Source organism: Zalophus californianus, chromosome 6, assembly GCF_009762305.2.
Source record: "Zalophus californianus isolate mZalCal1 chromosome 6, mZalCal1.pri.v2, whole genome shotgun sequence".
NCBI classification, from domain to species: domain Eukaryota; kingdom Metazoa; phylum Chordata; class Mammalia; order Carnivora; family Otariidae; genus Zalophus; species Zalophus californianus.
Genome location: NC_045600.1, coordinates 138,689,986 through 138,762,074, shown reverse-complemented (window position 1 = coordinate 138,762,074; position 72,089 = coordinate 138,689,986).

Below are 72,089 nucleotides of genomic sequence, written 5' to 3'. Positions count from 1 at the left end.
GCTATTCATTTCTTTGATCTCCTGTTGAGTTTGTAGGTGTTCAGAATGGTTTGATCCCTATTCAGCTGAATTCCTGAGACCAGACGATATCCAGGTCTCCTACTCCTCCGCCATCTTGCTCTGCTCTAAAATTGACAAATTTTAACTAGACTGAGAGAAAAAGAGAAAAGCCTTGGATTATTAAATCAAAAATAAAAATGTATATGTTACTACTGACTGTAGAGCAATAGAGGATCAGAAGAGAACACTATATACAATTTTATGCCAACAAGTTGGATAACCTAGAGGCAACAAACAAGTTTCTAAAAACACACACACTGCCAAAATTAACTCAGGAAGGAATAGAAAATCTGAATAGATCTATAACAAGTAAAGAGATTTAATGAATAATCAAAAAACTTCCCACAATGAAAACTTTAGGTTCTCTTACCTTTACTGGTGAAATGTAATAAACTTTAAAATAATAAATATGAACCCTTCACAAACTGTCCCAAAACACAGAGGAGGAGGGAACACTTTCAAATTATTCTAAGAGGCCAGTATTAACCTGATACCAAAACCAGACAAAGACATCACAAGCAAACTGTAGACAAATATCCCTATGAATATAGGCACAAAAATCTTCATCAAAATACTCACAATCTGCACCTAGCAATATCTGAGAAAGATTATACATTACGATCCAGTGGATTTATCCTAGGAGTGCAAAGTTGGTTCAGTTACAAAAACAGATCACTGTGATAACTATATTAATAGTCTAAAGACAAATTCCACTTGATCATCTACATAGAGAAAGCATTTGACAAAATGCAACATCTTTTCATCATGAAAACTTTCAATAGATTAGGAATAGAAGGGAACTTCCTCAACCTGAGAAAGTGCATCTAATGCAAAACCCACAGAGCATGTCATACTTACTGCTAAAATGTTGAAAGCTTCCCTCTAGGAGCAGAAATAAGAAAATGATGTTTGCTCTTGGAACTTCTTTTCAACATTGTACTGAACATTTTAGCTAAGGGATTTAGGAAGGAAAAAGACATAAAAGACATCCAGATTTGAAAGGAGGAAATAAAATAATCTGTATTTGCAGATTGAATATTGTGCATAGAAATCCAAAGGATTTGTATTTCCCTGATGATGAGTGATGTTGAGCATATTTTCATGTGTCTGTTAGCCATCTGTATGTCTTCTTTGGAAAAATGTCTATTCATGTCTTCTGCCCATTTTTTAACTGGATTATTTGGTTTTTGGGTGTTCAGTTTTTTAAGTTCTTTATATATTTTGGATACTAACACTTTATAAAACACACACACAAACACGCATTCACACACACAAATATTAGAGCTAATAAATGAGTTCAGCAGGGTTGTAGGATATAAGCTCAATGTAGAAAAATAAATTTAATTTCTCTACACTATAAGAGAACCATACAAAATAAAACTAAAAAACAATGCCATATAAAATACTATCAAAATAATAAAATATTTAAGAATAAATTTAACAAAAGAAGTGCAAGATCTGTACACTTAAAAGTATAAAACATAACTGAAATAAATTAAAGACTCAAATAGAAATACATTCTGTGTTTATTATTAGACCTGTATTTTTTATTTTATTTTTTTATTTTTTTTATTTTTTTTAAAGATTTTATTTATTTATTTGAGAGAGAGAGAGAATGAGAGACAGAGAGCACGAGAGTGAAGAGGGTCAGAGGGAGAAGCAGACTCCCTGCTGAGCAGGGAGCCCGATGCGGGACTCGATCCCAGGACTCCAGGATCATGACCTGAGCCGAAGGCAGTCGCTTAACCAACTGAGCCACCCAGGCGCCCTAGACCTGTATTTTTTAAAACTCCCCAAATTGGTCTACATATTTAATGTTATACCTATCAAAATTCCAGCTGCCTTTTTTGCACATATTGAAAAGCTGTTAATTCATATGGAAATTCAAGGTACCCAGAGGAATTAAAGCAATCTTAAAAAAAAAAAAAAGAACAAAGTTGGAGGGTTCACTCTTCCATATTTCAAAACTTAATACAAAACAACAGTAAACAAGATGATCTAGTCCTGGCATAAAGATATACATTTAGATCAATGGAATGGAATTGAGAGTCCAGAAACAATTGGTTCAATTGATTTTTGAGAAGAGTGTCAAGACAATTCAATAAGGGAAAATAAAGTCTTTTCACAAATGGTGTTGGGATGGCTGGATATCCACAGGCAAACTAGTGAGTTTGGAACCATACCTTAGTCTCCACACAAAAATTAACTCAAATGGATCAATGACCAAAAAGTGAAATGTATATAACCCTTAGAAGAAAACTTAAATATATACATTTATGACTGGATTAGGCAATGGTTTCTTGAATATGATATCATAAACACAAGTAAAAAAGAAAAAAATAGATAAATGGAGCTTTATCAAATGTAAATCTTTTGTATTTTGAAGGATATTATCAAGAAAGTGAAAGGACTAGGGTGCCTGGGTGGCTCAGTTGGTTAAGTGTCTGCCTTTGGCTCAAGTCATGATCCCAGGGTCCTGGGATCCAGTCCTGCAACTGGCTTCCTCTTCAGGTGAGAGTCTGTTTCTCCCTTTCCCTCTGCTCCTCCCTGCTCTGTTCGTGCTTGCTCTCTCTCTCAAATAAATAAATAAAATCTTAAAAAAAGTGAAAAGACTATACATAGTATGGGAAAAATATTTGCAAATCATATATCTGATAACAGCACAAACATTTATACCAAAATATTTGCAAATCATATATCTATGATATAACAACACTTACATATCAACAATAAAAAGACAAATAACCCAATTAAAAATAAGCAAATTATTTTAATGGCCATTTCTGCAATGAAGATATACAAATAGCTAATTGCCATATAAAAACCTGCTCAGCTCAACACCTTTAGCCATTAAGCAAATCAAAATCAAAACCTCAGTTAGATACCACTTCACACCCACTAGGGTGGCTATAATCAAAAAGAAAGATGATAAGAAGTGTTGGTTGTATTTGGGAAATGGAAACTGTCAAATATTGCTGGTGACCATCAAGAATGGTGTAGCTACTTAGGTAAACAGTCTGTCAGTTCCTCCAAGGTTAAACATAGTCTCAGCATATCACCTGGCAATTCCATGCCTACGTACACACCAAGAAAAAGAAAAACACATGCCTACACAAAAACTTATAAACAAATGTTCATAGCAGCATTATTCATAAAAGCCAAAAAGGTGGAAACAATCCAAACGTCCATCCAGTGATAAATGGATAAACAAAATGTGGCGTAGCTCTATGATAGTGTATCACTCGGCCTTAACAAAGAATGAATTTTAGGGTATGTAAATTACATCTCAGTAAGAAAGAAACTGAATTAATTTTAGCAGCGAAACTGAAATGAAACAGAAATGATTGGAGCCCACAAATGCCCTTCGCATGATAGGAAAAGTGGATTTTCCCAATATGCTTTTTAATGTGAATACGGTAGTGTGTAATTTATTCAAAAGACTTTCAGCTACGTGAATGGGCAAGTTGATAGTAGTAAGAACCTGAGCAAGTGGGGTTTGGGACGAAAGACAGCATTAAAGCAGATGGCAGATAGGAGTAAGAGATTTCTACAGTGCAGCCTTGGGAAAGATAAAGAAACTGCATTCCAGCCTGTCGGGGAAGAGGAAGTTGAAAGGTAGGTAAAAAAGTACCAATAGAACTAAATCAGTGTGTTCTGCTATACTCTGGCATGAAATTATTACAGGCTATTTAATCCTGAGTCTAAATTGGGAAAATCCCAGGGAAGACTCATGGGGCGTTTCCTTTGAACCAGGCCAAATTAAGTAAGTCAGTGTTCTCTAGAGAAGAAATGGAGACTCATGAGTCAAGAGGAAGCTTTCTTTTCTTTCTGTTCTTTCTTTTTTCCCAGTTCGAATTCCAGGTGTTCTAGGGGCGCCTGGGTGGCTCAGTCGGTTAAGCATCTGCCTTCAGCTCAGGTCATGATCCCAGGGTCCTGGGAGTGAGCCCCGCATTGGGCTCCCTGCTCAGTGGAGAGCCTGCTTCTCCCTCTCCCTCTGCCTGCCGCTCTGCCTACTTGTGCTCTCTCTCTCTCTCTGTCAAGTACATAAATAAAATCTTTTTTAAAAATAAGAATTCCAGGTTTTCTAGGAATATCGGCGCTTTCAAGAGATACCGATAAAAATATTAATTGATAGAATAAGTAATTCCATTTGGGAAGTGATATCCCAAGGTAATAATGACTGCCTAAGCCCTTTTCTCCTTAGGGATGGGGAAAGTGTTAAAGTGGTTTCTTTTACTGATAGCAACATCATCTTTTAGATTGGGAGGGAGGAGCTTGGAAACAACCCAAATTTCCCACAAAAGAGAATCAGCTAAGCAAACTATCTCACAACTGATGGCTCCTTCAAACATATTAAAATGATAATATGTAGCAATTTCAATATGTGAAAAGCTCTAAACTATGAAGCAAATTAACAAAACACAAAATTATACATCAACCGATTCCAACATTTTACATATTAAAAAAAGCTCTATGTGCGTGTATTAAGGAAAAAACAGAAAAGGATATGGGGGGAAGAAACCCAAACAAACATACCTGCCAGCTTCCCTGTCAATTATTTTCATATAACTTTATATTTCATATAACTTTCATATAATTTTCATATTTCATCCATAATTTTATGGATGAAAAATTAACATACAGAATAATTTGTATAATTTGTCCACGGACACCCAGCTGATAAGGGCAGAGAAAAGATTAAAACTCAGCTCTGTTAATGCTCAAATTCATTGATCCACAATCCATTGAAATAGAATTTCATAGCTTTCTTATTTCTTTTCTTGGGTTAGGATCTCATTGAAGTCTGAATGTGATGAAGTACCAATAGGAGGTGGCTCTTTTTTTTTCTACATATGTCCTCATGCTGAATCTGCTCTTCCCATCTCTTAATGATGACAGATCTCATAGGTATCTATCACTCGCCATTATTGAAAAGTCCAGTCTAATCCAATTTCACATAGTTTTAAATCCCAGCCTCATACCCTCATTAAATGTTTATCACCTTCCCTGTCTTTGATATCAGATTTCAGCCCAAGAAATTTGCAACCTGAGAGAGAGGTTGTGAGGGGCATATGGGACATTTTCTCCATTTGCTTCTCTTCTGGTTCCAGCTCCTGTGATGTAAGCTTGGGTAAGGGGAATGTGAGAGAGACAAGAAATGATCCTATACAACAGGCATCCTGTTGGTGGTCCCATTTTGGTTCTTTTGGCTTCTTTGTCAAATGCCACAAGTATCCAAATGTTGGCTCTCTCGTGGAATGCATGTGTAAACTATCCAGCGGTGATTAGAGACATCCGCATTGTTAAGATTCTCTAGTTGGGAAATCTGCTCTAGTTTCACCCCATCTCTTCCCCCTGACTTCTTAGCTTCTCCCTTAAGGGGTCCACCTGACAACTCCTGGTTGCTGCATTCCTTTGCCCAGAATGCCAGCCGTCTTGGGTGGGATACAAACAAACCAGCTCAGGTCAGGCTGCCTCATGTGGTTTTCCCTTGGCTCATTCATAGGAAACTGAGGCCTCCTTGCCATAAGAGTGGGTGTGCAGAGTGCTCTGGTGCTGTACCCCGTTCTTCTGCTTCTCTTGTGTTCTTTGTGTGCTTCTGTTCAAATAGGTTGAAAGAACAATTAGCAGACCCACCACATACACAGATATTCCAATAAATAAAGAAGATGCAATTCTTCCTTTCCTGCAGCAGCAAACTTATCATCTCTACACATTGTTCTCCTGAAGACCCTCTCACTTGACATGTGTGGAAGAAACATCCACTCTCCCCATGGAAGGAGGCAAATGTGCACACTCACTCTCCCAGGTTCATAAGTCATGTCTCTGATAATTCTTCAATTCTCTCCTATTCCTTCCCCCATTCATCATACTTGGGTTGTGGTGGTGGCTCAGTTATAATGACATAGCAAAGTACTTTACCCCTCCCCACCCCGACACACACTATAAAGTGCTGGAAGGGATTTTTTTTTAAAGATTTTATTTATTTGAGAGAGAGAGAGAGAGAGAGAGAGAGAGAGCACAAGCAGGAGGAGGGGCAGAGGAAGAGGGAGAAGTAGGCTCCTCACTGAGCAGGGGCTCAACCCCAGGACCCTGGGATCATGACCTGAGCTGAGCTGAAGATGGTTAACCAACTGAGCCACCCAGGCGCCCCCCAGGAGGGGATTTTTGTCCCCTAAATGTTTGAATCTTATTTTAGAGTGTAGAATACTTGACTCATGTGTCCTATCTTTGTGCCCTGGTCAGGAGAACAGAGAAGTCCTTCTCAGAATCCTATTATTCTTATTAAGTCAACAAAATGCAAAATAGTGCTTGAAAAGGGCAGCACAGGTGTAATCAGATGGTACATTAGTACTAAGGAGGGCTCCTTGCCACTCCCCCAATGGCTAAAGCATATCAAATGTATTAAACATATTTGATTGACAGCTAGTCAATCAAAATAATGTAATTTAATGAAAAATATGTCTTTAGAATCAAGGGAGGGGGACTAAAGGAAAGATTAAATTTCCTATAGATTAAGAAGTTAAATGGGAGTATGAACAGAGAAAGATATATACCACCTCTGCTTTCCTTCCTACCTGAGCAGGAAGAACTCTGTTCCCCAGCTAGATGATACCAGTGGATTTTGGTATCATGTTGAAAAGTTAAGGTGACATCCTTTATTAGCAGTGATTTAAATACTTTCAATTCCTATTTACCAACTTATGTTTCTGTCTAAGCATTACTTAGAATTACCATACTTTGGGGACAAACTCTCTTTTGGTAAGTTTAAATCACTACATCCCCTTTAGAATATTCCAGCTAACTGGTCCACTCACCATCCCCCAGCATGTCTGAGAGTTTCCTGCTTCTTTGCTTTTCTTCACACCATCTCTGCCCTGGGAAGCTCTCCCTTCATACATCTATTTAAAAGTCTACCCATTGCTGGAAAGTCCTTTTGGAAACTGCTTTCTCTATCCTGCTAGGGGACTTCTCTATCTTGCTATTTTTTTCTGGAAAATGTATTGTCTTGAGTTGTGAGCATTTCTCAGCAAGAGTCTGTGTGCCCCTGCATGTCTGATGACATATTCTCTAACAAGTCCAATTTTTATTTTTATTGTTTAGGTTTGTTTGGCACAAAAGGAAAGAGTTTAAATGTTTTCACCTTGATGATTATCTAAGTTAATAAAAACATGTGCTTGATCAGTTGGATGATGTACAAATAACTGCCCCCGCCACACCATTTCACTGTCTAAGCAAGTTTGCATGTGACTTTGTTATCCCATTGGCACCAGGATTCCTCTACAAATACTAGAGCAGGGATTAACTAAATATACAAATAAGACAGGTTCATGACAACTGAAAGCCAAATAATTTAGGAGATGCTGTGAGAAAGGTGACTTTCCTATGAAAAAAAATTAGGGGAACATAAATGGTGTATGGTCCAAGGACATGGAAAGAAGGATTCCAAAGAACTTGCATGGAAACCCTCAGGACTATACTCACACAGAATGTAGAAGTTCAGCTTCAGTAAAGTAACACCACCCATCTCACTAAATTAGTATTATTAATTTAAATGGTTTTTGTAGTTTGAAATGGTAGTTTAAATTTTGTAGTTTTAACTGGTTTTTGTAGTTTTGTTTGGATTTAGTTGCTAAATTTGATTTGGTTTTACAGCTTTATAAGTGCACCAAACATCAGATATTTGTACATCATTTTAGGTTTACACATACTTAAGGAACATATATATTACAGTATAAAAGCATTTTATGTTGATGCTGAGGAATCTTTGACATAAAAAAAAAGGGATGTGGAATACCATTTGGTTTTGAAAAACTGTGGCTTAGCATTGAATGCCCATCATTTGTTCATAGAAACATGTCTTTTTGTAAACACTGGTGTCAATTCCTACGGATCAGAGATGACATTTGTTTTCTCTGTCTCCCACAGCAACTATCTGAGTGTCTTACATACAACCATTGCTCAATAAAATTTGTTGATGATTGTGATTGTACTGATAAGCTCTTTCTGAAAGCTTAAGTTCTCAGAATTTTAGTTTTTGATATGTAACATGAAGTGGATCCATTAATACTTGGCTTATCCATTCCCCGCCTACTTTGACATTCTAAACAGCTTGCATGAAAAGAGGATTATATTCATGCTAAGGATTAGTCTGGTTATGAGAAACAATTTTTTGCAAAGGTAAAGACATCTAGTATTGTGCTCATTTGGGGAGAAAGCATGTCTTCAAATATTTTGTTTTTCAAAAGCGGGGTGAGGGATGAATCTTTTTTTTTTTTTCAATCAGTGTAACTCATGGGGCTCCATGTTGCTGAAAATGAGATATGGCTACATGACTATAAGTTTTGCTGTGCCTTTTTCTTTGTTGAAGGGAACAAGCATTTTCTTTCCTTTTGGGGCTAGGCATAGATGAAAAGTGGTTGCATTTTCTTTGCTCCCGGCAAATTTCTTGAAGGAGTTGGTTGCCAGACTAATCAAGAAAGAAAATATAACCTAGAGTTTATGATGTAGTTGAAAGAGAAGATTAACATCAGCCTGGAAGGACATGGTGAGTCACGTAAAACTTTAATACAAATAAAACTAGAAATCCCAGCCAAAGTGTTTGGAGAGAAACTCCCCACCATCTTACTGTTACCACATTCTGACATATGGCTTGGTTTTCAAATATGCGGATTCTTGACGAAAATACTTAAAGTTTTTGATGTAATTCTCCAGAATTCCCAACCCAATTAAACAAAATGGGTGTGTGTGTGTGTGTGGGTGTGTGTGTGTTTTCTGTCATGTGGCCTTTAATGTCAGAGAACTCTGAGTTAGAATCACAGGCCCACTGACTATAGATGTTTACCCTGGGTAAATTCCTGAACTTTTCTTTTTTTTTGATTTTTTATTATTATGTTAATCACCATATATTACATCATTAGTTTTTGATGTAGTGTTCCATGATTCATTGTGCATAACACCCAGTGCTCCATGCAGAATGTGCCCTCTTTAATACCCATCACCAGGTTAACCCATCCCCCTACCCTCCTCCCCTCTGGAACCCTCAGTTTGTTTTTCAGAGTCCATCCTCTCTCATGGTTCGTCTCCCCCTCTGACTTACTCCCCTTCATTCTTCCCCTCCTGCTATCTTCTTCTTTTTCTTTTTTCTTAACATATGTTGCATTATTTGTTTCAGAAGTACAGATCTGTGATTCAACAGTCTTGCACAATTCACAGCGCTCACCATAGCACATACCCTCCCCAATGTCTATCACCCAGCCACCCCATCCCTCCCACCCCCCTACCACTCCAGCAACACTCAGTTTGTTTCCTGAGATTAAGAATTCCTCATATCAGTGAGGTCATATGATACATGTCTTTCTCTGATTGACTTATTTCACTCAGCATAACACCCTCCAGTTCCATCCATGTCCTTGCAAATGGCAAGATCTCATTCCTTTTGATGGCTGCATAATATTCCATTGTGTATATATACCACATCTTCTTTATCCATTCATCTGTGGATGGACATCTTGGCTCTTTCGACAGTTTGGCTATTGTGGACATTGCTGCTATAAACATTGGGGTGCATGTACCCCTTCGGATCCCTATATTTGTATCTTTGTGGTAAATACCCAGTAGTGCAATTGCTGGATCGTATGGTAGCTCTATTTTCAGCTGTTTGAGACACCTCCATACAGTTTTCCAGAGGGGTTGCACCAGCTGGCATTCCCACCAACAGTGTAGAAGGGTTCCCCTTTCTCCACATCCCTGCCAACATCTGTCATTTCCTGACTTGTTAATTTTAGCCATTCTGACTGGTGTGAGGTGGTATCTCATGGAGGTTTTGATTGGATTTCCCTGATGCCGAGCGATGTTGAGCACTTTTTCAGGTGTCTGTTGGCCATTTGGATGTCTTCTTTGGAAAAATGTCTGTTCATGTCTTCTGCCCATTTCTTGATTGGATTATTTGTTCTTTGAGTGTTGAGTTTGATAAGTTCTTTATAGATTTTGGATACTAGCCCTTTATCTGATATGTCATTTGCAAATATTTTCTCCCATTCTGTCGGTTGTCTTTTGGTTTTATGGACTGTTTCTTTTGCTGTGCAAAAGCTTTTTATCTTGATGAAATCCCAAGAGTTCGTTTTTGCCCTTGCTTCCCTTGCCTTTGGCGATGTTTCTAGGAAGAAGTTGCTGCGGCTGAGGTCGAAAAGGTTGCTGCCTGTGTTCTCCTTTAGGATTTTGATGGACTCCTGTCTCAAGTTGAGGTCTTTCAACCATTTGGAGTCTATTTTTGTGTGTGGTGTAAGGAAATGGTCCAGTTTCATTCTTCTGCATGTGACTGTCCAATTTTCCCGTGTTGGGAACGGGAAAATTGTTGAAGAGACTGTCTTTTTGCCACTGGACATTCTTTCCTGCTTTGTCAAAGATGAGTTGACCATAGAGTTGAGGGTCCATTTCTAGGCTCTCGATTCTGTTCCATTGATCTATGTGTCTGTTTTTGTGCCAGTACCATACTGTCTTGATGATGACAGCTTTGTAATAGGGCTGGAAGTTCGGAATTGTGATGCCGCCAGCTTTGCTTTTCTTTTTCAGTATTCCTCTGCCTATTCGGGGTCTCTTCTGGTTCCATACAAAATTTAGGATTATGTGTTCCATTTCTTTGAAAAAAGGGGATGGTATTTTGATGGGGATTGCACTGAATGTGTAGATGGCTCTAGGTAGCATTGACATCTTCCCAATGTTCGTTCTCCCCATCCATGAGCATGGAACATTTTTCCATTTCTTTGTGTCTTCTTCAATTTCTTTCAAGAGTATTTTATAGTTTTCTGAGTACAGATCCCTTTCTCTTTGGTTAAATTCATTCCTAGGTATCTTATGGTTTTGGGTGCAATTGTAAATGGGATCGACTCCTTGATTTGTCTCTCTTCTGTCTTGTTGTTGGTGTATAGGAATGCCACTGATTTCTGTGCATTGATTTTATATCCTGCTACTTGACTGAATTCCTGTATGAGTTCTAGCAGTTTTGGGGTGGAGTCTTTTGCGTTTTCCACATACAGTATCATATCATCTGCAAAGAGTGAGAGTTTGACTTCCTCTTTGCCGATTTGGATGCCTTTGATTTCTTTTTGTTGTCTGATTGCTGTGGCTAGGACTTCTAATACTATGTTGAATAGCAGTGGTGAGAGTGGACATCCCTGCCGCGTTCCTGACCTTAGGGGGAAAGCTCTCAGCTTTTCCCCATTGAGAATGATATTTGCTGTAGGTTTTTCATAGATGGCTTTTATGACATTGAGGTATGTACCCTCTGTCCCTCTACTCTGAAGAGTTTTGATCAAGAAAAGATGCTGTACTTTGTCAAATGCTTTTTCTGCATCTATTGAGAGGATCATATGATTCTTGTTCTTTCTTTGGTTAATGCATCGTATCACGTTGATTGATTTGCGGATGTTGAACCAACCTTGCATCCCAGGGATAAGTCCCACTTGGTCGTGGTGAATAATCCTTTTAATACAATGTTAGATCCTATTGGCTAGTATTTTGGTGAGAATTTTTGCATCCATGTTCATCAAGGATATTGGTCTGTAATTCTCCTTTTTGATGGGGTCTTTTTCTGGTTATGGGATCAAGGTAACGGTGGCCTCCTAAAATGAGTTTGGAAGTTTTCCTTCCATTTCTATTTTTTGGAACAGTTTCAGGAGAATAGGTATTAATTCTTCTCTAAATGTCTGATAGAATTCCCCTGAGAAGCCATCTGGCCCTGGGCCTTTGTTTCTTGGGAGATTTTTGATGACTGCTTCAATTTCCTTAGTGGTTATAGGTCTGTTCAGGTTTTCTATTTTTTCCTGGTTCAATTTTGGTAGCTGATACATTTCTAGGAATGCACCCATTTCTTCCAGGTTATCTAATTTGCTGGCATAGAGTTGCTCATAATATGTTGTTATAGTTGTTTGTATTTCTTTGGTTTTGGTTGTGATCTCTCCTCTTTCATTCATGATTTTGTTTATTTGGGTCCTTTCTCTTTTCTTTTGGATAAGTCTGGCCAGGGGTTTATCAATCTTGTTAATTCTTTCAAAGAACCAGCTCCTAGTTTCGTTGATCTGTTGTACTGTTCTTTTGGTTTCTAGTTCATTGATTTCTGCTCTGATCTTTATTATTTCTCTTCTCCTGCTGGGTTTAGGCTTTATTTGCTGTTCTTTCTCCAGCTCCTTTAGGTGTAGGGTTAGATTGTGTATTTGAGACCTTTCTCGTTTCTTGAGGAAGGCTTGTATTGGTATATACTTTCCTCTCAGGACTGCCTTTGCTGTCTCCCAAAGATTTTGAACAGTTGTGTTTTCATTTTCATTGGTTTCCATGAAATTTTTTAATTCTACTTTAATTTCCTGGTTGACCCATTCATTCTTTAGTAGGATGCTCTTTAGCCTCCATGTATTTGAGTTTTTTTCGACTTTCCTCTTGTGATTGAGTTCTAGTTTCAAAGCATTGTGGTCTGAAAATATGCAGGGAATAATCCCAATCTTTTGGTACCGGTTGAGACCTGATTTGTGACCTAGGAAGTGATCTATTCTGGAGAATGTTCCAAGGGCACTAAGGAAGAATGTGTATTCCGTTGCTTTGGGATGGAATGTTCTGAATATGTCTGTGAATTCCATTTGGTCCAGTGTGTCATTGAAAGTCTTTATTTCCTTGTTGATTTTTGCTTAGATGATCCGTCCATTTCAGTCAGGGGGTTGTTAAAGTCCCCCACTATTATTGTATTGTTGTCAATGTGTTTCTTTGCTTTTGGTATTGCCTTATATAATTGGCTGCTCCCATGTTCGGGGCATAGATATTTACAATTGTTAGATCTTGTTGGATAGACCCTTTAAGTAGAATATAGTGTCCTTCCTCATCTCTTATTACAGTCTTTGTTTTAAAATGTAATTTGTCTGATATAAGGATTGCTTTCTTTTGGTGTCCATTAGCATGGTAAATGGTTTTCCATCCCCTCACTTTCAATCTGGGGGTGTCTTTGGGTCTAAAATGAGTCTCTTGCAGACAGCATATTGATGGCTCTTGTTTTTTAATCCAATCTGATAGCCTGTGTCTTTTGATTGGGGCATTGAGCCCATTTACATTCAGGGTAACTATTGAAAGGTATGAATTTAGTGCCATTGTATTGCCTGTAAGGTGACTGTGACTGTATACTGTCTGTGTTCCTTTCTGATCTATGTTGCTTTTAGGCTCTCTCTTTGCTTAGAGGATCCCTTTCATTATTTCTAGGAGGGCTGGTTTTGTGTTTGCAAATTCCTTTAGTTTTTGTTTGTTCTGGAAGATTTTTATCTCTCCTTCTATTTTCAATGACAGCCTAAGTGGATATAGTATTCTTGGCTGCATATTTTTCTCATTTAGTGCTCTGAAGATATCTTGCCAGTCCTTTCTGGCCTGCCAGGTCTCTGTGGATAGGTCTGTTGCCAATCTAATATTTCTACCATTGTAGGTTACATATCTCTTCTCCCGAGCTGCTTTCAGGACTTTCTCTTTGTCTCTGAGACTCATAAGTTTTACTATTAGATGTCGTGGTGTTGACCTATTTTTATTGATTTTGAGAGGGCTTCCCTGTGCCTCCTGGATTTTGATGCCTGTTTCCTTCCTCACATTAGGGAAGTTCTCTGCTATTATTTGCTCCAATATACCTTCTGCCCCTCTCTCTCTTTCTTCTTCTTCTGGGATCCCAATTATTCTAATGTTGTTTCGTCTTATCGTATCACTTATCTCTCGAATTCTGCCCTCGTGATCCTGTGTTTTTTATCTCTCTTTTTCTCAGCCTCTTTATTTTCCATCATTTGGTCTTCTATATCGCTGATTCTCTCTTCTGCCTCATTTATTCTAGCAGTTTTTGCCCCCATTTTTGATTGCAGCTCATCAATAGCCTTTTTGATTTCCACTTGGTTAGATTTTAGTTCTTTTATTTCTCCAGAAAGGGTTTCTCTAATAACTTCCACGCTTTTTTCAAGCCCAGCTAGTATCTTTAAAGTCATGATTCTGAACCCTAGGTCCGACATCTTACTAATGTCCGTATTGAGTAGGTCCCTGGCTGACGGTACTACCTCTTGTTCTTTTTGCTGAGGTGATTTTTTTTTTTGTCTTGTCATTTTGTCCAGAGGAAAATAGATGAATGAGAGAACAAAATGCTAATAGTTTAACAACGTCCCCAGCAAATTTACTGTATACAAATCAGAAAAGACCTGAAACCAGGGGAAAAGAAAGGGAAAGAAAGAAAAAAGAAAGAGAAAAAAAAAAAAGAAAGATAAAAACAAAAACAGAACAATACAAAAAAAGCAGAATATGATCAAATATGATCAGGCTAGTGCATAGATCAGTGCCACACACTAGATTTTGGGCATATTTTGGTCTGTTAGAAAAAAGGACCTCCTATAATTTTAAAGGAAGAAAGATATATATGTACAAAATAAGGGTTGATACAATGAAGGGATGGAAGATGACTGTAAAGATGAAAAGTATAAAAGATTTTATAAAAGGAACTGATAAAATAAGTTGTTTGAAAAAAGAAAGAAAGAGATTTAAATAAAAAGAAAAGAAAAAAGGGAGAGAATGTGATCAGGCAGGAGATTAGAACAAAGCCATACACTAGTGATTTAGGGTATATTTTGATCTGCTAGAAGAAACTGTATCTCAAAATTTTAAAGAGAGAACAACTTATATATATATATGCCAAAAATAAAGGTAACTACTATGAAGGGATAAAATATGACTCTAAAAATGAAAAATAAAAAATGTTTTTTTTTTAAAAAGGGATAGATAAGATGTTGGTTCAAAAAGGGGGAAAGAAAAATTAAAAAAAAACGCAGTTAAAAAAATTAACTTTGATGAACTAATGAATCATGGTAAAAAAAAAAGCCATGAATTCTATGTGCAGTATTCCCCTAGCGCTGGAGTTCTCCCGTTCTCCTTGATCTGTAAACTTGGTCTTGGCTTGTTGGCTGTTCGTGCTGATCTTCTGGGCGAGGGGCCTGTTGCCCTGGTTTCCAAAAGTCTTTGCCGGAGGCTGAATTGCCCCGCCCTTGTCAGTCCGGGCTAAGCAAGCTGCTCAGGTTTGCTCTTAGGAGCTTTTGTTCCCTACAAGCTCTTGGTACAGCTTTGGAGGACCAGGGCGAAAACGGTGGCCTCCCAATCTCCGCCGGGAGGAGCTGAGAACTCGGGGCCCCACTCCTCAGTGCACTCCCAGAGAAAAGCAGTCACTCCCGTGTCCCCGGTCTCCGGCCGCACTCCGTGCTCTCCCGGCCTGTGACTGAGCGTTTCTTTCTCTGGCACCCGACCCCGTGTGGAGTCTCCAAACCCAGCAGATCCCTGCGGTGTGCTCCCACCACTCCTCCTAGGGGAGGAAGGGGAGTCTCCCTGGATCTGCCGCTTGTTGGGTCCCTGCTGGAAGAGCAGTGGCCTGACTGGACCGCGGATATCAGTTTATGACAACCCCGAGCTGAGAGCCCGCGCCTCGGCTCCGTCTCTGCAGCCTGCTTCCCCGCTCCGATACCCGGGAGCTCTGCTGCACTCAGGCACCCCAGGTCTTTCTGTGACCCCAAGGGTCCTGAGACCACACTGTCCCGGGAGGATTCCACCCCCCACTTAGCCACTGCAGCGACGTCCCTCAGTGGAGCCAAGTTCTAAAAGGTCCGATTTTGTGCTCTGCGGGTCTATCACTTGCCAGAAGCAGCCGACGGAGGCCCCCTCCCCCACCGTCTGTCCTCCCAAATATCGCCTCGGATTCACTTCTCCGCACATCCTACCTTCCAGTAAGTGGTCGCTTCTCTGTTCAGACAGTTGTTGCTACTCTCCTCTTTGTTCTCCTCTGAGTTTGTAGGTGTTCAGAATGGTTTGATCCCTATTCAGCTGAATTCCTGAGACCAGATGAAATCTAGGTCTCCTACTCCTCCACCATCTTGCTCTGCTGCCCCCTGAACTTTTCTTAAGATCAGTTTCTTCATCTGTAAGATGGGGACAACATTGATTGATTTTCAAATGTATTATGAAGTGTGTGAGTTTCTATATGTAAAGCCTCTAACTTTAGATTAATGACCCAATAAATGGAACTTTATTCCTATTACCTTCTGAGATCTGAAGGAATAGAGATCCACTGCTCTCTGAGCTCAAAGAGAGGTCCTCCATTCTGGTGACTCATCAAAATCACCATGAGGAATTTGAGACACAAATAGTATTAGGCTCTGCACTGTGTTAAAGGATCTGAGGTGATGTCTGGGAAGGAATATATACTTCAAAAAGCCATCCGTCAGGTTCAAGAATCACTGTCCTAGGGAGCAGGGTTAATGTGCTACTTATATTTTGGATCTTTAATCCTTAGGAAAGGGTCTGACACAAAGAAAGTGTTCAGAGAAAATCTGTTAAAAGCATTATAAACAAATCTCCTCTATCACCCATGAGTGATGGCATTGATTCTGGTGTTCAGAGTGATCATTCAGAAGATGGATCATTGGACTAATTATGGCTGGTTCAATTAGGGAAAAGTACCATTACAAAGCACCCAAAGTAAAGTTAATTTGGCTATACCATGTAATATAGTATAGAGTAAACATTTTCTCTTTGTAACGTAAAAGCCATGATTTAGAGTCTTTCTTTTGTTAGATATTTAGACTATAGTGCTCAGTGGTTGTCTCCTGTAGGGAGAGTAAGAACCCAGATTAAAGACTGCCATGTCATTTTTGCCATTACTTGTGGGGGCATTGCAAATAAGACATGGGATTGGTTATACAAAGTCATGTTGTTACCGTCTCCTTCCATTTCTTCTTCCCACATTGCATGGTACAGAGCTTTGAATAATGAAAAGAGTAGTATTTTGTAGCCATTTGTAGATTAATGTTCAAAATGGCCAGGTTTAGTAATTCAAGGGCTACAAAAATCCTAAGAACACCTGATGGCTAAATTTCTTCTAGCCAGAAGCTGACTTTTGCTTCTGAAGCAATTTTGGATATTCTAGCCATGATTTTGTCCTTGTTGGGGAGTAAGAAATTTAAAAATAAATAATGGAGTATTAGAAAAATAGAGAAAATAGAAATGAATATTTATCAGCTCTCTAGCTTTCTTTTTGGCTTTCAATGAAAGAACAATGAAAGAAATCACAAAGATAGTATAAGTATATAAACGAATTAAGTCTAAAGGGTAAAAAACAAACAGAAAAATATTCAGAGAATGTATTGCAGAATGAGTGAATATTTTATATATAAAAAGATTATACTAATTGTTATAAAAAGTGAGGCCTCATAAATAATTAGGCAAAATATAGTATCAGTTAATTCATAAAAAAGATCAGCATGATAACATGATCACAGGCAAAAATTCAATTTATAAACAAAAACAAATACAAAATAGAAGTAAGATTTTTACCCTCCTGAAAGGGGAAAAGGACTTATATATTGCTATGGGAGAGTAAATTTGCACAAGCCTTGCAAAGAAAGAAATTTAGTAACATTTGTCAAGAGATGTAAAAATGATTAGATCTATTGACCTAATAATTCTACTTCTGGAAAATAATACCAAAATAATGAAAACAAAAACAAGAAATAAATCTCAGATTTGCAAGAGAAGACATATTTATTGTTTATACTATACAAATTTGGAAACAAGCTAAGAGTCTAAAAGTAGATAATGTTAGGTTAATTGTGATTCATTTATCCAATGAAATACTGTGTGGATGTTAAAATTGTATGTAGATCACTTATAATAAAATATGAAGTATTATGTTATTATATTACAGGAAACACAGGATACAAAATCATGTACAGAATAATCATAAACATGATTAAATTTAACCCTTTCTGCCCCCACAAAATAGAAAAAAATAAAGACAAGGATCTTTTCATAGAAGAATTACATCAATATGGTATCCCATGGGTTGGTTTGCAATTGAGTGGTTTTAATTGCCAATTTTTTAAAATTATATTCCTTTGGTTTTATTTACATTGTTTCTAATTACCACATATAGTGGGAAAAAGAATAACTTACTGAAAAGAATGGCCTCTAGCACTTGTTAACTCTATAGTAGGAATCCAACCTTATACTTTCAGAGGTTTGAGGGATGCCACACGGACAATTCACTCTCTGCTTGGGATGTGTCATAGGGAGTCAAAGGGCCTTAGAAGACCTTCCCATTCGGTTTGATGAACAAATGAATAAACACATGTATTTGGTTGAAAACAAATGATTATAGTAACATTGGCTAGGAAAAATATTAGAAATATACAGAAGTTAACACATACTGCCTCTCCAGAGAAAACTCCAGGCTTTTAGGCAATGAAAGAAATAAAAGAAAAATTCGGCTATAAAAATAATTGGCAAGGCTGCATGTAAGCACAGATAACCAAATTAAAAGATAAACAATAGGAAGGTAATACAGAGAATGAATGTGAGTCTCCCTAAAGTTTGTTGTTGCTAAAACTACTTTAGCTCACTTGCTTTGGGTAGAAATCCTCTGGCAAGGACTGGAATGAAGGCTGAGTTTTCAGAAAACATTCAGAAATCATACCCATTGTCTTCTTATAGAAATTCCCAGTATGTCTGCTCAGGTGATGGATGAGATTGGCTATTTTCCTCAAAGCCAAACCTCCTTGTTCTTTGGTAGAAAATTATTTATTCATTGTATGATTATGGGAGTATACATTTTCCAAATATGATATTAATTGTTATATATCCAAAAAAAGGAAATTGGAATTTCATTTATAAAACACTTATAAAGCACTTTTGAGGAAGCTTATGGGACCAGGCCTCTAATATTCCTTTGCCTTAAATCTTTAGGATGGATTAATTATGGGCTAAAGGAAATAGAGCTGAAAAAGACCTTAGATTATATTTAGTTTAACAATCCAGCCCTTTTTTGGAGATTGAAAAACTAAAGGTTGGACAAACAAATGACTCACACAAACACAAGAATGTGAAGACATAGCTCTAACTAGAAATTGAATCTCTGAACTCCCAGATCTATGTTCTTTACTTGTTTTTCCTCCTTAAGTTTAAAAAATTAATAAATAGAGGGGGCTACACTTCTCTTCACATTTTCCCACACAGATCGGTGTCTGCTGCTGTAAATACCCGAGTCAAAAGTTGCTAGTGATCATACAAGGACATTTTTGCAAAGGGATGTACAAGCATTGGTAATGGTAATCAACATGTATCTTTTAGTATATGCACAAAGAGTGGAAAAAGCATAAGAGTTAATGATTATGCATTTATGGATTCACTTACTGGGCCTAGATTTTTTAAAAAAGCATCATGTGCTCAGCAAATATGTCCCAGAAACTACAGGATTCATGTGAAAGTAAAGTGCCACAAATCCTGAACCTCTTTGTAAGTAGTTTGGTTTTCAGGAATATATTCAAAGAATATTCCTCAGAACATGGTACATATAACTGTGGTGTTGTCTGAAATAATCTCTGCTAGCACTTTTTAATTTTTATAAAGATAGTCTCTGACTTTTGATGGTTTGACTTAACATTTTTTCGACTTTATGAGGGTATGAAAGTGATATGTATTCAGTAGAAACATACTTCGGAATTTTGAATTTTGATCTTTTCCTGGGCTAGTAATATGCAGTACAGTACTCTCTCCTGACGCTGGGCAGTGCACACAAACCACAGCTCATAATCAGCCCTGTAATCATGAGGGTGAACAACGATACACTTAGAACCATTCTGTATCCATTCAGCCATTCTTTTTTTTTTTTTTTAACTTTCAGTACAGTATTCAATAAATTACATGGAGTATTTAATACTTTATTATAAGATAGACTTTGTGTTAGATGATTTTGCCTAACAGTATATATAAGTGTTCTGAACACTAGTCTAGGTGAAGCTATGCTGTTAGGTGTATTAAATGCATTTTCAACTTCTGGTATTTTCAACTTATTAAGGCTTTATTGGGATGTAACCCCATCATAAGTGGAGGAAGTTCTGTAGTATTTATTCCATGTATGAAATTCTTTTATTTTAAGATTTTATTTATTTATTTGACAGAGAGAGACACAGCGAGAGAGGAAACACAAGCAGAGGGAGTGGGAGAGGGAGAAGCAGGCTTCCCGCAGAGCAGGGAGCCCTATGTGGGGCTTGATCCCAGGACCCTGGGATCATGACCTGAGCCGAAGGCAGACGCTTAACGACTGAGCCACCCAGGCACCCCTCATGTATGAAATTCTAACTAGCACCTCAAACCTTATTTTGTGGATGGTATTGCTAAAGGATATAAAGAAATATTTTAAGTAATTTACATTACAGGTGATATTATAGACATGACAAAAATTGGAAAGTGGTACAAGAATAACTTAAGTTTGGCAAACAATGAATTGAGAAGTTCTTAGCACTGAAGGAATAATATTTCATAGAGAGTAGAAGACCCCTTTGGGAAATATCTGCTTGCAGGTTTAGAATTCAATTCTAGATCAATATGAGGCAACATGTTGATAAGGAGGGTTTGAAGCATTGGTCATCATAATAACCAGAGAAAAATCACCCTTGACTCAGCCCCCTACCTGTTAGGGAGGTGAATAAAGCCAAAATGTCCATCATATTGGGTTGCAACAGAACTAAATTCTTTCATGATTCACTCATTAGAATTGACACTTTTTTTGGTTTGTGTTCTAGAAATTTTAAGTGTGCAATTAAACTATACAAAGGAACCACAGAATCATTTATTATTATTATGCACTTCCTGTATGCTCACACTTCTTAGACTGCTATATAGTTATTCCGTTAATCTTCCCAGAAATCCTGGAAAGGTGGGCAGACATATGTATTGCAAAGAGAGCTGGAGGGACTCATGAGCCATTATTCAGGTAGGTTGTGAGTACAGCAGAGGAAAGCAACATCCAGGTTTTCTGTTTGGCTCTGCATATCCAGATCAGGATCAGCCAATGCTGAATCAACCAAAGCCATATTGTCACAGAAGTCAGGGTAGAGGCATTGGTCAAGGTGATGTGTCAGAGAAACAGTGAAACATCCTGAGATGCTGGTTTTTTATGGACTTCAGAGAAGCCCTTTGGGGTGCACTGTGGCTCCAATGACAAATTTTAATGATTATTATAAGTGATATGCAGAATTAAGAGGGCTTTGCTTGTTTAAATAACCATGTAAACACCAAGTAGACTCTTAAGCATTGAGTGGAATGAAGTTTTGATAGGCACTATGCTTGGAAGTTAATTTTTTTTCCTCTGAGTTCCGAGTTGTCATAAACGGGCATAAATGATGAAGGGGTCATAGAGGATTCTAAGGCAGTTAATATTTCATAGGTAATGAGGTATTCCTTCCAGAAATATTTATTGAGAACTTTCTTTGCCTTATGACTCGCCATGCGGCTATTATTGTGTCTTTTGTGAAAACACTGTCTTTATGTTCATATTGACTGTTAAATAGACCCCACTGAAAGTTTGGCAGCTTGTTTGGGAGATTTACTTACTACTTCCACTTAATTGCTTTACCTATAGTTTGTGATGCCTCACATTCAATGGTAGAAATTAAAAGAAATTGCAAGCAGTCTAAATTTAGCTTATGAACTAACATATGTTCTATTTTTCAACTGCATTGCAAGCAATTCTTTTATTTATGAACAGTTTAAAAAAATTCATGACTTTTTTTTTAACCTTTGCCATTCTTTTTTCTTGGGATAAAAATTCCATATTTCATAAGATAAAATAACGGTTGAATTAAAATTTCAATGTCTTAATAGAGAGGACTTTCATCATAGGTCTACCCTGATCAGATAATTTTTTTTTTCAGGAGAGCCAAAGAACTCCCATTGTTCTTGAACTCAGAGCCATAAAGTCTAAGGTCCATTGTTGTAACTACCTGTCATATCTGGCTCATCACAACCACCCATTACGGCCATCCCAGTTCAATATATTTCCTACTTCAATTCATGAAGCTCTATAATGAATAAGGTGTCTTGTTAAAATTTTTTTTAAAGATCTATTCATCCATTTGAGAGAGAGAGCAAGAAATAGGGAAAGAGTGGGGAGGGAGGGGACATAGGGAGAGCATCTTTAAGCTGATTCCCTGCTGAGCATGGAGCCTGGCAAGGGCTCTATCTCACCACCCATGAGATCAAGACTTGAGCAGAAACCAAGAGTCAGACACACTGAGATGACTGAGCCACCCAGGCACCACACTAGATTTTGGGAGTAGAGTTTGGAAAATAACATCTATACTTTGAAGATGTAGTCGCTTCCTTCTCAGAGCTTACAACTTATTAGACTAGGTATTCATTAAGGCATTCATAAATTTTTAAAAATTATGCATCTATTATGTGCCTGTGCTAAGTAGTATTTTTTAATTTTTGTTTTTGCTTTTGTCAAGCCATGATTTTTCTTTTCTCCTGACCCCCAGACATAAACCTCAGGAAAGTAAAACATATATATCAATAACTGAATTACAGGGTCTTTCTGGATAAATGCTATTACAGAACTTGAATGTGTTATGACATAGAGAAGAGAAAGATAATTTCTAGCTGGGGAAGGAAGAAAAAAATCCATGAACCTGGTGGCATTTGATTAAGGCTTGGAAGGTGAATAGAGAGGGTATTAAAAGCAAAAGTCAAAGAAAAAAACAAAATAAAACAAAAGCAAAAGTTGAGACAGGCATGAGAAAGCAGATGTGGGTACTGGGGAGAGTGAGGCTACTATGGGGGTAGAAATAGAGGGAAGGCAAGGTAATTTATTGAGTCTCATAGGTTTGAAAACTTGACCGTTGTTGCATAGGAAGAGACTAAATGGCAAGAGTAATGTGACTGTCCCCAGAGATGTTAGATAGGTCTTTTCCCCCCGCTTTTCTCATTTCTGATCCTCTTTTCTCCTTCACCTGCCTTAAGTTCACTTACATTAAAATGCAGTGGAGAAATATGAGCTGCTTGCATTTTGATTGTACAGTGAGGGTGCCTTGGCGTGGCTCTTCTTCAGAATGCTGCACCCAGCTAAGTTTGTTGCAGAGGTGATATGATTCAAGTATTAACTACTGCAGTATCTAACCATCCCACCCTTTGCTGTCAAAAGCAATTAATGTGGATTACATATATTTGAAAGAAGAATTTTTCATTTCAAACCTGGGAGCATCTCCAGCGAGGATTAGGTAGGAAAACGAATGGTATCATTTGCATAATTTAGGGAAATATGAATAATAACTCGTATTTGGAAAAGCTTGCTCAGATTCTTCCCAATACAGTAGTGCCATATGGCTTATCAGCTAAGTGCAACCAGGAAGTTAGCATTCCATATGATACGGTAGTCTTAGGAGCAAGAGACCCCATTGTCATGTTGCATGTGCTTTGATGCAAAACAGAAAAAATAAATTAAAGCTACCAATTTTAGATTCAGTCTATATGGCTGTTAATGGATTGAAAAAATATAGTCTTTCCGTCTCCAGGGATATACATAAAACTTAGATACTACTGCTGCTGGAGATATGCACTAAAGATAAAAATGAGAGGAACAGGTTGAACTTGTGAATTTAGAGATTTCAGTGGGACAAAAGAAAGGCCTGTCTTCAAGTCACTCTGTTTTCTTGGTAGGCTTAGAAGCATCATTCAGCCAGAAGCTGGGAATAGACCAGGGCGATGTCACTGGAAGCCCAGCCTACTTTAACATAATGGCCTTATGGAGCCAAGATAGCAAAATGACCTGTTATGAGTAAATCCACTTGGCTTGACTATTTTCTTTCTTTCTTTGTTTTTTTTTTTAAGATTTTATTTATTTGACAGAGAGAGACACAGCAGGAGAGGGAACACAAGCAAAGGGAGTGGGAGAGGGAGAAGAAGGCCTCCCTCTGAGCAGGGAGCCCTATGCGGGGCTCGATCCCAGGACCCTGGGGATCATGACCTGAGCTGAAGGCAGACGCTTAACGACTGAGCCACCCAGGAGCCCCTGGCTTCACTCTTTTCACCTTTTGTAGGGAACATGTTCACAATTGCCTTTCACAACTTTAACCAATCAGAAGTGCCAATGATGGAGTCACCTGGGAGGGGAGCATCAGAATGAACTACATATTTGGGCCTGAATCCAAGCAATTCTAGATTTACCACTTGTAAAGAAGCTTGCCAGTTTGACTCGTTCTCTTTGTCTGGTTTCTGAGTGCTGTTGGACATAAAGGCAAACCTTTCTTAGATTCATCCCATAGTTTTGCTTTGTGGCATTTTCAAGTTCCAAGGACTGGCATGGTGAAATGTAGACGGAGTTAGCAAGAGACAGCCTTGTGGAACATATCAGATGACAGGAGCTATAGTGTCGAAGTAGAAACTTCAGAAGCTGACTCCAATCTGAAATCAGGAATGAGAGTTCAATAAGTTCAATAGAAGAGGCATGCCTACACTGTCTTCAGCCTCATTTATCAACACGGTGGGTCACACTGACAGATTCATAGGAGTCTCAGATAAAAAAAAAAGATATTAATTTTCTTTTCAGCAAGTGAAAAAAAAGAAAGAAGTGGGTGAGCATTCTCAGGTAATCTTAATTTGGTTGGACCCATTGATTGATGGTTGGATATTGATCAGTGCTAATAAAGCTGATATACAACATAGTCCTTTTCTTAATAGCTTACACATAAGAAGATAGGATTTATCTCTGAATAAGTAGCAAACAAATTTTAAAAGTACCTATGTGTATTCTTGCTATATGGACATATGCATACTATATAATGGATATAATATTTTAAGTTTAACAATAGCTACATTTGCTAGAGCAATCTTATCAAGAAGATTGCATTCCTTTTGTTTGGGAAGTGCTCCTGTATTTTCATCTTTTATGTTTCTGGCTGTATCTTTAGCTTTCTGATTCCATCCCTCAGACCCTCAGACCCAAGTTTCTCCTACACTTCTCCTTCTTAAATCTTTCTGTTTTGCCTTTTGGAGATTTCCTCCTGTGGTTGAACAAACTTCTTTGCATTATATTCTCTTACAAGCACATTCATTTACCTTGTTGTCTTCACTAAATCCTGTTTCTCTCAGAGGTCAGAGTCCTGGCTGGCCCACTTAGGCATAGCAGTTCATTTTCCCAAGACCCACATCTGCCAGGGCCAGAAGGTAGCCCACTTCTAGACTTCCTGTGCCGATTCCACACCGACGTCTCCAACCGCCTGAGGGAAGCCTTAGTCCCCTGAGATCTATTGCACCTGCATTCTGCCCTTATCTCCTCCTCGTTCCTGTTATGGGATGACCTCCTCTTTAGTCCCCTAAATCAGTTCTACTTTGAAAACTCACAGCCTTTCTCTCTCCTGCATATTGTGATCATCTGGGGGTCCTCATAGGCATGGCAGTGTTCCACTTGACAACCTTGCCTGTCTTGGTTTCTTGACCTCATTCCACTTATACCGCCAATCTCCATGGGGTCACACTGGACCTTCATATCAGTGCAAACCATTCTACCTCTTATATCCGCAATGCCCAATCTTCTCTTTGCTGACCTTACTCACTGGCTCTGCCTGCCATTCTGGTTGGTTTCTTCTGATTCTCCCCTCCTCCCCTCCCCCACTTATTTGCATGCCTGCTATAGACAAGGATTTTTCCTTCTGTAAACTCTACGCCATTTCCAAAACAATCATATTAAGGTCAGCTTCGGCAACAGTCGCTAATTGGTTATGTGAGTTTGGTCTGTACATTTCATGCCCCAAGTCTTTGTTTCTTTGTCTCAAAAATCTCTAATTGACTTTTGTAAGTCCTGTTAACTCTGCAGCTATCTGCAGCCAACATAGGCAAGAAGCAATGTCTTGGCATCACTTCATAAAGAGCTCTAGGCATATTATTAACTATGTTTTTGACTTCTGTGAAAAAATGACTTAATGCCATTGATTTTGAACACAGCATTTACTTATGTGGATTTCATTAGAATGAGCCTAAATAATTTTCAGAAATCTAGCAACGAAAATCTATGTGCCGAGGAGCCCTGGTAGCAAAACCAATGAGAGTTTTTAAAGTCTTCGGATAATAGAGCCCCAAGTCTCCAGGAAATGGTTTAAGGATAGAGCCTCAAAGTGATTTTTTAAATATTTCTTTTCAGCAGGGCCCTTTCATCTGACCTCATTAAAATGTCTCAGCATTGTATATTCAACATACCATTTAATCAAAAGTCTCTGCTAGATTTTTCCCAAGATTCATTTGTGATCCATACGAGCAAACACTGTGGAGGGTTATAATGACGAGAAATGTAGGAGAATTATAGCAGCTTTCTTTTGTTTTTGACCAGTAAATATTTTAGTAATCCATCTCCATCTCTTAAAATTGGCTTACCTTTGAATCATGTATTACTTTCCCTTAGATAAAAATCATTGCACATGTCTGAAAATCAAAAAGATTGGAAGGAGATTCAGAGTTATATTTCCTAATATTGCTGTTTACTTCTCATGTGTAAATATAGGAAAGAATAAGCAAAATCAAGGCTGATTTTATCATTTGGCAAGAAAATAGTTAAGTTCTGCATCTTGCAGAGAGTGTTTTAATATGATCTTATTTATTGTAGATTCAATAAATATGGGGAACATCAAGTAAAGTCATTCAAGAAGACTGTTTTCATTTCATAGATGAGAAAACCGAGGCCCAGAGAGGTCAAAATAATAAGTACCTTAAAAGTGTTTATAATCATTTTAGTGTGCGTTTTATTTTATTGCATTGATGTCTTATCTCCTGGATACGCATTATCTCAATCTTAAGAAAAATATTTATAGCTGGGATTAGCATGACCACACTTAAAGATATATCACAATTATGTCAGGAAATACAGAATTTACATTAACCTTATATTAATCATTGATATTGTTTGGCTTCAAGAATTACCAGAGAATGAGCAATGTGGAAAAGCTCAAGGGCTGATTTCCACTTGCCTTTGGATAGACATACAGAATATAAGAATCGTGCCTCCCAGTGTCTTCTATACCATGTGCTCTTTTAAGAACCTTGCCACTCCCCCATCAAGAGGTGAACCCCCAGGATGCCTGGGTGACAAGGTTGCCTGAGCATCCAACTCTTGCTTTTGGCTCCGGTTGTGATTTTATGGTCGTGAGATCGAGCCCCATGTCAGAGCTCTGCACTCAGCAGAGTCTGCTTAAGACTCTCTCTCTCTCCTTCTACTCCTCCCCCACTTTCTTGAATAAAAAAAAAGAGGTGAACCCCGATCCTCCCTTGAATCTGAGTGGACTGTTTCAAACAATACAATATGGTAGAAGTGATGCTTGCTAACAGCCCAAATATAATGAGAACCAAACTAGCCCACATGGACAGATCATACAGAGAGGTGCTGCAGAGGCTCCACTTTCTTGCTCTTCTGAACCCAGCACTGATTGACCGCAGCTGCGGGAGAGAGCCCAGGTCAGAACATCCAACCAAGTGCTTCTGAATCTCTGATCCATAGAAACTGCGATAGAATAAAATGACTGTGCTTGTTTTAAGCCACTGAGTTTTGGGGTGATTTATTATGCAACAATAGCAACTGAAACAGACAATTTTCCCCATGAGACTCTTCCCCTACCAATCACAAGAGCCATGTAGAAGGTGGGGATGAGGCAGTATAGTTTTTGTTTTTTTTTTTTTTTCCTGGAGAAGTCACTTTATTTTCATACAGTCTCCAGAAATCATTTTAATTATTTAACTAATTTTTATTTTTAACAAACATACATGCTCATGGTTTTAAAAGTCAAAGAATAGTAAACAATTTATAAAGGAGTCCCATGTACCATGTCCCACCCCTTGCACCCATAGTCCTGCTTCGCAAAGGCAAGCATGTACTTTTTCCCCCCAAGTGTTTACCCGCATAATTTAAAATTAAGTATTTAACTCTATTTCTTAATAGATCAATTGTATACACTATATATTTCCTATTATGGTACAGCAGGATTTAGCACACACAATTCACTCTTCCCCATGCTTCCTCTCCTCCTTCCAGTAGAAATGTATGTTTTTTTTTAAGACTATTCAGTATTTTTAGTGTTATGACGAAATAAATATCATTTACTGCTGAGCCATAATCAGAGTATACCATGGTTATGTTTCGAGGCAGTATAGTTTTTATTCTCAGAAGGTTGATGTGAGGCGTCAGGTCCTGGGGCAGCTCACCTGCTGTTCATCTGGTGACTCACCTGATCAGTGTGGAGAAGCACCCAGAGTGCCCACTACTCCAGCTCTCACTAAGTCTCCTGTTTCAGATTTTTTAATTCCTGGGCCAAGTGTACGAGCAACTCCAGGGCACAGGGTGCGGGCTTCTCCTGCACGTCGCCCTCTCGATTCGGGTTTTAGGTGCTGAGAGATGTGGGTTTCCATCCATCCTTATGAGTTCTGGTTCACCTTCATGGGTTCCGGTTCATCTTTGCCCTTATCCACACTCATCGTTCCTTCCCAGCGGCTGGTCTGCCTGACCGATGTTGACTTAGACTCTGATTATAAACTCCTGCACTGGCTTCCATATAGTTTAAGGGCTAATCCCTATAATAATCGCTTATTCTCTGTCACTCACAGTGGCTGTGCTTCTGTGATCAAATCCTGACTGATGCAAAGGTGCTCAGTGGGGGTGTTGATGTGCTTAATGCAGTGGGCTCCTTTCTCTGGAGATGGGTCTGGGGGCTGAGGTTACCTGAACAGTCTTGGTTCAGTCATTGTTAGGGCTTGTCTATATTTCCTAGAAAAACCGCTCGTCTTGGGAACTCGTGTAGGATCCAGCTGCAGCAGTGGTATTAATGCCTGCAATGCGGATGGACAAGCTGGAGGTAAGCCTAGAATTTGGGAAATGCTCATGCAGAGATGCCTGTGAATTTTGTAAATGCCTACGCAGTAGAATCCAGCTTAAGTGAGATGAGTTCTTGGAAATAATATATATTGATGATTTCATGAGAACATAGCTTGAGGACACTCAAGTCCATCTGCCTCCCCCCCCCCCCAGGGGGTCTGAAACCATTAACGTATTTATCTCCTCTGTCTCTCTCTCTCACTCCATCTAGTTGATCTTTAACGATTATTGTTATGTTTAAGACAACCAAAACCCCTGCTCATATTTGAGGTATTAGAAAAGGTTTTTGCAGATAAAAAGAATTGGTACTACCCATTGGTAAGTAAATTGATTTTGTAAAAACTTTATAAGAATTACTGCTTCAACAGTCATTCATGAGAAGCACAGGGATAACTATCTGCATTCTAAATCCGTGGTTTAGGTTTATTTTTTAAATTATGTATGTATATATGTATGTATGTATGTATTGAGAGAGAGAGACAGAGAAAGAGCAAAAGCAAGCAGGACTGAGGGGCAGAGGGAGAGAGAGATTCTGGAGCAAGCTCCATGCCCAGTGTGGCACCCAATACAGGGCTTGATCTCACAACTCTGAGATCATGACCTGAGCCAAAATCAAGAGCCCGATGTTTATCGGTTGAATCACCCAGGCACCCCTATGGTTTAGGTTTAATAAGGAAGAGGGCTAGAGGGGTAGAGAAATTGTCCATATGGTATCAAGTGTTTTTCATGAACTGTGGAATTTCCAGAACATTTTTGCCATTTTATGGGATGAGAAAAACAATGTTAGATGTTTTGCTCTGATAATTGGATTGCTGTCTGAACCATTCCTTATAGATGATGGTTTCCAGAGGGAAGCTCAATTTCTTTGGCTATGTGTGTGGTCATGGGGATGAGAGAACCCATTAAAAAGAGCCTCATGCCCCTACCTTATTTTTGAATAAAGGAAATAAAGCAAGGCATAAGACAGATGGGGGCCCATCATCACTCTGTTATCAGTAATGACTAAGTGAGAAGACACAGTTTAATATGAGAGTTAAATCAGCCTATAACTCTAACACCCACAGCAGAAAGATTTATCTACTGAGTCACGGGCAATCCCGAAGCACAGCATGCCCTGCACATGACAAAACCCTACACAGGCCACTGGGAAAGTCTTGCTTTCCATGGGTTGGCCTGTTCTGAAAAGGAAAAGGAAGTCCTGATGAAGCAACCATGGCTTTGCAGGTAATGCACTCTGCCTCTGCTAAGTGGAATAAAGAAAGAAGTGGCAGGAGTCCAGGGCTATGGGCTCACCGGCTTCCCTTTATAAGGAAAGAAATGCAAGGAATAGGAAAGAAGCACTTGCCCCTAATGGTGTGAATTCATAGTAAAATTTTCCTTCTTCGGGATGGGACCTGAAATATATTATCCATAATCCCCTTCCACTGAGTCCCTTTCTTTACCCCATAAATCTTGAAATGCACCTCCTGTTTTGCAAACCTCAACAGTAGCCGGGATGGAACTAGCAACATCGAGTGCGGGTTCTTCTTTGGGCATTTTGCTCACCATATGTTGTTGCAAAGTGACCTGCAACTTACAGGTCAGGATGACTCCCAACAAAGCTGCTTTAGTGCCTTACCTCCCCCTGGCTCACCAGTCTATTGAAGAGTGTGTTTGGTCTTGCATCAAATCTCCATTGACATTATTCTTAAAAAAAAAAAAAAAAAAAAAAAAAAAAAAAAAAATCACCTGGAAGTCTTTCTTGCCAAATCTAATGTTTTCTTCTGAGCCCTCCTCACATGTGATCTCTGTGTTACACTTGTGAATTTCTCTCCTTCCTGGAACTCTCTCTTATTGGCTTCCATTGTACATATCTGTTCTAGTTCTTTACTTGCTGCCTTGGTTTCTCCTTAATCTCAGTGTTATTTTCAGAAGACCCTGAGAACAGGGATCGTTTTTCATTTATCTCTGAAGTCCCAGTGTCTTGTACAGTCCCTGATACCTGGTGGATGTAATTACCTCTTTAGTAGCCAGCCGTCTGTCTTGGGTTATGTTGACACAGCTCAGATTTTTTTTTTTTTTCAGGGGTTCACCCTCCCATATGCTTAAAAGAAGGTGACTCTTTTTCCTAGTCCCAGGGATAGATAGTGATTTGTTTAATCAAATCGTATAATTCCATTTCCCCTTCCACCAGCTGATTTCAGCATAAACTCATGATTTAATCATGAGCAATAGGGGAAAAGCTTCTAGAGGGCTTCTGGAGTACATTGTCCAAACTAATAAGAAGAGGAAGTGTATAGGTTTGTTAGGACTGCTGTAACAAAGTACCACAAACCAAATGGCTTAAACAACAGAAATGTATTGTTTTGCAGTTCTGGGGGTTAGAAATATGAAATCAAGGGACCAGCAGGGTGTTTCCTCCTGAGGGCTGTGAAGGATCTGTTCCAGGTTTATCTCAGCTTTAGATGGCCATCTTTATGTTCTCCCTTTGTATGTGTCTCGGCATCCAAATTTCTCCTTTTTTGTGAGGACATCAGTCATATTGGATTAGGGCTCAGTTGAATGACCTCATTTTAACTTTATTACCTCTGTAACAATCTTTTTTTTTAAAGATTTATTTATTTATTTTTGAGAGAGTGAGAATGAGAGAGAGAGAAAGAGTACATGAGAGTGGGGAGGGTTAGAGGGAGAAGCAGGCCCCTCGCCGAGCAGGGAGCCCGATGCGGGACTCGATCCCGGGACTCCAGGATCATGACCTGAGCCGAAGGCAGTTGCTTAACTAACTGAGCCACCCAGCACCTCTGTAACAATCTTATCTCCAAATAAGTTCACACTATGAGGTACTGGGGGTGAGGATTGCAACAGAAGAATTTTGAAGGTCTACAATTCAACCAATAACATGGAGGAAACAGCCTTTTCTTTAACACTGCTGATGCCTGGAGTGGCAGCAGTTACATTGTAACCACGAGAAGGGAATATAGTTATCAGGGCAATAAACAGAAAATGGTAGAACAGAAAGAGAACCTTGCTGGCATCTTTGATCAAAGTGGTGCTTTAGGAAAACAGATTGGTTGGTGATGTGCATTCCATTTGGAAGGGCACAGGGTGAAACTGAGAGCAGGTGAACTAGTTAAGTCACTACCGCAACAGGCCTGGTGAGATGATTTGAACTAAACTAATGGAAGGAAGGGACATAGTCGAGAGGCATCAATAAGGAAACCTTCTTCTAAAAAGAAAGATGGCAGCCAGAGCTGTCCTTGGGGCACAATCACTCCTTCCTGTTCCAGGGCTGTTAGTGCTGGTAGCTGCTTGGAGGTAATGTAAGAAAAGATTGAAAAGGGAAGACAAAGCCAGCTCTTCTGATAACCAATTTATGAACACAAAGGACTTGTGAATTGAACTTTTCCTTCCTCCCAGTGGTACAATTTTAGATATTAGCTGACAGTCTGAAAGTAGGCAATTAAAGTCGGTGCTTTTTTTTTTTAAGTTTTTATTTAAATTCCATTTAGTAAAGTAGGTGCTTTAAATCAGTCCTCCCCAAACTGTGATTCATGGAATGCTAATTCTGTGAATTATTAATAGATCTTATACAAATCAAAGGGGAGGCTTGAAGAGATGTTCTGTGTCCAAATGAATTCAGAAGTTTGGGTTAAAGTCCATCTTGCAGGACTTCTCAGAGCCTTTAATCTTCTAGTGTAGAATGTGAATCTCTAAGATAAGGATGTAGTAAACAGCATTTGCAAAAATTACAAAACCTATGGTTTGCCAACATTTTATCACAGAGCATCTCACAGGACTGCATTCTGTGGGGGCACAGGTTGGGATATGCTGCTTTAAACAATGATTTCCCTCGAAGCTTCATTTCTTTATCCTCTGGTACATTACACCTTAGCTATTCAGTGTCCTATTCAGTGTAAAGGGCCTATTACAGATGGGATTGCCAATTCCCTGGTGACCCGTGAGCCTCTGTGCAGTGATATTGACATCCCCATTTAAAACACTGAGGCAGGAAGAGATGAGGCATACTAGTGTGTGAATAGAGTTATTCCCAGGAGACAGGACAGAGGAAAGAAAAATCTATGAGCCTGCCTCAGATTAGGTAATGGGCCAAATATTCAGTGGCCTTCAAAGCCCACATTTGGAGCAGAATCCACCAAATAAAAGGCATTGGCTACAGACACCTCTGAGAAGGGAACTTTCAGGTGAGAAAATACAACCACTCCTTCCCCAGGGAGAGAGTTTCTCTGGACTCATCTTCCTGGACATATGTTATTCTTTATTATGGGCCCCCAGGCAGTGGTGGAGTCTGCACTCTGCAACAGGATTGGTTTGTGTTTTCTACTCGAACCCCCTCCCAGGGGTCTCCCTTGCTTGCACAGCGGGTAGCATGGTTTAGAAATTCAGGGCACACGCAGATACCAGGGCTCAAATCCTAATTCTGAACCTTGTGGATTTTGCCCTTGGGAAGACAGCTTAAGATTTTTGGTCCTCAATTTCTCTTATGTAAAAGGCGGGGGTACTCATAATATCTGCCTTCACACACTCTTTTGAGGCTTAGACAAACCCGGTGCTGGACAAAATAAGAATACTAAATAATTAATAATAAGAATAATGGCTTAATAAATGTAATAAAGTACTAAAAGGAAATACATGTGAAACAAATGACTAAATTCCTTTTGAAACACTGCCAAACATTTTGAGGAGAGGGTATTTCCAGGCAGAAGCTAAGGCATGGGCAGATCTATACAGATGGGATGGATTGCAGAGTGAGGAGGACTGGCTTCTAGGTTCAAGGTCTATTGTGTCCAGATATAGAAAGCAGTGAGTGTCAAGTTATAGAGCTTCCCTTACATCTGTGGAGACTCACTGGAGGATTTTTTAATTGGGGAGGGACATGGTTAATTCACTGCCTGCTAGAAAGGTCACTTTGGCAGTAGCAGGGAACCATGTGTAATCACCAATGTTGGAGATATGTCCTTCACCTTTATGTATGTATGTAGTTTGCTGTGTCACTTAAAGATAAATTAAGTTGCTGATCCCAGGGTATTTGCTACTAAAGTGTCATGATTGACAAAATAAGAAATGATCAATTGGTTTGTGCCTGGTAATGGCAATGAGTTTAAACAGAATCCACATGCTGGTGAATTCTGCCTCAGGCTTAGAAAATTGAACATACTATTTTTGAATAAGATGACTATAATTTGTACATCTCAGGAAACTTTCAGGAAAGCAACTGTTGTTCTCTTTGCCTTGTAGGAATGGCCTCTAGGGGAAATTAGATGAACTCTAAACCATGGCTGAGCCTCCCTAATTCCTTATAGTTAAAGGAACATGTTTTAACCTATGGGCCTTTTACATGTGAAAATTCTATTGGTGGGACATGAACTTCAGAACACAGACACTGTGCTCAGATTTGTTGTCTCGACATTTCATATACCTTCATGATCGGATACCACATTCTTCAAATAGTATGTGCGCCTGATTCTTCTATGGAAACACTGTTCTCACAGTGTCCCCAAGGTGGTGGGGGCATTTCTGGCTCCCAAACTGCCTCCGGCCATTTCCTACCTGAGGAGTCTTTCAAACTCTTCTCTGTCTCTCTGAGTTATACTTTTTCTTCAAAAACCATCTCCTACATGACCATGGCATTGAATGCCACAGCCTTCCATTGTCTCAACATTCTCATTACTTCTTTCAACTGTACCATCTGTATCACTTGGTTGGAACCGAATCGAAGATGTATTACAAAGATGTGTGTCTCTTTGTGCACAAGCTCTGTTATAGCCTGACCAGTGTCTGGAGGTGTGATGTTTACCTGTCCGGGGACAATGGTGAATGGGAAGCAGCTGAGAATGGGTGGAACTGTGGGTGAGAACACATTTGCACTCTGGCTGCAGGACTGACCTTTGGGGCAGGTGCTATCCAGTCCGATATGCTTAAAAGGACAGTGGCAGAAAGGGACATTGTTAAGAGTCAAGCTCTTAATAGGGTCTTTGGAAATTTCACCAAACTCTCTCAGTATTGGTTTCCTCATCCTTCAAACAAGGCAAAATCTATTTAAAAAAATTAACGAACAAACAAAACCCACATCTCATGGGGTTATTGTGGAAATTAAAGCAGTGAACTTACATAAAGCCCTTAACACAGTGATTGATGCATAATAAGCATCCAATAAATGATGGTTGTTATTATTATGATAGTCAACAAAGAAGAGGTTATAGTAAGTGCTCCTGGAGCTTAGAAATAAATTACCCTCTGTAAGAGGAACTAGGAAAACTCAACACAAAAAATGAGATTAACCATCTGTTGAATTAAGCTCTCTGAAAACGGTCTGCACGTTTGTGTGGCTATGGAAATTTGGGAAACACCCAGGTCCAATCAAGCAGGCCGAGGTATCACCTGTGTAGAGGCCCAGCTCGAACTTGATCCATGGAAAAGAAACCTGGACTCCAATCAGGTATCTTAGCATCACGGAAGGAAGGATGTCTCTAGAGAATTGACAGTCCAGGAAAAGAAAGGGTGGGAGATCAAGGGTTTGCTACTTTTCATGAAGCATTGTGGGAGAGGGGCGAGATGAGGAGAGACAGAGGCAGGAAAACAGAGAAAGAAAGAGAAAGAGAAAGACGAGAGGTAGAGAGACCCAGTGGAACAGAGAGAAAGACAGCAAGGGGAAAGGACAAGCTGAATACAGAATATGGGAATACTCAGGGTACCAGAGGGATGAATCTAAGATGGTCCAATTGTCTTTTCCTCAGAGACAATCCAATATTATTTAGCCTTCTTACAAGCAAACTTTTCTTTATGTAGTGTTCCATGATTTATTGTTTGCGTATAACACCCAGTGTTCCATTCAATACGTGTCCTCCTTAACACCCATCACCAAGCTAACCCATTCCCCAACCCCCCCTAAAACCCTCAGTTTGTTTTTCAGAGTCAGTAGTCTCTCATGGTTCATTTCCCCCTCGGATTTCTCACCCTTCATTTTTCCCTTCCTACTATCTTTTTTTTTTTTTTTTAACATATAATGTATTATTTGTTTCAGAGGTACAGGTCTGTGATTCATCAGTCTTACACAATTCACGGTGCTGCCCATAGCACATGCCCTCCCCAATGTCCATCACCCAGCCACCCCATCCCTCCCACCCTCCTCCATGCCAACAAACCTCAGTTTGTTTCCTGAGATTAAGAATCTCTTATGGTTTGTCTCCCTCTCTGGTTTCATCTTGTTTCATTTTTTCCTCCCTTCCCCTATGGTCCTCTGTCTTGTTTCTCAAATTGCTCATATCAGTGAGATCACATGAAACTTGTCTTTCTCTGATTGACTTATTTCACTTAGCATAATACCCTCGAGTTCCATCCACGTTGTTGCAAATGGCAGGATTTTGTTTTTTTGATGGCTGCATAATATTCCATTGATATATATACCACATCTTCTTTATCCATTCATCTGTTGGTGGACATCTTGGCTCTTTCTATAGTTTGGCTATTGTGGACATTGCTGCTATAAACATTGGGGTGCACGTACCCCTTTGGATCACTACATTTGTATCTTTGGGGTAAATACCTAGTAGTGCAATTGCTGGGTTGTAGGGTAGCTCTATTTTCAACTTTTTGAGGAACCTCCATACTGTTTTCCGGAGTGGCTGCACCAGCTTGCATTCCCACCAACAGTGTAGGAGGGTTCCCCTTTCTCCGCATGCTTGCCAACATCTGTACATCTGTTGTTTCTTGACTTGTTAATTTTAGCCGTTCTGCCTGGTATGAGGTGGTATCTCATTGAAGTTTTGATTTGGATTTCCCTAATGCCGAGTGATGTTGAGCACTTTTTCATGTGTCTGTTGGTCATTTGGATGTCTTCTTCGCAGAAATGTCTGTTCATGTCTTCTGCCCATTTCTTGATTGGATCATTTGTTCTTTGGGTGTTGAGTTTGATAAGTTCTTTATAGATTTTGGATGCTAGCCCTTTATCTGATATGTCATTTGCAAATATCTTCTCCCATTCTGTCGGTTGTCTTTTGGTTTTATTGACTGTTTCCTTTGCTGTGCAGCTTTTTATCATGAAGACATCACAATAGTTCATTTTTGCCCTTGCTTTCCTTGCTTTTGGCAATGTTTCTAGGAAGAAGTTGCAGTAGCTGAGGCCGAAGAAGTTGCTGCCTGTGTTCTCCTCTAAGATTTTGATGGATTCCTATCTCACATTTAGGTCTTTCATCCATTTGGAGTCTATTTTTGTGTGTGGTGTAAGGAAATGGTCCAGTTTCATTCTTCTGCATGTGGCTAACCAGTTTTCCCAACACCATTTGTTCAAGAGACTGTCTTTTTTCCTTTGGACATTGTTTCCTGCTTTGTCAAAGATGAGTTGACCATAGAGTTGAGGGTCCATTTCCGGGCTCCCTATTGTGTTCCATTCATCTATGTGTCTGTTTTTGTGCCAGTACCATACTGTCTTGATGATTACAGCAAAGCAAACTTTTTATTGCAATTTTAATTTTCAAGGTTAGGGGATTTTTTTCTAAACACCTGCTTTGATCTTAGTGATGGGGCTCAGCAGCCAGACCTCAACTATTGGAAGGGTGAAGTGCTTCCGGAAAGCCTGTTCCAGTCAACACTGACTCTGGAATTGTCGGGGGTGGCGGGGGTGGGTGCTAAGTCCACAGAAGGTGTTCATAGTTATAGCTTGTTGCACTTGATTAGATTTGAATCAAGTTCATTCCATGCACCTCTGTTCCCAGTCCATTCTCTGTAGAATGCTGGGTTATTTGGGAGATGCATAGGGTTATATATTTGCCTTTTTGGGATTTTCCATCCAGAAGCTCTCTAAGGCTTGCACAGGACTCCTCAAACAGCGGATGCCATGGGGGATGAGGCTGCTACACTATGATGCAGACAGCAAGGAGCAGGCCTGTGGCGGGGGTGTCCTTGGGAAGTGGACCAGATGGGGGAAATGGCATTGGGACTGGCACTCAGCAGCAGTGGGCATTTCACCAGACAGAGGACAGGGTGTGGACAGCATTAGGGATAAAAGTATGATCATGAACGATAGGGATGTGCTTTAAAGCGAATGTGGAGGCAAATTAGAGACTGATGAGTCCCTTGAGGCTGCTATAACAAGTACCATAGAGAGCGTGGCTTACAAACCACAAACATGTACTTCTTATAGCCCTGGAGGCTGGAAGTCTGAGATCAAGATGCCAGCATGGTTCAGTTCTGGTGATGACCTTCTTCTGATGTGTGGACTGCTGATTCTCACTGTGTCATCACGTGGTGGAAAGACGGCCAGGGAGTGCCCTAGAGGTCATTTATAAGGGCACCACTACTACTGAAGGAGGTTCCACCCTTCTGACATAATCATCTCCCAAAGTCCCCATCTCCTAAAACCATTACATTGGGGGTTAGGATTTGAACATATGAATTGGGGGAGGGAGACACAGGTATTCAGTCCATTGCAACTAGCTATATGGGTGATGGAGAAAGAGTCACCAACAAAACACCTTTGATTATTAACCTCTGGATGCTTCCATGGACTAATAAGGTGGGCTGCATGCAGTAAGTGCTCAGCATTATTTTGTTGTATGTCATGTTTGAGACACATATCACCTCTGACAGGGACTCATAGTCCATTTGAACATGTCATGTTACATGTACTAGAGATTCTCATATGAGTTGCTGGTACATGTCCTGTGCCTGGTGTGACTTATAACAAGGAAAGTGATGCAAGGAACAGCCCTTGGGGCCGCTTGAGGAAAAATAGGAGTAACTCTCATTTGTTTTAAGGCTTTCAATGTACTAATTGCATCAGTTTTTTATTGGTCTATCTAATTTAAACCCGTGACATAGATGTTCTTTTGTCCCTTTTGCAATTGTGCTATAATAGAGAATACAGATTGGGCTCTCGGTACCTAGGTCCTACAGCTTGGAATTTCCAGAATGGTTCCTTTGGTATGTATGTTAATGGGATGGCTCATGGCTGGGCCTCTAGAGTTTCGGGATGGGGCTGGTCACTAGAAAGACCAAGCCATGATGAGAGAGTTGGAACTTTTAGCCCACCCTCGACCTCTGAGGAGGGGTGGGGGCTGGTGATTGAGGTCAGTCACCAATGGCCAGTGATTCAATCACCCATGCCTATGTAATGGAACCTCCATGTAAAGATAGTATTTGGAGATCTGGGTTGGTGAACACATTGACGTACTGGGAAGGTGACAGCCCCTGAGAGGGGTCATGGAAGCTCCGCGCTCAACAAATCTTGTTCTATGCATCTCTTCCAGTTGGCTGTTTCTGAATTGGATCTTTTATAATTAGCTAGTAAACATGAGTAAAGCGTTTTCCTGAGTTCTGTGAATTGTTCTAGTGAATTACTGAACCTAGGAGGGGGAAGTAGAAACATTGGACTTACAGCTGGTTCATCAGAAATACAGGTTTGCCCCAGGACTTGCAACCCACATCTGAAGTAGGAGCAGTCTTGTGGGACTGAGCCTTTGACTCGTGAGGTCTGCACTAACACCAAGTAGTTAGTGTCAGAATGGAATAGAAGAGTAGGGCACTTATTTGGTGTCAGAAGTGATGTCAGAGAAAAGAAAAAAAGCAACAGAAAATTAAGAGAAAATTATGGACCAGAGAGGTTAAGTAATTTATCTGAGTCACACAGCTTGACTATGAGAAAGTTAGACTGTAGTCCAAGTCTGGAAGATTCTGGAACCTCTCACTTGACCATGCTGTAAGGATATCAGACTGAGGCTTGCCATTCTGCTCTGTGGAACCTGCTGAAAATAAAGACAGAAAAAGGAATGGACAGGAATTGCCCCCACCTCCAGAAATAGCATATGATAGTGCTCAAGAGCTTGAGGTCTGGACTTGGGAGTACCTGGGGTCATTTACCAGCTTTACTACTTAACTAGTAAGCTTCAGCAAGTTGCTTAAGCTTTGCATTTCACTTTCCTTATGTGTTAAATGGAGAAAATCATAAAACTTATTCCCTGGGATTCTTTTTTGAGAATTATATGAGTTAATATGTGACTAGCACTAAAAATTGTGCTTAACACATAATGACTCAAATGTTAACCTTATCATTATTGTTCTTGGAAAACACCCACAAATGGTGGCCCTATAATAAGACACTACAACCTGGAAAAGAAGAATCCTTTGTTATATTCGAGCAATTGCACTACTGGTTATTTGCCCAAAGAATACAAAAATACTAATTTAAAGGGATACATGCACCCTGATGTTTACAGCAGCATTATCTACAGTAGCCAAATCATGGAAACAGCCCAAGTGTCCATCGACTGATGAATGGATAAAAAATGGGCTTGAAGATTAAGATAGCTTCTCTCCAGAAAAGTGTAAGTGCTACTTCTAAAGACAGAAGGATGACCCCGTTTCCCTCTGAAACTACAGTCGGTCAGTTATCAGTCCATAAAAGATGATACACACACACACACACACACACACACACACACACACACACACACACTGGAGTATTACTCAGACATAAAAAGAATGAAGTCTTGCCATTTGCAATGACAAGGATGGAGCTAGAGAGTATGATGCTAAGCAAAACAAGCCAGTCAGAGAAAGACAAATACCATATGATTTCACTCATATGTGGAATTTAAGAAACAAAACAAATGAGCAAATGGGGGAAAAAAGTGAGAGAGACAGAGAGGCAAAGCAAGAAACCGACTCTTCACCAAAGAGAACAAATTGCTGGTTACCAGAGGGGAGGGGTGTGGAAGGAGGGGGATGGGGCATGGGGGATGGGGAGGAAGGAGGGCACTTGGTGTGAGGAGCACCGGCTGATATATGGAAGTGTTGAATCACTATGGTGTACACATGAAACTAATATTATACTGTGCGCCAACTGGAATTTAAGTAAAAACTTAAAGAAAAAAGACCATGTAATGATGAAGTAAGGAATCAATTGCATACATCGTATATGGAAATCAGCTCTGTTATTTTAAAGTCAGAATGAGGTCACTATTGGACTGAAAATGAAATCTTGGGGAGCAAATCGCTAATCACTGCTAAACAAAATCGTGAGCCCAAAATTCTTTGGAGGAAGTGGCTACCAGTACATTTCCATCAGCCAGGCCCCTCGAAGCATCCAGCATTCCCCATGAGGTAGCAGAGACAGAGGAGTTCCCTCTAATTAGTTGTGATGACCTCTAGCGTCGCTGCTGACCTGGGCCTGGCAGTCGGACATATAGAGACCTCAGGAGATGAGGGAAGCGAGGAGGTCAGAGCCAGAGAGAGAACCAAGGCCCTGGGAACACATCAGGCAGAAGGGAAGTAGCCAGCAGTCCATGTGTCAGCTTTCAAAGTGTCCTAGAAAACTCCAGTCCAAGGAGACAGGAGTGAGCATGGGAGTGTGGAGGCCAGTCTGGGGGGGGTAGGGGAGGGGAGTGGACAGGGGCTGAAGGGGACGCCATCCGACCCCCAAGTAGGGGGATTATAATGACGTGTAGGGGTTCAGGGATCCGGCGGAGCAAGCAGTCTTCAGGTCAGGGCGGGGCCCCACTATATGGAGCATAAAACTAAGCGCTAACGGGGAAAAGGAAGGCAATGATCTAGCCACTGGGCTGGACCACAGGCACAGCAGAGAGGAGCCGTGGCATTGGGCTGGTGCTCCGAAGCAGCTCCTTGCTTGAGTGCCAGGCCCAAGGGACCCTAGCTCTTCATTGCGAAGGGAGGCAGGCATGGCATACCACACAGTCCCAAAATATTAGGTCTTTAAAAAACAAATTAATACACCTTTAATTTTGGCAGGGAGAGCTGATTCCAGCCAGGTGTATTTACGAGGAAGTTTTCACGCCTACTAAACAAACAGTCCTTCTTGCCACACACACACAAAAACTGGGGTAGAGGAGAAGAGAAAGCGAGAACTAAACTGGAGATGGGTGAAATAATTGGGTTATTTGGAAAAGAGCAGCCACCTGTTTGGGGAACGCATTTCATCCCCTAGATCAGGGGGTCTGATCAACATTTTTTCTCAGATCCAAGCATTTCCCCTTTGTGTAAGTCCCTACTGCCAGGTAGATGTGGGAGGCACTTAGAGAGCGAAGATGCTCTGGCATGAATGGTTTACAAGGAGACATTTTACAATTAAAATAAACATTTGCAGAATTTCCTATCCTGGAGAGCTTGATGATTAAGATAGCGTCTCCCCAGAAAGGTTTAAAAACGCTACTTCTAAAAACAGAAGGATGACCCCATTTACCTCGGAAACTACCATCGGTCAGTTATCAGACATGCATTGCCTGTTTGCAATGCGGGAGGCACTGCGGAGGTAGGCACAGGGCTAAGTGAGGGGTGATTCCTACTCTAAACAGGATCCCAGTCCTTAGGACCCAAGCAAACATGCTCTGAGATCAGAGAACAGAAATGGTACAAGGCGTTGAACTGTATATTCCTCTGCCAGCCAGTATCCAGTCAGGGCAATAAAAACCACCCCAGTTACTTTAACATTCAGAAATGTTTGCAAGGATTTAGTGAGACGGGTCTTGGATTTAGGTAAAAGGCCAAAGTGGCCGATACACAGAGATACTAACTTCAGGAAGCAAGACCAGCCCCCGAGGCTGGGGAAACAAGAGGAAAGAGGAAGGGGGCTGTTAGCACCCAGGAGCTGGAGGAGGGGCCTGCGGGGAGGCACCCAGGTGTCTGAGGGGACAGGTGACCCACCAGACACAGGTGCTGAGGAAGTCAGAGCCAACCCGGGAGGAGCCGAGACTCAGACCTCTGAGAAGCAGACACACGGAAGTGGGCCCAGTGTGCACAGGTAGGTGCAGGTACGGAAAGCGCAGTCCTTGTGCTAACGTTAGAGGGCGGAGCCACACCTGGTCAGAAGTTGGGAGGGTCTGGAAGCCTTCGGAAGAAAGCAGTCCCGCCTCCCGCTCGCCCTCTGGCGCCCCCAACTGGCAGACCTCAGCAAGGAGCCGCGGGCAAAGATGAGATGGGGTTTTCAGAGTCCAGCCCCCGCCTCCCAAAACACAGTGAGGAAGGGTGCATTAAGAGAGTAGCCCAGTAACCAAGACAAATACCTTGTAAGAGGCACAAAGAGAAGCTACGTAGGGAATTTTCGATGTGATTATACCGCTCGGGGCCCGCAGTCAGGCAAGACTCCATGCACGGACAAGTTTTGTTATAGCTTGGGCCGATTCCGGTGTGGCCCCTTCACTTGGCATTCATTTATTTATTCAATACTTACTTCAATGCCCACTAGGTGCCAAGTGCTCTGATAAACACTGGAAATACAACGACGAATGTGACAGGGTAGGTACTTGTCTTCATAGGACTTGCTTTAGAGGAAAGAGAAAAAAATAAAGAACAGCAACAAAAACGGTTGTATTAGTAAGTTCATAAAGGAAACAAAACAGGGTGACACGGTCAAGAGATACAGGAAGAGGTTGAGAGCACTTCCAATTAAGCCATAAGGGAAGTGGTCTTCAGGAGGTGACAGTTGACTATCACTGGAGTGGTAGACAGAGCTAAATATACGAACAACTGAGGTAGGGGGCAGCAATGTGAGCGGCATGAACAGCAAGTGCAAAGGCCCTGAGGCAGGAATGTGCTTGCTGTGGTTGAGGAGCAGGTTTCAAGAGAAAGGCATCATTGGGAGAAACAGCCAGGCACAGGCCTTGTAGGGCTCGTAGAACCTTTGTGGACCGCACTCAAAATTTGAAGGCCACCTGTTACTGTTATATGGAAATTGCACTGTAGCAAGATGAGACAGACTCAGGCAACCAACTGTCCAGGTGCGAGGTTGGGGTGTTTTGGCTTCAGGTGGTTAGCAGTGGAGACAGGAGAAGTGACTACTTTTGCGATATATTTTTGAGGTATCGCCAATGGAATTTGCTTGTGGATTAGATGCCAGGGATGAGGGAAAGAGGAAGTTGGGGGTCTGAGCCATTAGGTAAGCAATGGCGCCATTTACAGGTTTGGAGGAATCTCAAGGAAGAGCAGGTGTGGGGAGTCATGTAAGTTGGATGCATCTCTTGGATACCCAGGTAGATGTAAAAAAAGACTTCGATTGATGAGCAACACTCATGGGAGAGGCAGCGCTAGGAATGTGGTCATGGCAAGACCACAGTGGAAAGGTCAGCTAAGAAATATGGAGTAAGAGATAAATGGAAGGGAACCCACTTTTGGGACAGCAATCTTAAGTCTAAATTAGGGGCAGAGGAAGCTCCCACATCTGTTGGGGCCGACACGGACACACGAGGGTTTTAGGCAGGTGGAGGTTGGCATTGGCTCACATTCTCAGCTGAGCTGAATCAGATCTAGGTGCTGAGTGCATTTTGAAGAAGAGGAGAAGAAAGTACAGGAAGAGAGCATTCCCCTGGGGAAACAGCCTGAGCAGAAGCACCCGGTAGGGATTTTCACCAACACTCCATGGCATAAAAGGAAAACAACTTCTATTTAGATCAAAGAAGCCAAGAAGTAGGGCACATTCTGAACCGCGTCTTAGAATTGAGAAACTTCTTAGGATCCAGTTAGTCTAACATCATATCTAGACAAGGGGAAACAGACCTTGGGGGGATAAAGACCTTAGGCAGACGCCCCCAGTCTCTTAGTACCTGAGCAGGTTCTCCTTACACTTATCCTCCTGTTACATCCTGAATATTGTAGAGCTCATGCTGGGGAATTGCTGTTTTCACTATAAGCAATGAGGAGATGCAAAAGGCTTTCGGAAAGAAAAATGGAACCTAGTGAGTGAGACTTTGTGCACAAGGAAGTCTGATGGTCGGGAAGAGGGGGAAGACCCAGGCAGGCCAGGTGGGCAGCCTTGGCAGTGGACAGGGTGAAGATGGGAGGCTTTAAGCTAAAATGTAAAATCCAGATCATCTGTCTACCTCGTTTTGGGGTTATTTCATGTCACACTACTTTCTTCCCTTGTCACTATTATATGAGAAAGTGTGAGTAGGTAGGAGGGGACTTGGTGAGCTTGGGAAGCATGTGTAAACTGACAAATCCTTAGGAAGCCACTTTTTTGATAGGATGCACCCACTTTAACTTAGGGCCCAACCTACGTCGCTAACTTAGGAGAAGGACATAGCTAAAAACACAAATCAGGAATATCGACTATGCATCCTAGTCAAATTATAAACTGTTCAGCTCATAAACAGAGGTTTCTACTTAAAGTCCCAGCCAGGATACTTTGAGGTTGAAGATGCATCTCATTAATATTTTTGCTGAGATGATGAGTATAAATGGGGACTGTTCCATTTCCAGTGGTTTTCCCTCTTCTTCCCCTGACACCTACTTTTCATGCCCAGCACTGTGGGGACTTGAAAAATGTTAACTAAGTTTGCCAAGTCTGCCTCTCCTCCCACTTTTAGGCAATTATGAAGAAGCACATCAAGGGGGAAGATGTGTAGATTTAACTCCTATGTGCAAAGCTCAACCTTGCCAAGAGCTTATGTGATTTTGGACACCTTGTTTAACCATCCCTTGATGTCACTTTTGGTCTTTGTAAAGTAAGGTAACAACTTTTCCTTGGTTTGTGATAAAGGTAATAGAGATGATGCATTAAGAGGATCTTGCACTTTTACAAATGTGAGCCCCTTCTTCTATGAAAAGCTCTCAAGCAAATGGGGCCATTAGAGCACTGGAAGGTATTCGTCTACCATCTGTCTCTGTCTCTTTCTTCCCCTTCCCCTTCCTTCCTTCCTTCCTTCTTTCCTTCCTTCCTTCCTTCCTTCCTTTCTTCCTTCCCGCTTTCCCTGCCTCCTGCCCTCCATACTCCATCCACCCCTCATCCATCCCTCTACCCATCCATCCATGTTTCCCTGTGGAACCCCATGGACCAGCCCATCCAGATGACCAAATCACATCATGTGGGCCCAAGCATTCCCCTTTTTCCTGAAACATTTTTCTATAGGTAAAATCTGACTACTTTAAGTGTCAAAGACAATGGCAGCCTTTGGGTTGGCACTGACATCATTCCATCACAGTGCAGTTATATTGTACTGATTATGCACAAGTATAATAAAGTCTATATAATTAAATCCATCACTGACTACAATAAATGTATTCCACCTGACTTCGGCAATTCAGCTTCCTCTGGTCCGTTGGGGAAAAAAAATCTACCATATCACACACTCTCAGATGAAAACCAGTTTCTCCTTACTGCCCCTTTCTTTCTTCTTCTTGCTTCCTTTTCTGTATATTGTTTAATATGCTTATGTCATTTGACAGTTTGCAGAGGATTTTTTTCCTATTCTAATTTATTTCATTTCACAACAAATGCATAGGTGCATTTTTTTTTTTTTTTACACTATTGAGCAGATAGGGGATCAGAGATCAGAGAAGTTGAGTAACTTGCTCAAGGGTGCTTTGGTAGTAAGTGACAAAGTAGACATTTTAGTTCAGGAATTCAGCCTGTGTTATGTTGAGATATATTCATATGTGTTTTCCATGTTGTATAACCTAGAAAAACTTCTCTGAAGAGTCACCTCTTTTAAAAAAATTATCTGCCCTCACTCTGGCTTCTCCAGACTGAGCCTGATTCTGTAGGAATATGATAACTCTCTCTGCAACCCAGGTAAGACCTTTGGGCACACAAAGTGCCAAAATATTGTGTTTAGGAACCACCCACCTTGTGCAATGAAAGGTATCCAAACCCCAAACTTGCACAAATGCTACGGTCAAAATAGCTTATGAGTTCTCTTATTACCTGATTCTAGATAAATTCACTGAAGCTGAATATTTCTCATTTATTGTGCTTTTGTCATTTATGTATTTGGGTGGTGCCTCTTTGCTGATCCTCTAAGCACACCCTTGCTTGGTTCCTGGAAATCCAGCTCGGACATTTTCTTGGGGCCTCATCAAATATGCGAGTTGGAGCCCGTGACTTCTGGTTGTCCCTGAGATCTCCCTTTGGACAACTTTGCCGTGACCCCATCCAGGCTCTGCAGTTAGAGCCTCGGAGTGACTGTCTTTGGTTTGCAGCTTTGCTGAGGGCTCTGGGATCCAGAGTTCCCAGCAGAAGAGATACAAAATCCCCCTTTCCTCTCAAGACCTTTATAATCCACTCACCCCTAGAAGGGGTTTGTCAGTAATAGGGACTCTCAAATAAGGGAACCCTGCACGCTCAGGGCTCCCCCTTTCCAAGGACGTCTGATGACACCCCAGAGAGTGCTTGCAGGAGGAATGTTCAGGGATTCCTGGGTCTACTCACCTGCACCTCCCCCATACCCCTTCACGTCGGCCCCATGTACTCTATTAGCTTTTCTTTTATTTACATGTTCACGTTGAGTTGTATTTTGAGGAAAAATGAGACAGACAGATAATCAACACATGCCTAAAAGAAACCTGTACATAAATGTCCCTGTCATCATCACTAAAGCCTGGCTGTGTGACTTTTAATGACAAGGAAATTGCCTGAGTAGCAGCCACCCCTCTCCGTACACCTCGTCCAGGTGTCCAGGTGAGAGACAACAGGTGCACACCGCCCTGTTCCACCTGCCCTGAGTGGCTTCCTGCCTGAGGACCCAAAGAGCCCTGCTCTCCATCTAGCCCAGAGTGCCTTGTCTGCCATCTCCTGTATCTGGTCCCCACACCTGGAGGATGAACGAGGAGAAGTTTCAAGATTCCCAGGTCCTTCCCCATCTCCTGGCTAGAGAAGTCCTCAGTAGCACAATGCAGGGAGAGTCACCTCTCTGCAGAGTGAAGGTCTCTCTTCTGCTCTGTGCCACCTTGGCCCTTGCTGATTCCCTGCCAGGCAGTCTGGATCTTTAAGAGGGAAATTGTGAGATCTTATAGCCCTTTTTGACCCAATCTCAGCCCCAGGAGTAGAGGGTCCCTCAGCCCACCTCATCACCTTTGGGGATAAAAGTGCAGGTAAATATGGTCCTGGGTCTTGGTGTCAGCCCAGAGCCAGCTTCCCTGCCCTCTTTCTGATGCAGACTCTCTGATTAACCTCCCCAAACCCCTTGATGAAAAGAAAGTTCTAATCTTCATCTCAATCAGCTGAAAAGGAAGGATCCAGGTGCCCATGTCCAGAGGTCCCCTAGATGGTGCTCTTTTGCACCCCCCCCCCACCCCGGCTCTTCACATAATTCTTCCTTTCTGCAAACATTTATTGAGCAACTGGTGTGTGCCAGGTCATTTTCTAGGCGTCGAGACTGTAAAGATGTTTCCATGTAGACACATCCCAGCAGAAAAGGAAATATTTAAAATAGTCCATGAACTAATTGCAATCCAGGGTAATAAGTGCTCTAAGAAAAGTTTACACAAGATCTCTGAATCGTGGTGGTAAGGGAGTGTGAACAGTCTTTCCGGGAACGTTGGAAAAAGCTATCTAAAGCAGGTCACTTTTGAGCTGCTTCTTTTGTGGTAGTTGAAAACAAAAGCTTTGGATGGATAAATCCCTTCTCTGCTGCTCCTAACCTATACGCCGTTGCGCCAGTAATTTTACCTCTCCAAGACCCAGACTCGCCAGGAAATGGAAGACGTAGGATTGTGGCGAACATGAATGAGATATAAAAAGCACTTAGCAAGGTGCCTGACACAAAGTAACCTTAGCTATTTTTAACATTAATGTTGTGTTTATTATCACCAAAGGACAAATGAGTGGGCAAGAAGAAGAACATTCCAGAAGACAGCACAGCATATACAAAGTCATGGGGATGCCTCTTCCCCTCCTGCTACCCCTTGGACTTGCAGAGCTACAAAATAAAAGATCTGACCCTGGTCTAGGGAAGGTGGATTTCAACAGGGAAGCATCTGGGTATTTACAGGGCAGTGGACTTATCACATAGGGGATTCCAAACCCTGTTTTCAGAGTTTTGACATTGAGCACCATCCTACGTCCCTTCTTCTCCCTTCCCCAGCCTTCACCCAGGGGAGCATCCCCTTCTCCTACAAGGACTGTGCCCCCTCTCAACCCAGCACCTTCATTAGACAACACATGGATCATCTGATGGATATCTCAGGATTAGGAAATCATTATCAGGCCCCAGAAAATGATTTTCTGTTATAGAGCTGGGATTATTTATTTATTTTCGAACCAAGGAATCTATTTTTCAGTCAATGGAAATTTTCAGTTCTTGCCTCACAGCAATATCTGGAGAGAGAGACAGAGAAAGAGACAGAGAGATACAAAAAGAGAGATTGCTATAGAATGCAGGACAAGGCTACCACAACATGCAGTACTCAAAGATAAAATCAAACGTAACTTACTCCGTTGAATGTAGGTAGGGAACCACTGGCAACATTGATATAAGATTAACTCTGGGCTTTTGATAGGATCCACTGATGTCTAACACGTGGGGGAAATATTGCTATAAGCCCCAAATCCTAAAGGGAGGTGGATGAATGGGGTAAGAGAGGTGTGTAATGAAGAGGGGGGAATGTGTTCCCCTCCCCATAATTAAGCATGAGAGGAGCTTCTGTCCAAGAGAGATAGAGCAGAATGGAGCCATCCACCTGGGTAGTCTCTCTCTTCCCTTCCCTGCTTCCTCCACAGCTGAGTATGTGACCGATGCTCAGGACGGGCAATGGACTCAAATCAAGTGGGTGAGGTGGTCTTCCTTGAGGATTCGAGTCAGGTCCCCCATAGCTTAGACACCGCCTTGGAGTGGGACCAGAAAATGTTAATACGTTCAGCTTGTGGGCAGGTGCACTGGAGTTCTTGCAAACTAACAGAGCTCCCGAGGCTACTCCAGCACCTGGGGGAAGATTTGGGTTAATCTGCTTCAATTTTATTTTATTCTGGTTTTTTTTTTTGTTTTTTGTTTTTTTTTTGTTTTTAGATGAGTTTCATTCCTCCTTGGTAGAGAAACCCTTGCTGTATCAAATGTCCTCCTTGGGCTTCAGAACTTCATTAATTAGCATCTTTTAAATGGTTGGGTAATATTCTTTTCTCCCTTTTCCGAGCCATTTCCCCAAGCTCTAATTTTAATAAAGCTGGTGTTCATGAACATTTGAATTTTAAAGCCCTTGGTTATAAGAAAGACAGAGGATGCATTTTAAAAGGGAACCAATCAAGGATGACTCAGATGGTGAACAGGACTTCTTTGCTTTTATGAATCTACTTTTAAAGATCCAATATTATCTTAAGACATTCCCCCCCCCTCAGATACAGCAGAAAGCAACCTAAAAAAAAACAAAAACAAAAAAAAACAAACCCACGGGCTTGAACAGGTAGAAGAGTAACTGGCATCCTTTTGTGTAGGTGGAAATTTCATTTAAGATAGAGCAATACTAAATCTGTTTTTATTTTTTTCATACAGAAGCACTGTTTCAGGTGGTAAAGGTGAACCACTTAAGAGCTTTTCAAAAAGGAAACACATGACTAAAACTCTTTAAGATCCCAATTGTTCACAGAATTTATGCAGAGATGAATGCGTTTACCAGTATAGGACTGTTAAATGCAAAATGGTTGGAAATCGACTCCACGGTTACCCACCTGCCTGGTGCAAGGTTGTGCGTTTCCCCAGCAACTGGGATAACATCATAACCACTTATAGGCTGCTGAGCCCGGCGGCCCCCTGGGTGGCTTCAGGTGGTAGTGATGCTATCAGCTGTTGCCAGGGCAACACAAAACCTTGACCTTCTGAGACCTGCCAGGCAAGGAGTGGAGAAATACAGCTTTCGAATCCTCCTTGGAGGCATGTTCCTGAAGAGAGGGATATAATTCTGTATCTAGCTGCCACTGGATACTTATTAAATCTACATACACATATAAACAAATGCATACCAACTAAATAATGCATGTGTGCTTGCAAGTGGTCTCTCTTTGGTAGGTAGACAGTACTTCTGTATTTGCAAGTGGTAAATGTTTTATTTACTAGTTGACAGGCGGTGGTGAGATACTTCCCCCGGGCCTCCCAACCTCACCAACTGAGTCTTCAGGCTTCATTCCCTTCTGGGTCCAGAGCCTGGAGAGTAGACTGTAGGGGGAGAGCTCTGCAATTATTTTTAAGACATTTTACATGTGGGAGAGCTGGGTCCCAGAGTAAGTGAGGCGACCTGCTCCAAGTCACACAGATGCGGGGGAAGAGAAGTGGGGTGCATGTGTTTTATTCCATCTTCATCTCTACTGGTTGCCTTGCCCTTTATGGGTTATATATATATATATATATATGGAGTCCTTTCAGCTTTTGCTTCTGCTAAATATTTCCTCTAACTTGTAAGGCACCATCTTTCCGGAAATCTTTCAACACTATTTTTGACCAAATCATTATTGTCTTCTAACATAAATGTTTTTGGAAGGGAAGGCAGGACGCATCTGATTATGCCCCTGTTGGCTTACAATGACCCGGAGTGTCTCCACTCTGGAGCTGAAGGGAATAGACGCTAGTCACTCTTCAAAGTGTACAGAGTCCCTTGCCATTGGAGAGTTTCAGAATGTGCCCCCTCAAGATATGCCACTTTGACCTATTGATTATTTTGAGCTGAAGGCACTTGAGAAACAGCAGATGCAGGAACTGCTCTCTTGATCTTCCCCTATTCTACCTAAGAGCAGGTCATAAAATTTCCCATGAGAAAGGTGACCTCCCTGTGCCAGGAAGAGAACATTCTTATCACCGGAAATTGGGAGTCAATGCTAAAATGGATTTGTACAAACAAACCTACTAAGAAAAATTCCTTATCTTCTGTTAGCTTCCCCCATATATGTCCTACTATCCCACAATTTACTGCCCTGATCCAAGCCCCTTTGTCTTGTCACATTCCCACAATTTATTGTTCTTTATTTAAAAAGCTTTTGGGCCTGATGCCTTCCTGGGGCTTTTATTTTTCTTATGAAGGCTCTCATACATGTAAAAGTATTAATTACAACTTGGATGCTTTTCTCTTGTTGAGCTGTCTTATGTTAGTTTAATCCTAGACCCAGTCATAGAACCCGAGAGGGTAGAAGCAAGGTTTCCTTCCCCTACGTCATCATGGATGTTTCCCCAGCCTACTTCTTGAAGAGCAGTCTCAGCTACCTGTGGTATTCTGCACGTTGGAGAACCCATGAGGCAGACTCAGCCCTTTAAGCCATGTCTTCGTTAGGTGAAGAAGACACTTGGTCAATTAATATTTTAGAGGGATGATTTAGGCATTCTAAATGTGCCTTGTAGGCAAGCACAGTCTCCCTTTCCTCCTCAGTCAACAGGGGACAACATTTTCACCTGTCTGTAAATGTATGAAGATATTGAACAAAATGCTCCGATTTTTATTGATCACTGTAGGCTTTACTGCCCCCCTCCCAAGTTTATTTTGATGGTGCTCAGTTGCTATTTCTCATTTGTTCAGGTTATTTTTATGATGAAACAACACCCTTTATAATGGGTTGTGAGGAGAAAGGGATTCTGAAAAGCTCACCCTTCTGAAAAAATGAATATGGTCCTATTTATTTGCAGTAGCTCTAAGTAGCGGCACAACAGGCTGAGCGATTGCCTAGGGAAGGGAGTTAGATGCTATTCTAGATGCAAATGATAAGGCCATCTTGCACCCGGTGAGTGTATAATGGGGGTGGGGCGCAGGATCAGACCATTACTGGGCATCAAGACAAGGATAAACCATGCTTTGAGTATACTTGGTCCATGATGAAAGGGTCTTTTCATGATTCCATTCCTCAGGAAAGAGAGTACATCTTTTTTCTTCCCTTCTGGTAATTGCATTCTTGGGCACAATTGCCTGTTATCTCTAGACATCCCACAGGTGGGGATATTGGATTCCATTGAGGATTTGATGTAGCAGCTCAGTTCTTGGCTTCTTTGTGGTGCTAAATGCCATTTTGCTGAGTAATCAGCATGTTTTCTGAATGAATGTGGCATGCCATCTGCAATTTGTTTACTCAATTTCATGAGTTCCATTCCTTGAAAGGTGAAGAGCAGAGCTTTTAGGCAGAGATTTGAAATGGGTTCTTTACAGAAGCTTGCTTGTTACTTACAGAGGCAGAGACTATTAAAATGCAAAGGACTTGGAAAAAAAAAAAAGAACTCCCTTTACTTTGGATCACTGAGGATCATCCTTGAATCAATGTAATTTACTTAAATTGCCGAGTAGAACTTAGAATTCTGGGTTTCACATTTCAGCTTATAAGTATTTCTTATTTTCCTGGCACTTAGACTTTCTCCAGAGCTACTGTTTGGCTTTCTAAGGCAGTTTCAAGAAAGCCTGATGGATGAAAATCCAAATTTGCAAAACAGATCAATTAGTGGACCGGTATTCCAACCACAGAGGAAATTCATGACTTGGCTCTTTAAATAATATAATGCTTCCTGGTGAGTTTGAAATAGAATTTGATTTTCTGCATTATATAGGTGAAGCAGCTGAGATTACACCTGTCTCCCAAATATAAAACTATGATTCGCCCACAACCTTTTAGGAATACATGTATTATGTAGAAGACAATCTGTTTGCATTGTAGAGAATGGTGTCAATGACACCAAATCTCAGTAGGAAAACTGTCAGAAGACTTGAGACTCAGTTATGAAATCCTCGAGTTTCCCAAAGTTACTGTGGCTCCAAGAACAGACCTTTCACTTACAACTGCACGTTCGTCCCCAGTTTCTCCATGTACCACCAAGCTCTGAAAACTAAGAAAGGCCAAAGGGGACTTTCTGGAACTACCTCAGCGTTTACATAGGGGCAGATACCCAGCCAAGCCAACAGAATCCAAAAAAAGGAAGTCTATAAATAATGTTATTTCATATGTAGATTGTTTCTGCCTTGCTCAGTTTATCTACCAGAAAATCTTGTCACTGCCCAAAGTGGCCTTGTTTGTGTTGGGACTGCATTCTCTTGGCCACAGTGAATTGGTCTAGCGGTGGACTCCACTCCAGATCAAGCCAATTATATTCTCTCTCTGTCAAGTTTGATGTAAATGACACAGACATTGGGGGGCCTGAGTGGCTCAGTCGGTTAAGCATCTGCCTTCGGATCAGGTCATGATCCCGGGGTCCTGGGATGGATCCCTGCGTCGGGCTCCCTGCTCTGCGGGGAACCTGCTTCTCCCTCTCCCCCCTGCTCATACTCTCTCAAATAAATAAATAAATAAAATCTTAAAAAAAAATAAATGACACAGACATAAAGTCAGTCCAGTGTTTGTGGCTGTTGAAACCAGAAGGTCATGGGAATTCGGGCCTGGTAATTATTTTCAATTATGTGAGTAGTGATAAGGAAATGGAAAAACAATGTTCAGAAGCTAGAAGAGTGCTCAAAGAGAAGCAACAGGCAGAATCCATGTGGCTAAGAGTTTCTGCTTGAAAAATTTTCAGTATTATAAGATCCTGACTCTCTTCTTCATTATAATAAACATTTCTTTATGTTGAACGTTTTACTGGAGCTAGTTCTGAGTGAGTCTGATTTCCCTTGAAAGGGAAGGAGTTCTGAGCATACTATAGCATCTTGTCCTTTTAGAACTAGCGTTTTTTTTGGAGAGTTCTGTCCCATCACTGACGTATTCTGAGTGTGGTTAGCAAATTCAAAAATCATGCCATCATTGATTTTCAACTGGGTCCTGTGGGCACTGGAAATTCATCCATTTGAAGAATCCCAGGAACTATTGCTTGGGGATCACCCTGTCCTTCCCTGCCTTTTCTGTGAAGGTCTGGGGCTTACATCCTCCCAGATCCTTTGTACTCTGATCTCCTATATCTGTATATGCTATTTCATTTACCCCTTCTATTGGCATAGCACTCAGCCTTTACACTTTACAAAGATAATCCACTCAACATGAAGTTCTTTTTTTTAAAAAAAATTATTTAAAGTCAATTTAGTTAACATATAATGTATTACTAATTCCAGAGGTAGAATTTTGTGATTCATCAGTTGCATTTAATACCTAATGCTCATCACATCAAGTGCCTTCCCCAGTGCCCATCAGGCAATTACCCCATTCTCCCATCCATCTCCCATCCAACAACCCTCAGTTTGTAAAGAGTCTTTTAGGGTTTGCCTCCCTCTCTGTTTTTATCTTATTTTATTTTTCCTTCCCAACATGGGGCTCTTATTAAGTGAATTTACTTAAGCACTAGGGTCATGGAAGGGTTTCTCACCATGCACTCCATAGCAAAACATAAACAAACAAAAAACTCCAAATCTTTCATCTTATTCTCCCTTTCAGCCACTCTCTCACCAGGATTTTGTTTTTCAAAATATTTTTTGCATGCCACCTTCCCTTTTATATTCTCCTCTGAATCCTCACCCCTCCCTCTCCCTCTCATCTCTCCTCTCTTGTCTGCCCTTTCCTTCCTTGGAGAAACAGCAATTCCTCCTCATATTTCAGGCAAATCAGGTTATTTTTCTTCTCTGAAAACTTGACTACAGCCAGGGCTTACGCCTTGGGGACCACACCTTCTCACTAAAGGACCTAATAGGCATTTTCTCAAAGTTAGTGTCCCCTAAACAGAATTCTAGTGCCAGCCACCAAGATAACAGAGGTAGTGATCGTGGCAGGAGTGGTCATTCTACCTCAATACGGGGGTAAGTCAACTCACATCATTTGGACTTTATGCCATAAAGGATGCTCAACTGTCTTTTCTTAGTGCCGAGGTTATAGAAGTGTCTCAGGAGCCACCAGACAGGGGCAGGGTGGCCAAGCATGGCAGTATCCTGGACCCTCTGGGTTCACTTAGACCAGAGTGGCACAGAGAGTACGTGCTTCACTCAATGGAGTGTCATTAAGAGTATTTTTTAAAGAGAAAGGTCACACTGATTAAAATAGCTTATAATCTCCTGAAGTAGGAAATGAGAAGCCAACGAAGAATTTTTAAGCTTTAATCCTCTGTGGTTGGACTGGGATGAGAGTATCTCGGGCCACTGACTCCAGTTAGGAGGTTAACGGAGGAGTCCGGCAAGGGGATGAGGGCCTGAACTAAGATGGGCGCAGTCATATAGAGAGCTATTTTGGAGGAAAAGTCACTGGACTTGGTAGCCCATTTGGCTTTGGGATCCAAGGCAGAGGAAGGTATCATGTAGCTATGAAGTTCCGAACCTGGTGACCAGGTGGATGTTGGTGCCATTACTAAGAGTAGGGAATACAGTAGGAGGACCTGATTTTCGAGGATATGTAAGAATTTAGGTTCAATTTTTAATATTTTAAAATCATTGTGTTTTCTGGGTGTGCACCTGGAGATGTCAGGTAGCCAGGTAGACGTGTGGATCTGTTGTTCAAGGGAGAGGTTGAATTCAAGCCATGGATCCGGGTGTCACAGTGACAAAGGGTCACTGCAGGGCATGATGTGGGAAAGATGTGGAGTGAGAAGAGAAGACTTTTTGAGCTTGAGACCATGGGGACATGCATACTTAGTGTCAGCAGAAGACACAGAGGGGCCTGGGAGGGAAGAGTCACACAGGCAAGAAGAGATACCAATGGGAAGGTTCTGGAAGCTAAAAGAAGGTTGGAATGGACAGCTGGGTCAAATGTCAACATGAAGTTAGGTGGGCTGCAACCCGGATTTGACGCCTAGAGTGTTGTTGAAGAGATCTAGGAGGGTGTCAGCTGCAGGAAACAGGTGAGCGAAGGTGTGATGAGGAGAGGACAAAGGGAGAAGGGGAAGCAGAACAGAGAAGGGTAAGTGCAATCATTTTGAGAGCATTTGTAGGGAAAGGGAAAGGAGTGAAGGCAAAAGAGAGTCAAAGAAAGAGAGGGCCTGTTTGATGGACAGGGGACTCACAGGAAGTTAGGATGAATGGGATTTTGAGTATCAGGGGAGGAGCTCACCATGGGTAAGAGTGCATCGCTCTAAAGAAACTAAGATAAAGACAAATTAGGAGGTTGTTTGGAATTTTAAGTGTTTAGTAGTAGCAGGAGCAGTAGTAGTTATTTTAATTTAAAAAGTGCTTTTGATGGTTTCATTTATGAAAATCTACTATAGCCCTAAAATTCACATCATCGGGGTGCCAGTGGAGAAACTGAGGGAGTGATCCATGATTTCCAGCACTTCATAATCACATTGCAAATGGGTGCTTCAGAACACATGGTGACATCTCTCTCAAACAGTGGAGGCAATCTTTTTTTTTTTTTTAAAGATTTTATTTATTTATTTGAGAGAGAGAGAATGAGAGATAGAGAGCATAAGAGGGAAGAGGGTCAGAGGGAGAAGCAGACTCCCTGCTGAGCAGGGAGCCCGATGTGGGACTCGATCCCGGGACTCCAGGATCATGACCTGAACCGAAGGCAGTCGCTTAACCAACTGAGCCACCCAGGCATCCCACAGTGGAGGCAATCTTAATGGCATCAGGCTGGTGACAGAAGGGAGCCGAGTGGTTATCAGACCGTTTAGCACATGGCTGACTTCATGGCAGAAATAAGTGAACTGGCTGAAAAAAAAAAAGCAGATTGTTAGAGTCACTCAGATAGTCTCAGGGACTGTAACTCAGTTGGAACAAGTGAGGAGTAATAAAGTGCATCTCTGCAGCCAGCTGAAAAGTAAAAACAAACAAACAAATAAAATAAAAATGAAATGTTAAAAAATAAACAATTTATGTGATACACGCAATTCTATGCAAGTATGTCTGATATCTGTTTTTCACTGAATTAAAGAATGAGCCAGTTGTTCAACGTGCTGTGTAGATGTGGCCAAAACCAGATGTCCCCAAAGGCGATTTATCTTCACTACCCACAATCTAGAAAATAGATTTCACCCAGAAATGTTTTTTGTTTTTTTTTTCCCTTGGGAGGGTGGGGGTAGGCTGAAGGGGCAGGGGTAGGGGTGACGGGGTGGGGGGCTTACTGGATGGAGCAGGATGCCGGGATGGTAGAGTTTTAATGGAGATTCCGTTTACTGATGACAGTAGGTACTCAAGAGAGTTTTAATTACGCCGAGATAGTTTAGTTCAAGCAGCAGTGAGGTGACTAATGGGGATTTGGTTATGACTTCCTAATCCACACAACTAGGCTTCCGCCCTAGGCAGGCTAACCTAACCAGCAGACATTAGCCGACTTTCTCACTCGATAACTTCCTTTTATGATCAGAGCAGACCACTTTACTAAGACAGATAAGCACGGCAGCCGTAGAGCGCTGAGTGTTTAAGGAATATAAATATAAATAGTAAGATTTCAAAGAATCAAACAATTACATGTAATTTGATTTTTTAAAAGTTTGCTTTAGTTTTTATAAATACAAAACTGGAATGATGGACTGCACAGTTTAATAATGCCCTCATGGGAAATAATGATTAAAGATGCTCATTTGCCTGTGCCTTGCGTTCACCTCCACCTTTTAGTTGTAGCCCGATTCCAGTGAACATCAGTGAAGGACCCAAATGCCTCATTTTGTCTGGTAACCATTGGCTCTTAGAGCAGCATATTCTAATTAGCTCTTGAGAATAAAAGTTCCCGCACTCTTCGCAAAAGTCTGGCAGTTGTGTGAGCAAGGCAAAAGTAACTAGAAGAGCTGGCTTTAAATGAGTTTACTTGATCAGTGACAAGTAGCTTAAACAATTAAATTTCTGAAGACTAGCCAATCAGTGACAGCCTCCTGCTTCTGAAATGGAACCAATCGGCAACATCCTCACTCTAGTCCCGCCTTTCTGAAAGTCAGCCAATCAGAACTAGTCCCATTTGCAGACCCAAGCTTCCCGGGCTAAGGTCAGCCAAAACCCAACTGTGCTGCCCCTGTGAAGTCTTCCAGCCCAGAGACTCCATACTTCTGTAAATCCTGGATGAATGCAGCTGTCTGCTTTGCTCACAGAGGCAGTAATTCAGCCTTTTGTTTCAGAAACTGAGAGGTGGCCTCTTTTTCAAGGCTCTTAATCTCACCAAAAAGAGAGAATTAGGCATAGCCTCACTGAGGCTGGAGTTGTGACAGATCCCTGGACACTTCACTCACACTATTTAATGGCCCCTTTCTCAGTGGACGCCTGCATCTGGTCTGCCTCAGTTTCTCCATTCTTCTCACCACCCCCCCAACACCCCTATGTATCACCAAATTTACCTCTAATGCAGAACATTTTGATAAGAATTAAAAGGCATTTGGGCTGGGACTAATATGTAATATATATTATATGTAATATATGTTATAGATTATATTATATTGTGTGTGTGTGTGTATAGTGTATAGTAGAGAACTGCAGATGGAAATGACGTTTAATCTCAATGTGACTTTGTTTCCCCATACATAAAATGTTGGTAATTGAAACTACTTTCCTGTCCAAGGTGAAATTAATTAATATATGCAAAACATCTCATTCAGTGCCTGGAGTAGAAACTAAGTTCAGTAGTAATGGTCTTGACTCTTCTAGAGATCTCTGAACTCCTGGTGGTTTGGCTCTCTCTCTTCATTGCCTTCATTTTCAGAGGTGTTTTGGGTCTATGGAACAGTGAGCCTTCACCGTGGCTTTGTATTTGAAATACCTCTTAAGCTAAAAACAACAGGAACAAAAGCCTCAGTGATATAATAGGACTGGAGTAGAGCCTAAGCATCTGTATTTAACAAGTGCTGTGTGGATCGATTCTGATGAGCATCCAGGGTGAGGGAAAGATGAGTACTGGCTCCAGGGTCAGAGGGAAGAATCGGATCATCTATGGCTTCCCAATTGTTTGATGGCCATTCACTGGGGCAGGAGCAATGGGCTGTGGTGAAGAACACATGGCTAAGGGACTCTTTTTTCTGTGCCTACAGTATAGTACTTTTAATATAGTAGGTTTAAATAAATGTTGGTTGAATTCCAGAAATAAAAATTTGTTTTCCTTGGATGAATCGCTTAGGGCTGCAAATACTGAGAACTGCACTCTCTCTAGATACCTAGCCTAGACCTCTCTTCTGAGAATCAGGTCTGTGGGGCCCCTATCCATAGACATGTTGTACACTCAACTCTGCAATGGGCAGTCAGCCTGCCTGGTTCTGAATCTGGCTCTGTGCCTGACCAACTGTGTGTCCTCAACATGTTTCCCTATCTTGTAGGATTAGGGTGATGATTCCATGAAATTAATATTTGGAAATACTTTGGAAATAAGTGACTGGTGAAGAGAGATATACCTCAATTAATGTGCTTATTATTATATTTGATATCTAACTTATGAATCTTTTTGCCCAAACCACTTTTGTCAGTGCTCCCTATCTAGTGAATGGAAGCAGAGTCCTCGTGGCCCAAGTGAAAGATCTGGGAGTTGTCTTTGACCTCTTCCTCCAATCTCATGCTCCAGGTCTAATGTGCCTTCTAACACTTCTAGAAGTGACCACGTTGTTCCTTACCAGCACTCAGCTTAGGTACATGTGACTCTTCCCTGGACTCCTACAAGAGTTTCCTCTGAAACTTGTCCCCTGGCTCCAGTGGTCAGCCCACCTAGAGTTCAGTTTCCAAGCGACAGAGAAGATTATATCATTGCCCTGCTTAAAACCTCTTAGTGACTTCTTTTTGTCCTTTGTGTACTGTTTAAACCTCTTTACATATTGAATAAAATCTTGTTCCTTTGGCCCTTGTTTACTTCTACAATACTCAACTCATTGCCCCCACCCCTGCACAATGTGCTTCATTGAGTTGGACCTCCCTTCAGTTCTTCAGTTGTGCCATGCTTCTCTGAGCATTGTCCAGTGATAGGCTTTTCATCTGGAACGTTCTCACTGTGAATGCAAAAATGAAAGTGTATGAGATGCAGGAGGCTTGAAAACCAAAGGAGATGATTATCTTAAGACCCACCCCCTTCTTGTTCTAAATCCCCACATTCTATGATAAAAGTACTTACCTCCTGGGTTGGTGAGGATGATACTAATGATTAGTGGTCTTCATCTGCCCTGTAATTTCCTCAGCAAGCTCCAGCTGCTGCTAAGATAGAAACTCCTCAACCCATTCAGTGTTCTGTTCTGGTAGTCAGGGCAATCATTCCAAAACTCTTACTCAATAACTTCCTGGCCTCTTATTTGGATCCCATTTCCATTCACCATTTTATCTCTGTAAAGCCTTCTTTGGTTTTTGCCTATGGTTCCTGGATTTGACACTTTTTTTTTTTTTTTTTTTTACTTTTTACAATGGACTTTGAACTGATTGTTCTTGGCAATTGGAGTTGTATTCAGTAAGAATTCTCTGTTCCAGCTCCATAAAATCCAGCCGAGAGCCAAACCCTAGCAAATTGTACAGGACCTACTTTGACACCTCTTGGAATTAGAAAAGTAAAACATGAGTCGTTGGACTTCCAAACATTTTTCCCAGAATATAATCTGCAATCAACAGGCTCAAAGTTGAACTTAATTTTCTTAACAGTAAATGAAAAAAAAAAAAGTCTAGGTTATAAGAAGTCTCTCTCTCTCTCTCATTATAAACATCTAAATGAGAAGAACAAGAAATATAAACCAAATTGTAGCACTAATAATGAAGGAAATCTTGCCAGACAAATTTTAAATTCATTATTGGTTTTAATTAGTGAATGAGAGGACAAATAGAATACAGTGACTGTCGCTGGTCTTGACTTTATTAACACATTGCACAGAGCATTTCACAAAATGATAGCTGAACAGAGCATTTAAATCAGCTCCGAGGTGAGCAATTGCAGCAGCCCAAAGCTGACTGGTTGCATAAAAAGGGAAGGTAGTAGAAATGACAGCCTTTTGGAAAGACGGTGACATGGACCCTGTCTTATTCAGCATCTTTCCTAATGATATGGAAGGGGAAGCACGTAGTGTATTAATTAAATTTGACAAGGATGCTGATTTGGTTAGCAGAGTGAACCTGGAGGGTTTGGAAACATGGTGAGAAAATAATAAGAAAAAAAAATACAGTTTGAAAAAAATGCAAATTGTGCATTCTGGGAGAAATAAGTCATTAGAAAAATATTTAGGGATTCCAAAACAAGAAGTAGGGCACATTTGGGAATATAGAGATGGAAAAGCCACACTTGTTTTCTTTCTCTAAGGAGGGCATGGAACATCACTCCTTGTGCAGCCCCTAAGGCTAAACACTGTGCCACTTGATAAGGCTTCAGCACAAGTGTTTCCTTACTGAGATGAAGATATCTAGGAGTCAGTGGTTTCTAGGTATTTCACTTAAATGCTCTTTGTCTTAGCTATTGCTCACTCTCATTGTAGTTCTTAACAAATCATGTATCAATCTTCTGTATCATTGCTTCCATGTATCTTAAGAACAAAGAACATGTCTTCAGGGTCCAAAAATCTTCCTTCATTTCCCCACCTCCATGTCTCTTCAGCCAATGGTTTTCCATCAGGGTTCAGAGTTGCCTTTTGCTGGGGACTAATTTCTACCTTCTCAAGGACAGTAAAAGAAGTTTCTGAAATGATCAAAAACTTGCTTGTATTTCACCTAATGGTGTTCAGTTTCCTGGTGTTTCATAATGACCCTTCAAAGACTGTCCATACTGGGGATGTTATAATGAACTTTGATTTGCTCTTTTCTTTTGCAGACCATTTTGCAAACATGAAGTGGTTTTCTTGTTCTGTTCTCTTCTGCAACCCTATGGATCCATTTTTGTCCCTTGCTTAGCTTATTGGCTATCTCACATGTGTAACGATGTTAAAAATGATTTGGTTATAATATTAATTTTGTGTTTTGCCAGTTACATGATCAGACCTTAAGGAATGTAGGGTTCTCTAACCTGTTAACCAATTTCTGCTCAAGGTGAGTGTAAAAGTGTGGCCCATAGGGTAGAATGCTTTCTTCTGAGAAATCCACAGTGCCTATTGCTCATGCTTCTTGGCTAGGAAGATGACATACAATAAATAACTTGCTGTTAGGAGCTCTATTCTATAGGGACTTGTAGGTCATTATCTGTTGGCTATTGGTAAGGCTATTCTTCTCTCCCTGTAACTCTGGATATACTTTTATCTCCCTCTGCCCCAAGGAGGAGATTTGGGAGCAAGTACGATGGGACCTCAAGCCTTTTGACTATGTCTTTGGGCACAACTAAATGCCAGTTTTACCTCTTGTGATTTCAGTCCAACACTTACCCTCAGCTCTCCCAGTGGGCACTTCAGAAATACTCAACAGTGTGTCAGGTATGGCCCCAGAAGCCATTTGCATTTTAGGTCTCCCTTACATTCTGCATGTGTTGGAGACAAAAATAAATGTCTCTGGTCCCTTGGTTACAAACAAAACAAAACAACCATAACGTCAGTGCTTGGCTTGTTGACTTGGTACAAGTGTGTTAACTTTATAGGTGTCTGGCTTATAGCAGATCTCTTAATTTAACTTCCCAGTTTCTTCATCTACCTAATGGGCACAATAACTCTTGCCATATAAAATTTTATGAGACTTGACTAAAACAATTAATTAGAGACCCTCAGTGCAAAAAGGCCCCCATTAAGTGTTATTGGAATGTCATCAGCTGCTGCTTTAATGAGCTTGTTTATAAGGGGTGAATAAAATAAATAATATCTTTTTATCTATGTGATATCTATTTGATGGAGTTTCAGTGAGGATGTGATGACTATGGAGGCAAAAAATACTTAGCAAATATGGAGTCATATTGCAGAAATTTGAGGTGATCAGTTATTTTTGCTGGGTTAAAGTGATTCAGTTATACATTTGGAATTCACTTTCTCAGGTTAATTTTTTAAAAGATTTATTTATTTGGGGGGGAGCAAAGGGGAGGGGCAAAGGGAGAGGGAGAGAGAGAGAGAGAAAATCCTCAAGTGGACTCCCCTCTGAGCATGAAACTAGACACAGGACTTGATCTCAGGACCCTGAGATGGTCATCTGAGCTGGAATCAAGAGTTGGACCCTTAATCAACTGAGCCACCCAAGTGCCCCTCTCCATTTAATTTAAAATAAAGGATGTGTCCTGGACTCTAGAGGGTAGTAAGAATAAATCTAGCTGAATTTTGCTAACCCTTTAAACCTTTAGTGTTTGCAATAAAGTAGACCACCAGAATGATTCTTCTATCTTCTAGGACTAGGTTGGGCAACTTTCCTGTAAAGGGCCAGTTGGTAAATACGAAAGGCTTTGCAGCCACACCATCTCTGTTAACTACTACTACTCAGTGTTACTATCATCATGCAAAAATCTACTACTCATCTCTACTCAACTCTACCATCATAATGCAAAAGCTGCTATGGAGAATATGCAAACAAATGATTGGTTCCCAATAAAACTGTACTTGCAAAAGGGCTGGATTTGTCCTGGGGGCTGTAGCCTGGGAACACCAGTTCCAGGATAATACTGATACAATGATATTCTACAATATTAAAATGCTTTTGATTTTGAAATTGTGAAAGTTATAGATTCCACCCCCTAACCCTACCTCCTGACACCAGGGATGTAGGATTCTTAAAAGAGAACTGGTTGGCAAACCATCTAAATTATTTCAGTACATGGGCTAATTGAAGAACTTAGACTACACAAAGTCTGGTTTGAATTTGGGGTTTGTCTACTTATAATAGTCATATTCACTAGATTGTCATCTCATCCCATCTTCCTATAATGTTGCCGACAAAACCCCGGGTTTTAGCTTGGGACTGGCAAGTCATCTTCATCAGCTTGTCCTTTGAGATGGCCTGTTCCTCTTTAACCAAAAAGCACACTTCAAGAAATTTGAGAACGTCCAGAGCAAAGCAATGGGAATGATGAAATCTCTGGACATTAAAACTTGTGAAGAGTGCTCATGGTAATTAAGCTTATTTATCATGAAAAAGAAAAAAATGAAATCTTAAAATATGATGGGCTATTCTATAGACCTAATGTCTTCCAAGATCCTTTCTTTGAATTTTATCCCTCTGTCCACCTTCTTTTTTTTTTTTTCTTTCCAACCCACTTCTAGAAAGGAATCTATGGAACTTAGTGGGATAGGGATGATTCAAGTGCCCATAAGAAAAGAGCTTGATGATTTAGAAAAGTCATTAGCTATTAGTGATTACCCAGGGGAAAACCATTTTATTCTACAGATGAGGAAACTGAGTCCCATAGAAGTTAAATAACTTGTTCAAACCACACAACTCTTTGGTGACAGAGAATCAGAACACAGGACGCCCTCTTCCAAGATCAATGCTTTCTGTGATGTGTCTCAGGGACTCCCCAGATCATTCTATTAACTAGTGATTTGCAATTTATAGAGTATTCTCTGTATTTGGTACCTTTCTTGATTCTCCCAGGGAGGTAGGTGGCCTCGTGTGCAAGGTTTTACCCATTATTTCACCACTAACTACCTTTAAAAGGGATTGAGAAACCTCTTGCACTTCCAATTCCAGGAATGAACACAACAGTACTTACCTTGTTCTAAGAAATGGATGTGATGAGGCAGGCATACCATATGGATCCATCAAGTGCTATTCAAAGCAGGGTTATGATGTCTATTCTACAGAATGTTCTGAGTCTCAGGGAAATGTAGAGACCTGTCTGGGGTCAGGAGGATGGTAAATGACGGGATGTGACCCTACCTCCAGCTGCCCTCCTTCTTTGCCCAGTGCTTTTCCCTCCTGCCTGCAAGCAGGTCTGGGGCAGACAAGTATAGGGGGTAAGGCTGAGGTTCTGTGGCATTGTGTCCGGGAAATGGCCTTAATTGGGTCTTCTTGTTCCCCAGATCTTTGCCTCACACTAATTCTGTCCATTTGAGCACACATTTCGATCAATAAGTAAGTAGGAAGGAAAATTTTAAAAAAATGAGAAAAGGAAAGAAGGAAAAGAAAGAAAAAGAGAGGGAGGAAGGAAGGAAGGAAGGAAGGAAGGAAGGAAGGAAGAAAGTAAAAGAAAGAGAAAGGAAGAAAAGAAAGAAGAAAGAAAGAAAGAACGAATGAACTTTCTTTCTTTCTTCTTTCTTTTCTTTCTTTCTTTGAACTTGTTTGAAGACATGAAAATCTTAGGGCACCCACTTAGGATGGGTCCTCACCGAAAAATCTGCAAGGAGCTTAGTGGGAAGTACCAGGACCAGGAAGTGTTTGGGCCAAGATGACCCAGAAATTCACAGCCCCCACAGTGGGGAACATGGAGCAGGGCCCTCAGCAAGTCACTTTCATTTTCCTGATGATATGCCAAAGATGCAGAGAGTGCATTAAAAGGACTGTTTTGGGCCTTGGGCTGGACTTGTGGCTGATTGGAGAGAAGATGGAGGGTTTTGGAGTTAGACTGGGAGGTTAGTAATTGTGGCTTTGTCATTAGCTGCGTGACATGATACATCAGTCTCCGGCTCTGTGTGATGAGCCTGAGCACTTCACTGGATTATTGGGAAGCTCAAATGGGACGATGTATGTAAATTGCCAGTCACGATGCCAGCCACCTAATAAACACGCTCATAACTAACATTATTGAGTACTTATTATGTGTTGGACATTGTTTTAAGTGCTTCACATGATCAATGAATTGAACATTCATGATAACCTTATAAGATAGGTTAATCTTTTTTCCCTCTGTGTAATTAAGGAAGCCATACACTGATGGGTAAGCTGCCAGTATCACACAACTCAGGAAGGTGGGAGCTAAGATGTGAACCCAGACAGTCTGACTCCAGATCCTTGTTTTGATTTCTAATTGAGAGCTAATTGATATTCAGTAAACAATTTCTTCAAAGTATACAATTTGCTAAGTTTTGACATATGTATATATCCGTGAGAATGTTACCACAATTAAGATAATGAATATCTATCCCTCAGCCCCCAGTTTCTTTGCGCTCCTTTGTAATCCTTCCCGCTCACCCTTCTCCATCTGTATCCTGTCCCCCAGTTATACCCCCCAGCAACCACCAATCTGCTTTCTGAGAGTCTATGGACTCATTTGCATTTTTTAGAATTTTATATAAATGGAACCATACAGTATGCATCCTTTTTTGTCTGGTTGCTTTCACTTAGCATGATTATTTTGAGATTCATCCATGCCATTGTGTGTACCCGTAGTTAATTCTTTTTCATTCCTGAGTAGTACCTCACCATATAGATAGAACCACAATTTGCTGATACATTCACCCGTTGATGGACATTGGGGTGTTTCCAGATTTTGGCTGGTATACATAAAGCTGCTATAAATATTAGTATACAAATATTTATTTAGACATTTTTTTCCCTGCTTTCAATCACAAAACCCCTGTAATGCCTACCTCTGTTATTGAGATAAGCTCAGTAAACCTTAGGAGAACCAAAATATGGTGGCCTAGCGTGGAATTCCTTTCTTGAAATTGAAAACTGTCCAGGAATGAACTCTGCAGCCACATGGTCTTTCTTGGAGTAATGACAGAAGAAAAAGAACCCTGTGGATACCCCCATGTTAACATGTGGAAACCTTTCTGGGATAGAGGAAAGAGTTAAAAAAAAAAAAAGGTGCTGGATTACTGAGATTTGCTTTACTGGAAAGCAGAACCCAATCTACCTGTCAAAATTTTCAAACCTGATGTGTTTTCAGTGTCGTTATTGGTGATGAATCACTGGGCCCAACCACATTACCTGCCAAAATTTAATGTGAAGGCTCCAGTGACTTCGGCAGGATATGAGATCCCTGGATGTTCCCAGAGTCCATGAGACAATTAATCAGATTTACATGCATTGCATTTCAGAGAACTAAAATTTCATCTGCTGCTTTCTAAGCATCCATTTAGGGTAAAACCACATTCCTTTAAGTGAAATCCTTCAGTCAAGATGTTTATAAAATACACAGTGGCTACAAGGATGGAAAGCCAATGGAAGAAGTCAGAGATCACAGATAATGCCAAGGCAGGAGAATGCATTAGATGGGCCTGCAGACATGGAGAATAAAGAAAGGGATCACTTGGGTTAAAACTGCCCAACAGAGAACACTGGGACTTGATACGTTTCTAAAACCGAAGTGATAAACTAGAAAGTCCGGATGGCGGGAAGAGACAAGAGTTTGCTTCCCAAAGCAGGAAATGAAATATTCTTGGAGATTGAAAGGAAAAATGCAGGGATCTTGCAGCAGGTTTTTTTTTTTTTTTTTTTTTTGAGTTGTTCTCTCCTGTAGGATTTGCAGATGCTAATCCAATGGAAAGTGGTGTCTAGAGGGCAGAACATAAAATTAACTGCGGCTATAAAACTCATATCTCTTAGAAGGGGTAAGAGAATTGGCCTGGGAAGAGCCTGTTACGTTGATTCTACGACAGAGCTGAGGAGTTGTATGGTGGCAATTCTCATTGCTTAGGGGGCCCATGGTTCCAGTGGATCTTGAGACATTATTTCCAAAGTTTCTGGTTTAAAGACTTTTCAAACTCCGTAGGCAGTTATTTCTTACTCCAAAGTTATCTTGAAGTCGGCTTCCTACGGCACCACTCACTGTTATCTATGGTTGTACCACAGACGTCAAGTCAATTTGGGGAAGAAAATCTGGATTGATCTCAACAATAAGTGAACCGTTTGTAAGATGTTTGATTTTCCTTTAAAATATGATTGTCACTGGTGACATTGAGAGCTGAAAAAGGTCAAGATTCCCAATATTTATCTACAGATATTAAGAGCAGAAGGGAGTCATGGTTGCTCTGAATTGTGTTGGTGCTCTGGCGGATCTCCTTCTAGGTAATCCTAAATAACTCTAATTCCAAACTCTTCTTTGATTTGAGGAAACTTTTATGGAGGGCCTCCTCTGTGTGGGCAATATGGAGATGAAAGGCACTGACCCGTCAACAGGGTCTGGGAGCAGGTTCCACGTGGGATATTCTGTGAGTGACTGTCCGGGTAGGAAGCAGGATTTGGTCCAAATGAAAAGATTTCACTGAAGAGATCACTTAAAGAGGACTGTCAGGGTGAAGCATGCAAATAGGGATGGTGAGGCACCCAGATATGTGGCGGTGGGGAGCCATTAATAGCCCTGCAGCTGAAGAGGAATCAGGGAGGCAATCCTGTCACAGGAGCCCGGTGGGAGCAGGAGCTGTGGAAGAGTCACACTGGCCCAACCTATAGTGACGCAAGGACAAGGCCACAGACACTGAGATAGAGAAGGGGCAGGGCAGAGATAGCCCACGCTTTCTTGCCTCCAGTTTTCTTCTCCCACCCTTCAGTCACTTATTGATGCCTCCCCTTGACCAAACCCAACCTGAAGCTGGCATCAAGGAGTTTGCAGAAATCAGCTCTCAGAGGGGCAGAGCAGGACAGAGAAAGAATAACCTTGGAGGTCTGGGGAGGTAGAATAAGTGAACAATAACCAGCACAGTCTACCTTTTTTGCCATTCAGTTCTCCTTTTTGCTTTTCATTAAATAAAGAAGTACTCATCCCCCAAACAGAGGAGAGAAAAAGTCTTATTAGCACCACATTGCCAGAGGATGATGTCAATTCAGCTGCGCATCTACATGGAACTTAAATGATAATGGTAGCCACTTCTTGGATCCCTTACCTAAGGTAGGAGGGAAAGGTGGGAAAAAAAATCAAGTCACAGAAAATATGCCTAGTTGAGTTGTTATCGTTAACCACTACTATATAGGTAGCAATGGTAGCTTTCCCCTTCTACCGCCGATTCTTTCCCCTTCCTGTCCTCTGTCATCAGGTTCTTTACTTGCTAGAATGGCCCATAACTTCGTGATTGCAAGACCGAAGTTCTCACTTACTCAGTATTTACCGAGTTGTCATAGTTTCCCATGTTGGACTTGGGAGAACCAAGAGAGAGCCTAGTGAATCCTCTGGATTCCACATCTCATCCTTGTTCCATTGTGTACTTGGCATAGCTCTCACTGTGTTGTTCTTACTGGCTTCATACACCTGGAACCTACCTGAAAACAAGCCTCAGAGGTGCAAACTGCAAGTGTCCAACTACTGAGACATAGCGGAAAACTGGAGAGAGGAGAATGGAAAATATCCAGAGCGGATGACATGAGATAATATTGGCTTGGACCATGATTCTGCAAAGGAGAAGTGTAGGCTCAGACCTAGTCCGGAAAGTCAAAGGTTTTATCTGATGCAGAATGAAGTGCCAATCTGGGCAAGGACACAAAGGGTCAGTGACACCTGTTATGTGCTCATGCTGCCTATCCTCACCTATTTAGGAAACATTGTTAGATCATTATATCAGGTTTCCATTGTCTCACAAAATAACTCATCATTATAATAATAGTTAATAGTTTATTAAACACCTTATTATTACAAATAATAACATATATATATAAATTATTCACTGCGAAAGGCTTTTCTTTTTTAAATTATTTTTATTTTAAATATTATTTATTTATTTACTTGAGAGAGAAAGAATGAGCAGGGGGGAGGAGCAGAGGGAGAGGGAGAAGCAGGCTTCCCGCTGAGCAGGGTGCCCTACTCGGGGCTTGATCCCAGGACCCCGAGATCATAACCTGAGCCAAAGGCAGACGCTTAACCAACCGAGCCACTCAGGTGCCCGGCCAAAGGCTTTTCTATACATCCTGTAAATTACTATTCCAACTAAATCTAGGAAGTAGATGATTGCTTGCTCAACTTTTCTGATAAGAAATTGAGACTTAGAGAACGTAAGTAAATTGCCCTAAAAGAGAAAATGAGTAAAAGCCGGAGAGAAGATTCAAATTCAGATGCACATTCTGATGCAAAAATCTCTTCTCTTACCCCTACTTTGTCCTATTTCCTTTAAACTTCACTGCAACCCTGCCAGGGAATTATTATTTCCATTTTGTGGGCAATGCAGCTGATGGGAGAGAGGTCCCATAACTTTCCTAAGTCACATAGTTAGTGACTAGAAGAGGCTGGGACCAGGATCCAGACCTGCCTTACTTCCAAACTCCTGTGCTTCCTATTCTACAGAATGTTAGCTTAAAGTACAGAATAAGTTCAAATGGAAAGGACAGAGAGGTGAGTGAACTTTTAGGCAGGAGCCCACGGCAGAGTGAGCACTGGGCCTTCAGTACCACCTTCACCACAACAAGGAGTATGCATAGCCTAACATGATACGGGTGAAATGAGCCAGTTGTGGATGCTGGAGGGAACAGGTGAGCTGGAGATGAGGAGCGGAGGTGGCAGAAGGTTTTTGTATTCACTTACAGATCATGCTTCATTTGCCATAAACATAACCTTTCTTGAATTCTAAATTCAATCACAGATTTTCTGAAAAAAAATTTAAGAAATACAAAAATAAATCTCTTTTTAATCTATGCTTTTGCCCCCACTCTCTCCACACTTATGAAAAGAGAAATAGAGCAGTTCAGTTCCTGTTGGTACATTACCATGGAGACGGCTTCCACATGCTCTCCAGTCCTGACTCACCACTGCAGGAGTCTCCAAACTTAATTATTTATTAATAGGCTTTTACCGGGCCAGTCTCCAGAGATGGAACATCTTGTTTCCAAGGCTGGGACAGCGGAGAGAAACAGAGGCAGAAAATACTATGCAATTACAAAGAATTAATTAGAAGCTCTGTAAACGTGCTGATAAACATGCCTTAGGACAACCTGCGGTGGGATTTAAGGGTACTCAGATGTCTGGGGAAAAAAAGAAAAGAAAAATGAGCAGTAAGTCTCCAATAATTCTTTCTCCTGCAACACCAAAAGAGACTTCCATACTGTTCCTCTCATGAACTAGTTGTTTATGATGGATTAGTGAAAATTCCAAGGAAAAAATCGGGAATCCACGCTAAACATATATACCTAGAGTGTTTAGTGTTTCAGGCTTTGGATACCCTTCCAAGCACAGTATGACCAGACTGACTTAGCTCAACTCACTAATCAATTAAATAATGAGTTAACAGGGGGTGCTTAGAAATGGTATCAGTGATAGAGTGGGTCTTGCTGGGAAACATAAGCAATGCCTATTTACATGATTGCACATAAATTATTTTTTTCTATATTTTTAGTCCTCGTGAATGGAGGTGGTATGGGAAAAACACAAAGGTAGCTGATTAAATTGCTAATTAATTTTTTGGTTCATCTCTTCTTTTATCCATTCAACTACAGATCTATTCATGCACTCATCCATACTTACTAGAAATCAAATACTGGTTTGAATATCACACAGTGCTTGACCCACAACACGTGCATAGGTCATTAAATTCATGGTAAAAGATTGTTAATTACCATAAAATGTGCATTAGTGAAAGGGTGTGATAAATGGCATGATAAACCATGCCACGATGAAGCCACGGAATGAACAGTGATTCTTGTGGTACTTGTTTCTCTACTAATATCACTTAAGCAGTAACCAACTTGTCCTTATTCCTTCAGCATCATATATTCACAATATTATTTCAAGTCGAAGCCTTTAAATGATACTTACATGTAAATTTCTTTTGTTGTTCAGTGCTTTGCATGTTGTTTGGAGTTTTTATAAAACTGCATTCACTTTTTGCTCTCCATTTAAAACTACCTTTTAATAGGCTCATTTTATTTTGTGTGTTGTGAACCTGAACTGTCTTTTTGTTTTGTCGTACCAATAGAAAATGTGGTGTTCGAAAAATATTGGTAAAATATATGCTTGGAATTCTATCTTATAAAATGGAAAAAAAAAAGAGAGAGAGAGAGATTGAATTAGCTGCCTGCTGATATGCTTTACATCCCTAAGATCTCTCTGAATCTTTGTGGAACAGTCAACTAATTTTGA